General features: G+C 40.6%; 1 protein-coding gene across 1 annotated transcript; it reads left to right on the plus strand.

The window, feature by feature from the left end:
* Nucleotides 1-17,417: 17,417 nt before the first annotated feature.
* Nucleotides 17,418-50,297, plus strand: LOC120529016 (tripartite motif-containing protein 16-like). The gene is made up of 7 exons (XM_039753077.1): nucleotides 17,418-18,258; nucleotides 21,765-21,860; nucleotides 25,202-25,435; nucleotides 35,428-35,587; nucleotides 45,596-45,661; nucleotides 46,905-47,410; nucleotides 50,223-50,297. The coding sequence occupies exons 1-7, from the start codon at nucleotides 17,680-17,682 to the stop codon at nucleotides 50,295-50,297; spliced, it is 1,716 nt and encodes a 571-aa protein (XP_039609011.1). The 5' UTR covers nucleotides 17,418-17,679.
* Nucleotides 50,298-72,089: the final 21,792 nt, after the last annotated feature.

The raw sequence follows: 72,089 nt of genomic DNA on the forward strand, positions 1-72,089 counted from the left end.
TGGTTTTACCATTTGGCCACCAATTTTAAACAATGAAAAGAGTCTTTAGTGTTAAAATATTTACTGTAACAATTCATGCTTTTTTATTTAATGAAATCGGAAAATCATAAGATTATTAAACCAGCCCCACACCATTCAATGGGATTTGAAAATTAAGAATATAAGGTGCCTTTAAAAATCATAAGACCCTGCTCTTTGTTAACTCGTTAATTGGTTAAATGTCAAAGCTTTTTTACATACCTGTGGTCTAAGAACAATATTACCAGATGAAATATTTTCCACTAACGACTCTGTCTTATATACCAAAATGTACAATGAACTTTAAAAGCTCACGAGAAAAGTTATTAAAAACCTCCGCGTTGAGCACAGCGGTTTCTCGCTTTCTATGGTACTTGATAAAAAGTTATTTATATGCCGAGTACAAACACGGCTCTTTCCGATACTGTATTTCAGACTCGTTAATCATGTAAATGTCAAAATTGATCTAGTTTCATATGGTTTGCATGTACCCCCATTTATATCAACTTTAAAATAAACGTGGTGATCTAAGAAACGATCTCTTGGGAAAACATAACGTTTACATGATTTAAGCCCTTTCCAATTGATATCATTCATATTCAACTTGGCCCTATAATGCTGAAGTCACAAAAAATCACTAGAGACATGAAGCGAAATGTTAAAACAAAAAATGTACAGAACGTGTGCACCCCAACTGTAAAGCCACGCCCTTTTCTATATTACCGTGACGTGTCACGGCTTTTGACAAGCCCATGCTGCAGTGCACTATGCAGTTAATGACATGCTTACTGTCTCTCTGTTGGTGTGGTCAGGCTTTAGGGAAATGCCCGCCTCATTGTTAGTAAATAACAACTTAACCCTCAATGCATTGTCATTTAGATTCAAGCTATTATCACATTGTCACTCCATCCTTTTGCTGGATTGTACGTTATGGCCACATTTTGGTGCCTAAGCTTTAATACTTTATTTACTTATCACCTTTCTTTAACACAACATTATGGTGGTTGCATTTTCTGTCTCTAAGAAGCTATGTCTTAAATGTTATGTTTTCAAGTACACTATATTTTTGGTGGTAATTGTCATCTTAACTTTTCCTGCGTTATCCTGATAATATCCCTAATTAGCACAATTTTGGCAAACCACAGAATAGATCTGAGAGAATGCCATATTCAGGTCAACAAGGTATTACAAAGTATTACAAATTATGGCCACTAGAGATGTAGTAACACTTTCAAATGCTTGAGGATCCTGGTTGCAACCGATATGAATGTGGTTATTCTCATATATAATATCTTGATGTCTGAGGAGTGCCATCACCTTTAGCTTAAATGATAATCTTTCAAAGCAAATAATAAAAGATCTGGATCGAATGGTATTTGATCCGCGTACGCGGTAAGCTGCTGCTATCTCAGATTCTGCTTTAAAGTCCTCCCCCATTATTCTAGAGAAGAGTTCAGCTGCGAATTTCACTGGGCTTGGACTTTCTCGATTCTCAGGCAGACCTTCAATTCTGACATTATATCTTCTGCTTCCATCTTCCAAAGCAGCCAGTCTGTCTCCGAGTTTTTTGCATTCGGAGCTGACATTTTCTGCTTTTTCTTCCGCAATGGCAGCTAAATTTTCAGCTATTTCAATCCTAGTCGCGAATGTCTCCTTGAGATCCTCCAATTGATCAGTAAGCGTTTCAATTTTACCCAGCACCTGTCGCATCTCCAGTTGCATTTCTTGTCATAACCTTTCATTTGCCTCTTTCAGCATCAGCCGCTGCATTTCATTTGCTTGTTGCAACTCCTGTTTCAATTCCTGTTTCAGTCTCTCATGTGTCTTTGCTCTTGCTTTCTCATTTGCTTTTACCCTTGCCTTCTCGCTTTTCTTTATATCTTGTAGGATCTCAGCGAGCATCACCTCCAGTTTAGACATTTCAATTGTGCTTTCTTGTACCGTCGGTGAAGCGGCAAGCTCTACTGTAGTCGGTGTCCCCGCTGTTCCCGGCTCGCGTGGAGTAATTGAAGCCGCGGACTGCAAGGCCTTTTCCAGTTTCAGGTGATCTTCTCCAATCGGCGAGCTATTAAAATCTGCACTCACGATCGAATTTTCGCTCCCCTTTTCACTCTCAGCTGGTGACGAGGTAGCGGACCTTGGTCCCGAAGAGTCTGTAGTTTCGCCCAGCTGATCCAGGTCTCTCTCTGAAAGGCCGTATCTTGAGCTAGGGCTTGCTGATCTTAGCTTAGGTGCAGCTTTAGTTTTCGATTCTTTCGGACCCCCTTTCTTGTTGGCCATATTTATATATGCTTACATATATACTGTAGCAGTCTCCTTGGGTTGAATAGATACAGGATATCTCAGGATAATAAGTAAATAATATGAAAAATAACACCGCTGCTAGCAGAGCTCTACTTCAGAAGTCTATCTCTCGCATCGGATGAGACCAATGTCCTAATTTCTTAATATTAGTTTTGAATCTAGTGTTTATAAAATGAGGTCGTGTGCATCGTTAGTTTATAAGCGCGGGTGTTTGAATATTTTCAGAAAGTTACACATAGGCGTAGCTATGACGTCAAGATAAGTGTATATTTAATTTCTTAATATTAATTTTGAATCTAGTGTTTATAAAATAAAGCCACGTATCATAAGTTTATAGCTTATAAATCATATTAACATAAATATACTTTCATATTTTTACAGTTTCATATTTGCATATGCTCATATTTTCATTAATCATATTACCCAACTATATTTTCATATTTTTATATTTTCATAAAGCATATTTTGCATATTTTGATATTTTCATATTTTGGGGCGGGGCTTAAAGTCATCAATCATCCGTGTGACATTAGCTGATTGTATAACTACTCAGGTGGTTTCACTGTTGGAATCGGAGGCGGAAAACTCTCAAGGAATGAATCCCCGTGTGACGGAGCAGCAGGAGACGCACCAGAGGACTGATCCGCGGCTGTCGCGTCATTTGCCGAATCTGCACTTGTGGCGCTTTTCCACAGCATAGTACGGCATGACACGGTTCAGTTCAGCTCACTTTTGGGGGGTTTTCCACTGGGAACAGTACCTGGTACCTGGTCCTTTTTTAGTACCACCTCAGCCGATGTTCCAAGTGCGCCGAACCGTTACCAAAACGTGACGTAAACTCTGCTGGTCACTGATTGGCCGGAGAAAATCGTCATTACTGCGTCACTGAACTTGCGACATGAGACACAACAGACCCACTAGATTTTTAGCACAGCCAGCGAAGGTTCGGACACACCATTTTGTTTTAACCAAAAATGGCTGTTTCGTTTTCTATTGAGGAAGTACAGACGTTCCTCTCGTTGGTTACCGAGGAGCGGATCCAGCGAGAGCTGGATGGGGCGACGCGGAATGAAAAAGTTTTTCAGGAGGTCGCTTGTGGCGCGTTTACGATGATGTCACGGCAGTAGAGGCGGCGCAACTATAACAACACGTGAATGATCCCGCCCACTCTAAAGCGGTACTAAACTGCAGTCGAAACGCAAACCAAGCCGATCTGAGCCGAACCAAGGTGAGCTGTACTGAACCGTGCTGTGCCGTACTATGCAGTGGAAAAGCGCCATTGGTGCGCAAGGGGACAACCGCGCTGCATTCCATACTTTACCATTTCCAAGCACGTAGCTGCTTTCTCCAATTTTGTCAAGTACAGGCGTGGGATTACTGTAATGTGTCAATCTTTTGGAAACACGGATAGGCATTTTTACTCGCACTGTGTCTTCCTTTGCCAGTAATGGGACACGAGCTCCTCTTCTATCATCTGTGTATCCCTTCATCTTATTCTGTTTAGCAGCAACTCATTGTCTTATACTTGCATCGTCTAGTCTAATAAATGTTGACAAAGGCAATACGTTCAGTTTGGTACGCTTCTTGCGTCCATCAAGCAGTTCAAAGGGCGAAATACCCGTTGTTGCGTGTGGCGTAGCTCTAAAAATGTGAAGGAATTCCGTAATGGATGGTTTCCAGGGCTTACGCTGCAAATGAAGCGTCTGTACCATTTCCTTCAGCACTCGATTAAATCTTTCAATTGCTCCATTAGCCTGAGGGTGATAATTTGCAGATCTAGTGTGCTGAATGTCCCTCTCCTGTAGGAATGTGGTCAGCATAGAGGATGTGAACTGAGGACCATTATTACATACCAAGCATTGAGGGTTACCATGGTGACTGAAAATAGATATTATAAAAGCAACTACAGCTGAAGCAGCAATTTGGGACATAAAATCAACTTCTGGCCATTTTGAATAATAGTCAGTTAGTGTGAAGGCAAAGCGACAGTCTGCAGATGCGATTTCAAACGGCTCTATCACATCAATGGCAACCTTCTGCCATGGCCCGTCTGGCCAAGGTGCGGGTTGTAACGGTGCAGCACACACCTTTGCGGTCTTATCATTGGCTTGGCAAGGCTGACGGGACTTGATTGCTGTCATGACAAGATCATCCATTTTCGGCCACCAGTAGCCTACAGGTCGCGAAGCCTCTGTTTTGTGTGGACAACTCCTTGATGACCCTCGTGTGCTAAGTCCACAATTACCTGTTGCAATTTAACCGGCACAACTAAGTGATCCGATCCTTTGAATGCAAAATCATCTTTAACAGACAGTTCGTGCCATATGTGAAAGTACGGTACAAGCTCATTTGGTACAAGTGAAATATTTGCAGGCCATCCAGAATGAATGTGATCCCGTACGGCACTCAGTTCTGGGCATGATGCAGAAGCAGGTTTGAATTCTGCATGGCTTACTTCCTTCACGGCCGAGGACAGAAGGCCAACATACTCCGGCTCTAATTCAGATGGCACATTTGGAGCAGTTATAGGGAGTCTAGATTGGCAGTCCACAGTTGAATTTTGCGCTCCCGGGTGGTACAACACGTCATAATTAAAGCAAAGGAGACGTGCCGACCATCGGGCAATACACAAACCAGCTCTCCCCATACCTTTCGTAGTAAGAAGTGTTGTGAGGGCCTGGTGATCTGTTTTCAAAGTGAAACGGTGACCCCACAAATACGTACGCCACTTCTCAACTGCCCAAACGCACGCTAAGGCTTCCTTTTCCACTGTGGAATACTTTCTCTTGGCCTGAGAAAGTGTACGAGAAGCAAAAGCAATGGTGTGCTCTGTTCCATCAGCATGCATTTGTGTAAATACTGCACCCAGCCCGTAGTCTGAAGCGTCAGTTGCTATAGTTGAAGGCAAAGCAGGATCAAAAATTGCCAGAGCAGGACTGGTCAGAATTAATTCCTTGACCCTATGAAAGCTACGCTGTTCGTCCTCTGTGAAGTCAAAGTTGGATGGCCCACGTAAGCAAGCACACATAGGTTCTATCGTGGCGTGATGCGGTATAAACTTTGCATACCATGATGTTAGCACTAAAAATGAACGTACAGCTGAAGTGTTCTGTCGGAAGGGGTGCGTTAAGGAAAGCATCTACATGCTCTGTGTCAGGCGAAATACCCTCCGCAGAAATGATATGACCGAAATAACGAAGGGAGGTCTGCTGGAAATGACATTTGTCCTTGTTTAATTGTAGCCCTGCCATCTCCAAGCATTCTGAAACAGCTGAGAGGTGACGATCATGTTCAGCAGCCGTGGATCCATAGATAATAATATCATCAAGGTAATTCTGGACACCTGGAAGATAACGGAGAAGTGTTGACAGTTAATTTTGAAACGCGGCTGGAGCGGACACCAGCCCAAAGGGAACACGGCAAAAACGGAACAAGCCATCATGTGTTATAAATGCAGTCAGATCCCTACTCTCCTCGTGCAAGAGCACTTGATGGTACGCGTTTGCAAGATCTATAGTGGAGAAGACAGTAGCACCTCGTAATTGAGACGGCAGTTCCTCAATATATGGCAGTGAAAAAGAATCTGGAGCATTTGCGAGATGTGCTTTGGATCCACAGCGGAAACACGACCGATTCTTATTGGAGGTAATAGGAGTGTCAAAACTACGCTGTACGCGGGCCTGACCATCGCGGCGTCATGTAGATAGCATTGTGCTTTGAACTGCATCGACTGAAGCTGGAGAAGAGGCCGCCAGGATCCCCACTTGGTTTTTAGCAGCTTCAATTTGCGAAGCGAGCATCACCGCTTTTTCAAGAGTGAGGTCATGTTCAAATAATAACTTCTCGTGGACAGGCTGCATTTTCTACCAACTGGTCCCGTAACATTTCACCAGTTTTATTTTTAAAGTCGCAGGTAGATACAAGATCTCGTAACGCAGAAATATACTGAGCCACAGATTCGTCATGTCGTTGGGCTCTACTACCAAATTTATGGCGTTCAACAACCACATTGCACTTGGGCAGAAAATGCGCCTTCAACGCCGCTACGGCCTCTGCGTAGGCCTATGTATTACCTGTACTTGGTAATCTATACAAAAGTATGTGTCCTTCAGTGCCCAAACAGTGCAGAAGCAACGCTCGTTTCCTGGCTTCTGTCCAGTTGTCTCCATCTGCCCCAATAACAAGCAAATAATTTTCAAACATTTTCATCCACTTATCAAACGGAAGAGTGGCTCTACTGAGCAGGGAAGAAAAGCAGCTGGTAGTGGAACAGTAGAGGCGTCCATCATTGCTTAGAAACGTTCTCATCGCCAATTTTGTTATATTAATTAATACACAAAGAAATCTCCAAAATATCTTCTTTATTATAGAAAAGCTTCTCTCATATAATCTCCTTCCGGGAACTCTCTCCCATCCCTCTCCCAGTTTTATATATATATATGTACAGTGCCCCTTACCGCCCAAATTAAATAACATTAATACCACAACATAACATTGATGATGATGGTCATGTAAACCTCTGGCTTTTAATCCATCAATATTGGAACATCACGGTGCATTGAGTAAATGGTGGTGGCGAAAGCTGACACTGCAAAGAAACCAGAAAAAGAAACAGAAGAGAGAGTAGGGGTAAGTACTGATTTTAGAGCCACCATAAATAGTTATTATGATGAATTGAACATACAGAGTATCAGGATTAAGTTAAAGTGAAGTTATAAAAAGGCCATGTTAAAGTAATGTGTTTTCAGCAGTGTTTTAAAGTGCTCTACTGTACCAGCCTGGTGAATTCCTATTGGCAGGCCATTCCAGATTTTAGGTGCATAACAGCAGAAGGCCGCCCGCCTCACCACTTCTTTTAAGTTTTGTTCTTGGAATTCTAAGCAGACACTCATTTGAGGATCTAAGGTTACGATTTGGAATTTAAGATGTCAGACATTCCAATATATAAGATGGAGCGAGATTATTTAAGGCTTTAGAAACCATAAGCAAAATTTTGAAGTCAATCCTGAATGACACAGGTAACCAGTGTAGTGACATCAAAACTGGAGAAATTAGTTCGGATTTTCTTTTCCTAGTTAGGATTCTAGCAGCTGCATTCTGCACTCGTTGCAAGTGATTTATGTCTTTTTTGGGTAGTCCTGAGAGGAGTGCGTTACAGTAATCTAGTCGACTGAAAACAAAAGCGTGAATTAATTTCTCAGTATCTTTCAATTATATAAGAGGTCTAACTTAGTGAAAAAAATGCTGTCCTAGTGGTCTGATGAATATGCGATTTAAAATTCAGGTTACAGTCAACAGTTACCCCTAAGTTTTTTACTTCCATCTTGAATTTTAATCCTAATGCATCAAGTTTATTTCTGATAACCTCATTGAATCCATTATTACCAATTATGAAAATTTCAATTTTATCTTTATTTAGTTTGAGAAAATTACTATTCATCCATTCAGAAATACCAGTAACACATTGTGTTAGTGTATCGAAATAGTCGGAGTCATCGGGTGCTATTGATAAGTACAGCTGTGTGTCATCATCATAGCTGTGGTAACTCACGTTGTAACCTGAGATAATCTGACCTAACAGAAGCATGTAGATTGAGAAGAGCAGTGGACCCAGGATAGAGCCTTGTGGAACACCATATACAGTGCATCCGGAAAGTATTCACAGCGCATCACTTTTCCCACATTTTGTTATATTACAGCCTTATTCCAAAATGGATTAAATTCATTTTTTTTCCTCAGAATTCTACACACAACACCCCATAATGACAACGTGAAAAAAGTTTACTTGAGATTTTTGCAAATTTATTAAAAATAAAAAAGCTGAGAAATCACATGTACGTACATAAATATTCACAACCTTTGCTCAATACTTTGTCGATGCACCTTTGGCAGCAATTACAGCCTCAAGTCTTTTTGAATATGATGCCACAAGCTTGGCACACCTATCCTTGGCCAGTTTCACCCATTCCTCTTTGCAGCACCTCTCAAGCTCCATCAGGTTGGATGGGAAGCGTCGGTGCACAGCCATTTTAAGATCTCTCCAGAGATGTTCAATCAGATTCAAGTCTGGGCCACTCAAGGACATTGACAGAGTTGTCCTGAAGCCACTCCTTTGATATCTTGGCTGTGTGCTTAGGGTTGTTGTCCTGCTGAAAGATGAACCGTCGCCCCAGTCTGAGGTCAAGAGCGCTCTGGAGCAGGTTTTCATCCAGGATGTCTCTGTACATTGCTGCAGTCATCTTTCCCTTTATCCTGAGTAGTCTTCCAGTTCCTTCCGCTGAAAAACATCCCCACAGAATGATGCTGCCACCACCATGCTTCTCTGTGGGGATGGTATTGGCCTTTATGATGAGCGGTGCCTGGTTTTCTCCAAACGTGACGTCTGGCATTCACACCAAAGAGTTCAATCTTTGTCTCATCAGACCAGAGAATTTTGTTTCTCATGGTTTGAGAGTCCTTCAGGTGCCTTTTGGCAAACTCCAGGCGGGCTGCCATGTGCCTTTTACTAAGGAGAGGCTTCTGTCTGGCCACTCTACCATACAGGGCTGATTGGTTGATTGCTGCAGAGATGGTTTCCTTCTGGAAGGTTCTCCTCTCTTCACAGAGGACATCTGGAGCTCTGACAGAGTGACCATCGGGTTCTTGGTCACCTCCCTGACTAAGGCCCTTCTCCCCTGATTGCTCAGTTTAGATGGCCAGCCAGTTTGAGTAAGAGTCCTGGTGGTTTCGAACTTCTTCCACTTATGGATGATGGAGGCCACTGTGCTCAAAGCAGCAGAAATTTTTTTGTAACCTTCCCAAGATTTGTGCCTCGAGACAATCCTGTCTCGGAGGTCTACAGACAATTCCTTTGACTTCATGCTTGGTCTGTGCTCTGACATGAACTGTCAACTGTGGGACCTTCTATAGACAAGTGTGTGCCTTTCCAAATCATGTCCAATCAACTGAATTTACCACAGGTGGACTCCAATGAAGCTGCAGAAACATCTTAAGGATGATCAGGGGAAACAGGATGCACTTGAGCTCAATTTGGAGCTTCCTGGCAAAGGCTGTGAATACTTATGTACATGTGCTTTTTCAATTTTATATTTTTAATAAATTTCCAAAAACCTCAAGTAAACTTTTTTCACATTGTCATTATGGGGTGTTGTGTGTAGAATTCTGAGGAAAAAAAATGAATTTAATCCATTTTGGAATAAGGCTGTAACATAACAAAATGTGGAAAAAGTGATGTGCTATGAATACTTTCTAGATGCACTGTCGAATATCATGTGTCTTTGATTTGTAATTACCACAACTAAAAAAAAATTTTCTTCCAGCTAGGTAGGATTCAAACCAATTTAAGACACTGCCAGAGAGACCCACCCATTGACTAAAGCGATTTCTAAGAATTCAGAGGTGACAAACCACCTGAGTAACTAATAGAGAGGCAGACAATGTCTGCTCAGAGGCCAGCACTACAGTCCCTCCTAAATAGTTACTGGAATGAGGCTCTTGATACTTAGACAGGCATGTGGACTAGCTGGAGCAGCACAACTGATAGGCGCTATATTGACTGACTTAACAGGTGACATTCAGTGACACTCAAAGGCCATAGCAGTTGTTCGGCTGTCAGCCTGAAGGACATGTGGTTGTGAAAAAACAGTGACCCCAGCTGGTCAGTCTGGTATTTGTAGGTGTGAGGACTCACTGTACTTCACTATGACACACATACCTGATTGGCTACTCAAACCCAATAATAATGGAGACCCTAACAGATGCACTCTCCCCGCATTCTCATCCACAAATTCAGTCACAGAGGTGCTGACCCCCCACCCACCTATCCTGTAAATTTAATTTCACATCAAACTACAAACACAAAGAGGACCTGAGCTTGTGGGGACATCAAGTGACCGGTGGAGGGTACTGGTCAGCGGTAACATGGTGTAAGATGGCAGATTGTTACACTGGAGTCAGGAGCAAGAAAAACCCTGGATAGAGGGGCTCAGTGAAGGAGATGTTGAACCTGTGCAGGAGGGTCATTGTGTGTGAGACGCTATAAAATGACAGAGAGCCTGCAGGTCAGTCCAGATACACACCTATTCTGGGGCTGTAGGGGGCGCTGATTACAGTCTGCTTGTTATTGTGACACACAGAGTACTGGGAATGAGAGCACCACAAACACCAGCACCAGCACAGTGCAGCTCCTAATTGGTTCTTGTTAATTGTCTGTGTTGTGCTCCGCCCCCAGTCCCTTTACACACTCCCAGATTTCCTCACTCGTTTTCTTTTCTCTCCTTTCAGACTTCTGTCCCCTCACACTGGACATCAACACGGCACACAGAGACCTCCGTCTGTCTGAAGGGAACAAGAAGGTGACACCTGACAGGACAAATACCAAATGCCGCAATCATTCTGAGAGGTTTGACTGCTGGCCTCAAGATCTGTGCAGAGAGGCTCTGACTGGGACTCGCTGTTACTGGAGGTGGAATGTACTGGTGAAAATCTGAGGTTAGGAGTCACATATGAAGGAATGAGAAGTAAAGGATAGGGCTTTGACTGCAGACTTGGACACAACGCAAAGTCCTGGAGTTTTTTCTGTTCTAATTCTGTCTACTCTGTGTGTCACAATAACAAGCAGACTCTAATCAGCGCCCCCTACAGCCCCCGAATAGGTGTGTATCTGGACTGGCCTGCTGGCTCTCTGTCATTTTATAGCGTCTCACACACAATGACCCTCCTTCACAGGTTCAACACCTCCTTCACTGAGCCTCTCTATGCAGGTTTTTTTCTTGGTTGTGACTCCAGTGTAACAATCTGCCATCTGACGCCAGGTGACCATTGACCAGTACCCTTTAATGGTCATTTGATGCCTCCACAAGCGCAGGTCATCCTTGTGTTTGTAGTTTGGGGTCAAAATGAATTTCACAGGACTGGTGAGGAGAAGCCCTTATGTGACTGAATTTGGGGATGAGAATGCAGGACAAGTGCCGCTGTCAGGGTCTCCATTATTATTGGGTTTGATTTAATCTTTGAGTAGCCAATGAGGTGTGTGTGTTATTGTGGGGTGCAGTGACCTCTTAAAGCTACACATAGCAGTCTGACCGGCAGGGGTCACTGTTGATTTACAAGAAAAGTTAAGAAAACCCTTTGGAATTCCTTGGATTTTTGCTTTAATTCCTACTAAGATGTCATCTGATCATCAACTAACTCGTAATTCTAGACAACCACAATCTGGCTAAACTAAAATCACACAAACTGTTGCACTTTCCATGTCTTTGTTAGGCACATTGAGTGATCATTCACAGTGTTGACTGGCAAAACTATCTGTCCAAGTTTTAAATATTTAATTATTTTTATTTAATAACTTGTTGATCCTGCTTCATCAGCCACAACTTCCACCAAACATTTCTTGCTTATAAGACCTGCACAATGTTTAGGATGACTTACGGACCATCCCTCCCTACAAACCTGTTTCAGTTCCTCAGTATTTCTTGTTGCACAGCTCTCTTCAGGTCACACTGATCATCTCAGAGGGGTTATGGTCAGGACTCTGACTTGGTTAAACGTTTTTACCAGCCATTCTTTAGTTGATGTACTTGTGTGTTTTGGGTCATTGTCTTACTGCACCATTCAGTCACACTTAAGCTTGAGGTCATGGACTTCTGCCCTTGCATGTTTTGATATATATTTGTATTTCTAGTTTCCTCAATATTTACATTGTGTCCTGGCCATGAATTAGCAAAGTAGGACCAATCCATGATTCTTCTTCTACTTTATGTTGCAGTTGGAATGAGGCTTTGGTGTTGGTGTGCAGTGCCCTCTTTCACCAAACCTAGCATTGTGTGTTTGTGCCAAAAAAGATCAACTTTTGTCTCATCTGTCCATTTAACATTGTTCAAGGATCATTGTGAAACATCCATGTGGTCCTGAGCAAATGTAAGATATGCTGCAGTTCTTTTTTTTTTCAGGTTTACCTTTTGTGCTGATGGAGTGATTGTTACCTCATGCCCGCTCACATGGACACTCCACTACAGTCCTGAATTCCCTCCATTTGTAGGAACAAAGACTTTCACATTCTGTAGACCTTTCACTGTTATCCTTGGGTTCTTTTGCACCTCTTTCAGGTTTGCCATTTGTGCTGTTGGAGTGATTGTTACATCATGGACTCTCCTAGAGAGTAACTACAGTGCTGAATTTCCTCCATTTGTAGACATTTTATCTTACCGTGGACTGATGAACACAGCATGTCTTTAGCAATGCTTGTGTAGCCTTTTACAGCTTCATGCATTTCTACGATGAGTCTTCTAAGGTCCTGTGATATTTGTTTGGATTGAGGTGAGGTTCACACTAACCACTTTAACTTGAAGAGAGCAGAAATTTCAGTTGCCAGGCTTAGAATTGCATCCCCCTTTATTGAAACACCTTCCTCCATTTAGCTTTATGAGAAGTCATTAACACTGAGGGTCTCTTACTTTGTCCAGCCTGCACTGTCTAATGACGACTCAATGAGCTCACTAAGAACATGGGAAGTTGAACAGTTTGTGTGTTATTAGTTTAGTCAGATTGTGTTTTACTATGAGTTGTGACTTAGATGAAGATCAGAGCACATTTTAGTAGAAATTAAATCCATGGAAATCCAAAGGGGTCACTTATGTTTTCTTGCTAAAGTACATATATTAAATGCTGGGATATCGATGACTGCTGTGTCCCCTGAATGTCACCTGTTAGGTATGACAAACATGTGGCCCTGCTGGAGCAGCACAAATGAAAGGCTTTATAAAGTCCTCAGTATAAAGAGCTATTGACAGACTGCTGTCCCCTCACCAGATATATTTTGCCCCTCAATTGGTCACTCAAGGGGTCCATCACCTCTGAATAGATTGTCTATGAATATCTGAAGATGATGACTCACTGCTCTCTCAGGTATCATGCACACTGATGGAGCTTGGTGTTTAATTTAGAAATTTTATGTCACATTAGACATTAAATTGCACCTCCTCCTTCCTGCTCTTAGGTTTGTCACCCAAAGTCACCCAAACTTAAGGAGTTGAGTCAGCTGACTAACTTCACCAACACTGTCAACATTTAAAGTACCCATCACATTAGATACCTGTGAACACCTTTAACTAACCCTAATTCACAATTCCCTCAGGACCCCGAATGTTCTGCATGTCACCTGACGTCAGTCTGTATGAACAAGCAGATTAAGGTCCAGGTTGACCGCTTGTATTACAGGCCTAAGCAGCAGGTGAAGACTGTGAGTTCTAAATATGTCATCATCTTGGAGCCTGATGGGGGTCAAATGGAAGTGGAGTAAGTAGAGGAGGAGTGAGGGGTGATAGTGAGAGAGGAGGGTGTCATGTGGAGAAAGGGCAAGATGAACAACCTCAAGGAGCTGAGTGAGTCATGTGAGTGTTCTGCTTGTGTGTCTGTGCCACTGTAACATAACTTGTTAAATAAAGACTTGAGATTAATTCTTCCTGTCTGATGTTTTCTTCTTTGACTTGGCACACCCTGATAGTTGTCTTGTGATCACAGATTGTATTCCGTGTTGATCAAATCCTTTTCCTGATGTGTGACTGACGTCTGAATCTTTAATCACTCGGTCAACAGATAGGCTGTCACATGAAGAGCTCTTCACTGCTGACTTAAACCCTGTTGTCCTCTTCTCTCTCTCATTATTTCACTTCGGCCACTGTGTCAGTTCTCATTGTCTAACCACATAAAGCCATTGATCTCTATGGTAACTCACATCCTCATCACATTTGCACATCAGCAGTGATTCAGGTCAGAATCTCGTTTTAAAGTCGTTGAGCAAATTCTACACGTTCTCAGTCACTTTGAGTTTGTTACCCTCTCAACTCTGCTGTGGTCCTTGTCCTGATTTCAATGACACTCCTGACATATCCTGATGTCCAAAGTATTGCAGTTCCCTTTAATTTTAAAATGTATAATTATGAAAGTCTGCATCATCTCACATAGTAAGTTCATGTTCAAGTTTCTTTATTGTCATGCTATCCAAATACATTGTACAGGTTGAGATGAAATTTGGTGTCTTTAGGCCCGCCGTACAAATATACAACATGTAGTGCAAACAGACAAGACAGCGTGCAGTATAGTGACATGACAACAGTAGGACAACGTCCAGCAGATCAGTTCTAACTGGATCAGTAGCAGCAAATATAAGAAGATGACTAATGTAAATCAAACATTTAGTAACTGTTTATCACTTATAAAGTACAATGTTTACGTTTAATTTACAAAGTTTTCAAATGTGCAAATAGTGTAAAGGTAACAGTTCGGAGTTCAACATCGAGTACTGGGAGGTGCTCAGACATTAAGGAGTCGGACAGCATGGGGGTAAGAAACTGTCACACAGTCTGGATGATCTGACTCAGATACTGCAATACCATCTGCTAGACGTCAGGAGCTCAAATAGCCCATGTGCTGGGTGTGAGGTGTCTGCCACAATGCTGGTTGTCTTGCGGAGGTTGTGTGTGCTGTAGGAGTCTTGTATGGAGTGCAGAGACACACCAATGAAGTCCATCCTTAGCTGTCCTAGCAGTCCTCTGTACTAACTTGTGATCCGCAGCACTACAGTCCCCATACCACACCGTGATGGAGCTGGTCAGCACATTAACACATTCATGTGTGTGCTTAGCAAAGTGGCTTATGTTTGGTCAGTGAAAGGATGGCGCTATATAATAAGGACTGATTTACAAGGCTGTGGATAGGATGAGAAATAAGCCATAAGTGGAGTGCAGGTTCATGAGGATACCTGGAAGACTACAGAAAAGACAGCAAACATCTCAGAAACGGAGGGCTGTACTTGGTAGGGTCAACCCACAGACACAGACACACACACACACACACACACAGAAACATACATGGATACCAACTTGGCCAATTACGGTATGTCAGCATATTAACAGGAACATACTTCTTTAATCCATGTCTTAATAATAAATTGTAAACTTGATGGATTATTCTTTTTCTTAAAATGAGGGGCTTTACGTACCCTGATGGAAGTCTAACACCTGGGAACTTCAACTACAGAGAAAGGTAAAGAAAATAAAGTGTGAGCTTTACTGAATAATAAAATGAATTACTGGCATTGAAAAAAGGCACTATTGATCATGAGTTATTTAACAGATTAACATCAATCAATTGGTTCTTTTCCTCCTAACATTCCTACAACTTTAATAAGTTAGAGAAGAGAACTTACTATGGGATGAACATTTTGATTAATAACGAGCACCAGCATGAGTGGAATGAATCCTCAGTTTAAAAGCTCGCTGTCTTGGTCTGCTGAGGGCTGCCAGGTTCTCACATTACAAATCTGTTTATGGTGATTTACGTGTTGTGTTTTATTTTAATTTTATTTCATTTGTAAATTTGCACTGATGGCTGAGTCTGTTTAAAGTGGACTACAGTGTCTAACGAATATATCAGAAATGCTGATGTGAATTACACTTTAGCAGACCCCCTGTGACAGGTGTGGAAAAATAATAAAAAGTTAATCAGTATTGATCAATCTGGTGTATGTGACAAAAGCCACACAGGCTTATCTTGTCCATAGTGCACATGACAAGTGTAACTTCCTGTTTCTCCTATCAGGCAAAAAACCACAAGTGACCAACTGATGAACTTTAAAAATGTTGTAAATGCTGATCCAAGTAAATTGTTGTAAAGATGTAATGTTTTGAAATTCTTGTGCAACTAAAGTCATAAGACAAAGCTTTGCCCTATAAAAGATTTGGGACACCGACCCCTCGGCGCAGATGAAGGGCAGGTGTCCTAGGACTGTGCTTCTCTGTCATTTTACCTTTGCCTGGTGTGTATTAATAAAAGATTTTTTACTAACTTTAATTATATCTCTGTCTTCAGTCACAAGAAACGACACTATAGAAAAAGTGTCCACAGTTTTTGGCGCCCAGACGTGGGGCAGGAGACGGCCGCCTGACTCCTCGGACGGGAAGACCTCAGCGATCTGTCTTCTTGAAGCAGACTGCCGCTACAGTGTACACCGGCAGCAGAGTAAGCAGCTCCGATAAAAGTTAGGACTGCCATGTCCTGAGACGGCTCCTGCGTGAGGAGTCCCCGGTCTCCTTCTGGTACAACCACGGTGACTGAGAAGGATTTCCTGACAGAGCTGACTAACACCCAGGCTGGGGTAAGTACCGTCGGGGGTTTCCGTAAAAGATAGGCTGGAGGCGGGCTTGCTGTGGAATATAAAAAGTGACTGGGAATAGTAAACGGAAAAGAAATACCTTGTTTTAAGTCACTACTGTTGGGAAAGATAGTATAGAACGCTATCCTCTGGGAATTAAAAAAGGGGGATTTAGGACGGGATCCGGTGTGTGGCACACCCATAAACCCGGACAAATCTATTGGACAGAGGATAGAGCATAGAATAGAGGAATAACAGTTTAATAAAACAAGGGGAATAAGAAACAAGTACATACTGGAAATAAATACTTGCTTTCGCCGAGCACTGTGACAGTAACGTAGGAAAAGCTTCGGTATTCCACTTCTGGGAATATTAAGGGGAACACTAGAAACGGGTGAGTGGCACACTCAGAAAAACAAGTAGTTCATTGAAGACAGAAGTGAGAATAGGACGCGACAAGAGGGAATAATTCTGTCACAGCAATCGGGAGGAAAAAGCAAGGGAAAAATGGGAATACATAACAGCAAGCCTGCCAATCGGCAGAATGTTAGAAGGTTTATTTTCGGAGGATCACCAGGCTCCACATAATGGTGGAAAAAAAAAAAAAAGGGTCCCCTAGAAGCTCATTAAAAAGAAGACAGGATTAGATTTTAAGAAGGCATGCAAAAAGTGGAATAAGCAAAGTGAGGGGAGATGGCCGTTGGAGGGACAGGAGACACAAGTGAAATTCGGGAAATTAGAAAAATTTTATGCAGAAATACACAAGGATGTTGTCTGTAGAAATGTACGAGGATGTTGTAACAAAGGTCCATGTTATGTATGGCAGATGAAGGGCAGGTGTCCTAGGACTGTGCTTCTCTGTCATTTTACCCTTGCCTGGTGTGTATTAATAAAATATTTTTTACTAACTTTAATTATATCTCTCTGTCTTCAGTCACAAGAAACGATACTATAGAAAAAGCGTCCACACAGGTCATCTCTTCTCTCACTGTACGTCTTCACACTCTGAGCTCCTGTCTCCCATTAACTGTTCACCCTCAGTGTCTTCTCAGATGTTCTTTCTGTCAGCTCTCAGCTTTCACCTTAAATCTCCTCCTCCTCCACTTCCTCACTGACCACAAACAAACTTTCAGTTTCGTTTCTTAACAAGTCACTTCCTTGTTTGTCTGACTGATTGTCTCTGCCTGCCTCTCCTCAGACTGACAATGGCTGAAGCCCAGTTGTGTGGACTTAAGGAGGAGTTCACCTGCTCGGTGTGTCTGGACACACTGACTGACCCTGTGTCACTGCATTGTGGTCACAGTTTCTGTCTGAAGTGCTTAACCAACTACTGGGATCAGAGCCAAGTGTGCAGCTGTCCTCAGTGCAGACACACCTTCATGCTGAGGCCTGAACTGAAGAGAAACACTCTGCTGAATGAAGTCATCAAGAGATTAAGGAAGACGGCACTCAGTTCTCCTCCATCAAAGAATTATGCAGGCCCTGGAGATGTGGAGTGTGATTTCTGTACTGGGAAGAAGTTCAGAGCGGTGAAGTCCTGTCTCACCTGTCCGGCCTCCTACTGTCAGACTCACCTGCAGCCTCACTATGAAGTAGCGGCCCTGAAGCACCACAAGCTGGTTGATCCTGACAGAAATCTGAAGGAGAAACTCTGTGAGAAACATCAGAAAAGTCTGGAGATGTTTTGTAAAACTGATGAAACATGTATCTGCTTGATGTGTGGAATGACTGAACACAACAGTCATGAAAAGGTCGAGCTGGAGACAGAAAGAGAAGAAAAACAGGTGAGTGGAGTTTAGTGTTTAATAGAAGTTCAATACATGAAGGAGTTAAGTGATACGTAAATGTAGTTTGGCAGAGAAATCTATTCCTTCATGTTGAGGAGTCTGAATGTGCTTGTACAGGACAGCAGGGAGCTGGAGTCTATCCTGGTGAGACTGGGTGGAAGACATGAAACAGTCCAGGATGAGATACACAGTGTGATCCATGGACATTCGAGTGAGCTGAGTGCTCTCATTAAACTGAGCGGAGGTTCATTGTGTTCTGATCACTTGTGTCTCGAGTACCTGCTTTCCTGATATTCTGTTTCCTAAAAAGGTTTTTGAACCTCCAGGGTGGGGTGGAGAGGAATGACTTGGGGGAGGGAAGTTGAAGAAGGAGTATCGTACTTCAGTGAAAGGGGGTCTGAGGGGGGTGACACTGAAATGGTTGTGAGAGGGAGAGGGGGGACTGTTGATATAGAAGACAGAGGGTCCGAGTCCAAGCAGGGGCTCACGTCCTTGTCAACCCAGCAATAAAACCCATTCAGCTGATTAGCTAAAATGGAGGAGGATGAGGCCTGGGAGCTCTTCTGCCTGCGATTTGTAAGTTTTTTCCAGAAATTTCACACTGCCAGCCTATTACTGCTAAAGCTCTCCAGCTGATCTTTAGAAGTGGCTTTTATAGCTCTCAGAACTTTATCACTTTAACAAACAGAGGAAAAAAATCTGATGGAACTAAGTCTCATATGATCAAATGCTCTTCAGGAGTAAAAGTAATTCTTGGAGTCAACAAAAAACGCAAACCAACCTCTCAGTATACACAGAGAATGAGTGCACCAGATTAAACGTGTCAGCTCGGTCAGCGCCCGATATGTCAGGAGTTTGATTCTGTTGTCAGGTCTTCCTCCTGTGCTGCTTTAGAGGCCGTTCAAATTACGTGGTGAGCCCCCCGTCACAGTTCATTTCTCAATATTCATTACGTTATTCTCTGGTATTTGGATTTCTCTCTTTTTTTTGTTCTTATTTCATTATTTCAGTTTCCACGTCACACATTGTTATTTTGGTTGTGATGTTTGCCTCTTATGAACAAGTGTTTAGTTCTCATCACCTCCTATTTTATTCTTTATTCTATTTCATTTAGTTAGAAACTTAGGAGCTCCTTGCCCTGAAAAAAAAGTTTTGTGCCCTTGAAACGCGTTGGCATTTTTGAAACAATTGATGTTTGAAGTCAGTTGACTTAATACAAATGATAAAGCTGTAAAGTGAGCGGACCGATCTGCCCAATGTGACTCACCCGATACGTGCAGGTCGCCATCTGTCACATCTTCATCAGTGTCCTTCAGTCCAGAGTCCAATGGCGTTTCTTATTATGTTAAGACTTGTTCAACGTGCTCTACAGTCTTATTTCAGCTTTTTGTCTGTCTGAATAAACACCCATACGCTTACTGCTTTAAAGAATTTAAGATTTGTGACGTCTCTTAGTTGATTGGCTCATTCATCACTGCATTGATATTATTCTGTAATTTGATAGATATATATAAATGTACAAATTGTGCTATTTTTTGTTCATATTATACTTATGTATTTTCTATATGGTTTATTTTTTGTATTAGCATCATTAATCACTGTATTGATTTTCCTAGGTGTTACTTTATTATTATTATTATTATTATTATTATTATTATTATTATTATTATTATTATTTCTTTAAAGCATATATATACTAATATCCACCCCAGCTTATCCCTGTTTCTCTTCATGAGTGTGTAACCCTGGACTTCTTAAACTCCTAGTGAATGACTGACCCCCTATACATCAGTGCCCTGTGTTCCAATGTAACCTGTGCCAGGGGCTGCAGCTGCCATCTGATCTAAAAATCACCCTGATGCCTTTTTGCCCTGTGCCCCTCAATCTTAAAGCAAATCTTATCTTCATGTTTACCTCTATAATCTCTCCAGTCTTCCTAAGAGTGGCTTGTGTCACAGACAGCACTTCTGATTAGACCACCTTGTCTCCTCTGTTCCTAATCTTAGCTCCTCCATCTTTACTCTTTTCTTACACAATTGCCAGCCTGCTCTTACTTTTGTCACTTACAGTGACATTGACAATGACACCTTGATCTGTGTCTCTCTGTAAAATAGCCAAGCCACATGCCCTCCAAGCCATAAAGAAATCCACCATTATTGAAATCTGACTTTCTTTACTTTCACTTTCCTTCATATTTATAGAATAAAAGTGTAAATGTTGTCTAGTTTCTCTGAAGAGGGATCATGCATTGATACAGTGCGGTTCTACACCCACCCGCATCAGTTATACCTTCATTGTCTTTCAGCTGCTCCCATTTAGAAGTCACCTCAGTAGATCATCCGTCTCCATCTCTCCCTGTCTTTCACATCATTTTCTGCCACACCGACTGCCTTCGTTGCCTCCCTCACCACATCCATAAACCTCCTCTTTGGCCTTGCTCTTTTCTTCTTGCCTGATAGTTCCATCCTCATCATTCTTTCCCTGATGTACCCCTCATCTCTCCTCTGCTCAGACCATCTCAATCTCATCTCTCTCACTTGGTCATCAACTTGTCATTCCTGTGCTGTCCCCCTGATATACTCGTTCCTAACCCTGGATACCCTCGTTACTCCAAGTGACAATTGTAGCATCCTCAACTCTGCCACTTCCAGCTCTGCCTCTTGTCTTCTGGTCAGTGCCACCGTCTCTAAACCATACAGCATAGCTGGTCTCACTACCATCTTGTAGACCTTCTCTTTCACACTTGCAGATACTCTTCTGTCACAAATCACTCCAGACACTCTTCTTCACCCAGTTCACCCTGCCTGCACTCTCTTCTTCAGCTCTCTGCCACTCCCTCCATTGGTTTGGACTGTTGAACCCAAATATTTAAAATGTCTCCACCTTGTCTGCTCCTTGCTCTCACACACTTCAATTATAATGTTTTCTTTAAATATTACCATGAGTTATCACTTTATTGCCAGATTTATCAGAGCTCATTAAACTCCTCTTTAGATTTAACTTTTAACTGTACTCCTCATACTTACTTGTGTCTTCTCACTTGACTTCAAAAAATAACCAAACACTTGACAAAGTTCTCACAAGTCTGAATTCCAAAATGGCCTTGTAGGTCCTACACTTGCAGCCGTTATGTGTCCAAGTTCTCCTGTGTCTGTGAGCATTTCTTCATCCTGCACAGTCCAGTGAACATCTGATATCCTGGTCATCAATCCGATGTCAGACTGTCTCCTTTATTTGACGCACTCTTCAAGCCCGAAGTCTATCTTGAATTGAACTGGTTAACTAAACCTTTCTTTCAAATCTTTTGTATTATTAAACTTATTTTATCAAATATTTGTGTGTCATTTACTGTGACATTGTGAAGACAAGTGTGACAGAAACAGTAAGTTATGTCATGGAATGTAAAACAAATGTTTTTTGCAAATGTATGCACTCAGAATGACACCAAAAGTGGAAGTGAATTCTGATGAGACCCCCATGTGTCCTCTTGTGTTTCGAAACAGAAACAGCTGGAGGAGACACTGAGGGAAATCAAGAGGAGACTCGAGAAGAAAGAGAAGAAAATGAAGGAGGCAAAGAGAACAATAGAACAGATGAAGGTGAGTGGAATTAAGATAACACTTCACATGAAAGTAAGGAAAAAAAAGTATAGAGGTGTCACAGTTTCTGGTAATGACGTCTGAGGACAGGGAGATGGAGAAGGAGAGAAAATGGTTTATTGTGTCCTTCATGGCATTTCACTGCTGACAGAATTTCATGTTTAAGTCATTAGGAATTCAGACACAGACATCTTATTATCCTCAGGTTTCTCATTCCACTACTTAAAGATGACTTAACTCCCCCTAAGAATACCTTATACAGAATATTGGTGCTGATGTTCTGATTTTGAGATGTGCATTAAGCCTTCTAATCTATTTAACTCCATGTGTACTGGTGTGTGTGTGTGTGCACAGGTGGAAATCCTGAGATGACCACTTTGTAAGTTCTGCTTCTTAGCTTTGCACCCAACTCTTTGCCCTGGCAAACTGGCAGTCTGATCTCCATATTTCAATTGTATAATGACAACTAGACCAGCTAGATGATGACATTTGGATCCTTCACTGCTCTGGCCAGGAACCTATCCAGATATTCACAAAGGTTTTCTATCTGTGTACCCAGAAGGCAACTCTCTGTATCTGGATCAAACTTGATCTAAATTCCCAAAACACCTGAATCCTTGACTATGACTACTTTTAGGGCTTCTCATCCCTGCCTACTGTTTCAAATATATCAGAGTCATTGTGCAGCTCTGCAAGGTCCTGAAAACAAAAAAAAGTCACAGTGGCAGTTATTATTAATAATGAAAAGTTAAATAAAGGAAATAGAAATGCAGCAAGACTCACAACTCTGAGTATTACAATTGAATAGAGTTGGGAGAAGGTTAAAAAGCAAAGACACAATTGATGTAATCTAATTACAACAGATCACCTTTTCTCCACAATATCAATTCCTCTTCTTCTCCTTACTTTTCAACTCTCAATCCCAGGATGACCAAGGGCCTCATGCATAACACAGTGCATTGAACTCACATTATAACATGGCATAAGGACAAAAGCGTAAATGTGCGTATGCACAAAAAAATCCAGATGGATAAATCTGTGCATTCGCCAACTTCCACATTCTTCTGCTCAATAAATCACGGTCACTGTGAAAAGTAACGCATGTGCATGTGACTGGTGCCACTCCCCAAACTCCTACCCCATAATTACGCCTCTTTAAATATGCAAATCAATATAAATAGCCCTTAAGCTCATTGTTCTGTGAAAAGGCAATGGCAAAAGCATGGTAGTGTGTGGAGGGGGAATAAAGGAATTTCAGTGAATACCAAGTGGAGGCAAATAAAAAGTACTACTTGTTGGTTTAAACAGTGGCATAAACAACAAAAGGAAGTTGATCAAGTGACAGAGAGTGTTGGAGAAACTCGAAAGCTCAAGTTCACAAAGTAGCACAGTGCCTGAAATAAAAAAGAAGTTGTCAGATATCAAGGTCTCGGTGAAAAGGCGAGTCGTAGCTCACCATCTGAGTGTCATATGAAAGCTTATTAGGGTACAGAAAAGAAAAAAACAGTGGGCACACAGTGGGAAAATAGCACGAAATGTCAACTTTGTTCTCAAAATTTCCACTTTAATCACGTAGTTCATTTTGTCATTAAAGTAGAACATCATAAACTTCATCTTAAAATCGCTTAATTTACTAGTCTCATCGTAACTAAAATAGCACATTAAATGCTTTGTTTTGTATTTGATCTTCTATGTGCTCTATGTGTGTGAATCACTATGTGCTATTAAACGGGCTTTCTTTTCCTCATTCATGATATTACAGCTATGTGAATAATTTAAATACTGAGAAGTATATGTGATATAATTTTCATGATGATAGCAGTTAAAGCATGTTATTAGGCAGTGATTGATCATGCCTCATGCTACTTGCTAGCTGCGTCATCCGCAACCTTTCATGAAATAATTTATGGCAGCAGTACTGTCTCTTTCAAACATACTAACCTCTAATTCCTGTCCTTCAGCTTCTTTCTCCAAATACCCAATCGCCACACAATTAGCTCTGTAATAGATGTTAAGCCATCTTTAAGCTTAGAACTCTGACTCTTCAAAACTTTTAAGGAACATTGAAATATCTTCGTAGTACAGGTTAAATTATTCTATCCATCTATCCTTCCAGTGTCATGCCAGCAAGCATAAATTACCCTTGTGATATAACAGTGACCTGTTGTCAAGCCATGCAATTTAATTTGCAAGATTTAAAGAAAAAGTGTTCTGATTGTGCTTCCATTCTATAAAAACAAATTGCATGAGCGTAATTCTATCCTATCACTTTTCCTTGCTGCACATGTTCATGTAGTATGTTCATGTTCTGGTACTTGTACTTCTTTTGAAATATTTCATATTGGCAGTGTGGCGCACTGCCTCATTGGGCTACCTTATTCTTAACAGTTGTGAGACAGAATGGCTTATTTGTCCATATTATCTGGGGATAGGGGAGCTTGAAAAAGAATTCAGCCTAGTAATTGCCTTATTAACTGTGTTTAAACAGTAAGAGAAATCCAAGGGTAATCTCAAACCAATTTTATTATTTGGTTTGATGCATAATTTTGTTGAAAGTTTTCCTCGGTATACCGATAATTCTCTTTCCATTCAGATGCTGTAGAGCCGTGATTCCGTGCTCAGATACAGTGATATAAATACTATGAGTGGTGCATTGAGACGAACAACGCTAAAGCAGCTATGGTATTTGGAATAGGTTGATTATTCTGTGGACCATTATATTGTTACAGGTGAATTACAATCAGATGCCTTAAATTAATAAACAAAATGCGGTTATTTTCAGTGTATTATAAAGCCGCATCAGGGATGTGGATCTAAAAAAGAAAAGGAAACCACATAGAAAGCACTGCTTTGACAATGGGTGCTGCAAGCTTGCAAAACCGAGTGGAGAACTTGCGTATGCCAGGGTTTGAGCTGGCATGAAAATGTGCGTAGCTTTAGCTAAATTTAGTTTTTATACATCCTGATTTGAGCGTGGAAAACGGGAGTACGCAAATTTGCATGTTTATACATGAAGCCCCAGGAGAGGCTCATTAAGACCCTCTATAAGAAAAAGGGAGAACAGAGATCGAGTATGTTCTTATGGAGACAAAGGCGCAACCATGGTCACTCATCGTTTATACATGAGGCCTCCAGAGATGCCTTATTAATACGGCACATTCCATATGGTCTTTCAGGTGCTTTAAGAAGATGCTGCTACCCAGAATACCAAGGGTCTGCTATGGCCCTTATCCTAATTCAAATTATCGATCACTACATCAGAATACCAACAAAAGTGTCTTAGGACTGTTTTTTTTAATAATTCGGTGACTCAATTTTAGATTTTTCTCTTATCTAACCAGATGTCTGTGAAAAGAGTGATGGAGGAACATGAGAAGAGCTTCACTGCTCTGATACGGTGCATTGAGGAAGCCCACAAGAAACTTGCTGAGAAGATCAGAGAACAAGAAAAGAGAGAAATGGAGAAGGCTGAAGGAGTCATGGAGCAACTGAAGAAGGACATCGAGGAGCTGAAGAGGAGAGAATCTGAGCTGAAGGAGCTTTCAGAGATCAAGGACCATGTCCACTTCTTGCAGGTGAGTGTAACACTTCACAGAGAGTCTGATCAGATGGGGTGTGTGGGACCTGAGAAACTTTAGAGTCAAATTCAAAGAATCTGAGGAGTTTTAACAAATGACAAGAACAGGCCATTCAGTCCAATTTCATATTTGCCTAATATTTTCACAATTTATACAAAACTCTCAAAATTCCAACCTTTATCTGCAGCCTTCAAACAATTCCCTATGGCCACCTGACTTCCTCCCACCTCAATTTTACTGATCAATATAACTCTTTAAAGACCTTTTTAAATATGAAAATTGGAAATATCCACCAGCGGTTGACTTCTCTTGTCAACTCCGTACATGGAACATTTTATGACCCCTCCCCCCTTCATCTTTTCCTTCTATTTTTAATCTCCTGTGATTGAATTATCTGATATTAACAGAAATTCCAAGTGCTCTACCTGTCAGCTGGCTCCAGTTCCTACTGATTTCTCTTTCTCTAATAACTAACATTATACACTCTTCCCTTATCTCTGGTCCTGTTTCTTTATCTCTTAAAACAGCTGTAACAACTCCAGTTCTCAAGAAATTTGGTGTGGATCCCTACAACCTAAATAATTCATCCATCCATCCATTTTCCAACCCACTGAATCCGAATACAGGGTCACGGGGGTTTGCTGGAGCCAATCCCAGCCAACACAGGGCACAAGGCAGGAACCAATCCTGGACAGGGTGCCAACCCACCACAGGACACACACAAACACACCCACCACACACTAGGGCCAATTTAGAATCGGCAATCCACCTAACCTGCATGTCTTTGGATTGTGGGAGGAAACCGGAGTGCCCAGAGGAAACCCACGCAGACACGGGGAGAACATGCAAACTCCACGTAGGGAGGACCCAGGAAGCGAACCCGGGTAGCGAACCCGGGTCTCCTAACTGCGAGGCAGCAGCGCTACCACTGCGCCACCATGCCACCTAAATAATTCATAAATCTCAAATTAAACTTTCCTTTAAAAAACACTTGACAAACTATTGCCATGTAGGTTCACTCTCACCTCAATGACAATCATTTGTTTGAACATTTTCAGTGCGGCTTTTGTCCATTTCACAGTACAGAAACAGCCCTGGTTAAAATCACCAATTGTTGCTGTTGACCACACTTGTGCTCCTTGATCTGAGCCCTGCCTTCGATACAATATCTCATGATATTCACCTGGAGAGATTAAAATCGATTGGCATTATTGGAACTCCACTTGCCTGGTTCAAATCATATCTCTCAGATCATACACAGTTTGTACAACTAAACAATTTCAGATCCCAAGTTTGCACAGTTGTTAGTGGTGTTCCCCAGGGCTCTGTCTTGGACCCCCTTCTATTTATTATTTATCTTCTGCCTCTTGGTCGTATCTTTAGGAAATCTGATATTCACTTTCACTGTTATGATGATGACCCCCAGCTCTATCTGTTTACTAAGCCTGATTCCACTCTTCCACCTTCTTCATTCTCTGACTGTCTGCAGGAAGTTAAATCATGGCTGTCTGCTAATTTTCTTAAATTAAACAGTGATAAAACAGAGGTTCTTCTGGTAGGAACTAAATTAGTTTTGGACAGATATGATAATATTTCATTGACTATTGATAATTCTCTAATCTTTTCTTCCTTCTTGGTTAAGAGCTTAAGTTTCATTCTTGATAGCACCTTAAAATTTGAGGTGCATATTAATATTATAACTCATCATATTTCCATCTCAGCTGTTTATGTCCATCTCTTTTAGCTACCAGTAATGCTATTCTCATTCATGCTCTGGTCACATCTCATATTGATTATTGTAAGTCTGTCCTCAATGGTCTTCCTCACAGACTCCTTTACAACTTCAGTTGGTTCAGAATGCTGCAGCTCATATTATTACCAGAACATCTTCCATTGAACACATCACTCCAGTCCTTCAGCAGCTTCACTGCCTTCATATTAAATATCGCATTGATTTTAAGATTCTTCTAATTACTTACAAGACCCTCCATAATCTTGAACCTCCTTATCTTTATGATATTCCTCACATCGCCATTCCTTCCCATACCCTTAGATCTTCTTCCTCTATTTATCTTATCTGCTCACCTGGCTACCATGAGGTTTAGAAATTTCAGCCAAGTGGCCCCTCGCCTCTGGAACTCTCTTTCACAAGATATTTGTATTACTAGGCTGACCCGCCTTTTAAGGCGACCGACTTTTAAGTTGACCACTTCTTAAGGCAATTCAATATGTAGATAAATTTGATATTTTATACAAAGTCATTAATTTGGTTATATTGCATTTGAGCGGGATTACTTTAATACTCATAGTTTCTGTTATTTTTGTGATGAAATTTATTTTCTATACAATTTCGAAAACTTCCTTGAATACTATATTCGGTGTGAAAACTCTATTACTGCCTGCTATCAGTTTTCCTTGTTGTGAAGTGTCCACTACATGGATCAACTACGTCCTCAGAGCGCTGTGCTCTTGAAAATGCTACACAGAGCTGACCATGGCCGAATACTGGTCGTGGAAGATATATTCCAACTTTATCAGCAATTTGTCCTTGCGATTTATTTATTGTCATTGCAAATGCCACCTTTACTGGAAATTGTCTTCTCCGAAGAACAACAGGCAATCCGTCAGTAGTATCCAGTATAATTCTAGGAAGAAATACTACTTCCCCTTTAGCAGTGCCAGTCAACACTTCTGCCTTTAAAATATTGGGCAGTAAATCTCGAATAATTCGTCGAGTTCCATTACACAGACCGCTCCTCAGATTTCGAATGAGAATTGCAATGGTACCTTTCTTCAATTTGTGGAGTGAAATTCCAGAAAGATTCAAACTGTTTAAAAACTCTATTGGATAATTGGAACTATCTTCATCCGTGCCATCGAATATTGAGTCATGGCTTAAGAATGTAACACATTCACCATCTAATAAATTCAGTACCTTCTCATTTAGTTCATTACAATCTTTGTTGATTGGAGTTAATTCACCAAGTTGGGGATATTTGCTACATGAAGTTTATCCCCAAAGATCTCCTATACTATGTCACCTTTGCACAGCATGCTTGGTGGTATTTCTATTAGTTCTTCATCTACTTCATCATTAGTTAACGTTCCTTCTCCAAGTTTTAATAACCAATCACTGAATTCTCTATCAACCGATCGGTTGTTCTTGATCAATTTCAAAGTTCTTCCAGGTTTTGCTATACTTTGTACAGGCTTCAACAATGGCTGTTCTGGTGACATGAGGTACAATCGGCAATGTTTGACTGAAGTCTCCTCCAAGGACAAACACTTTACCGCCAAAAGGAAAGTGCGTACTGGAATTTATATCCCGAATCAATCTATCCACTGAATTTAATGCGTGTGAAGATGCCATAGTGGATTCATCCTACACAACTAATTTAGATTCTCTAAGTGATTTTGCCACTTCTTAGCAGGCGTAATTGCAGAAACTGTTGTGTCTAAAATATTTATTCCTAAGCGAAACATTGAATGATATGTTCGTCCACTTGGAAGCAAATTAGCAGCAATGCCAGAAGAAGCACAGGCATGCGCAGTTTCAGATCTTCCTCGTAAGGTACTTATTAAAGTTGTGTATAAGTATGTTTTCCTACTCCCACCTGGGCCATCAATGAAAAATAATCTTGGATTTGCTCCTTCATCTATGGCCTTCATGATGACATTAAAGCAGCTCTTTGCTCGGAATTGAACATTGCGGCCATCGCTTCGGCCTTTTGTCTTTCTACGTCAGGATCATATTGTTGAATATCGGATTCCGGAAGATTAGCAGGAGGAATTGGCAAACCGTAATGTGTTATTTTTTTCCCTGAGGAATCGAGAATCTTGGCAATATCTCGGAGTGCAAAATGACAGGGCCTGCAATTTTGGCAATCTTGGTGGTCATTTTGCTGACCTTGTTGTCTTGTGTAATCTTCAGTTAGAGCTGCCTTATGTAATACCCATAAATCAGTAGCATTTGCAGGAGAACAGAAAACTAATATATATGCAAATATCTCACGAAGATGCTTAGGCATACATACCAAGCTTGCATCAGTAAGAGTTTCGTTCCAGATTTCAGCATTTTCTGTCAAGCCTCTGATTTTTGCAGCTTCTTGAAAAGTTGCATACATTTGGTCTGCTCAAGTTTTAAGGTCTTCGAAACTTTTGGCTCCTGATACATGTAAAAGGAGCAGCCGTAGGAAATACCTTTCCGTGTCTTTCATACTGACTGAGTACATTCGGCCTATAACAGAATCGTGTCATTTCTGACGTGGCTCCCACGAATCCTGACCATTTTTTTTTTAAGCACATCATTTTCAGGTATTTCATAATAGAAATATTGATTTGCATTTGGATCTGTTTGGTTTAGTTTAAACCATGCAGTTAAGGTTGTGTCCTTGGTTTTAGCCCTTTCGAATGCCTCTGCAGTATTGCCTTGTCTAATAACGACAGATTGTTGTTCTGGTAAATGTACTTGGAGGCGGACAATAGCATGACTGCGTTCATGTATGTGGAATCCAAAAATTCTCCATGCTGCTTCAGGAGAACTGACATATCTTGAGTCCAGATACGTTTCGATCTCATCACAGACAATTCGCTCAGTTAGGTCCACATTTGCGCAATCATGTCGTTTGTAAACGTATTTGAAGAGATATTTTACGCTTTGAATAGATGCACACACTTCAACATTTATGTGACAGTTATACTTGAGCAGTAAGTAAGGATTATATCAAATGATTGTTAACTGTCCTGTCGTTTATAACAGCGCATACTCCTTCACGCCGCCTATAAAGTGGATACCCTTTTTTTTCTGGGTCCGTTTGTAGTTGAAACTCTTTTGGAAAACTTTTTGTGCACCCTTTGATATTAGCCATGCAGGAAGCGTTGGGAAATTCTGCTCCACAGGGACCATGAATCATGTTTTTAGTCACGATTTCATATAACCTGGGTTTCTCAATTAAGTGAGGTAATTCTGCACATACTGCTTTTTTAATAAGCTCAGGAGTTTCTAGTTTCGATGCCCTATCTAATATTAACAAAATATGAGCATGTGGCAGCCCCCTTTTCTGAAATTCGATTGTATGAACGTTTGCAATAACTTTTCCTAAAACATGTTTTTTGTATAAATCATTTAGGAGTTCTTTAAGTTTTATATTGAAAACATGTGCAACCAAGTCTGGTCTAAATTGGACTGGAGTTCCATTAAGATTTTCTGTAATTTCTGGCCATTTCGGATTGCAAGTCATGGTAATAAAAACAGTAATCCCTCGCTATATCGCGCTTCGACTTTCGCGGTTTCACTCTATCGCGGATTTTAAATGTAAGCACATCTAAATATATATCACAGATTTTTCGCTGGTTCGCGGATTTCTGCAGACAATGGGTTTTTAAATTTATGCTACACGCTTCCTCAGTTTGTTTGCCCTGTTGATTTCATACAAGGGACGCTATTGGCGGATGGCTTAGAAGCTACCCAATCAGAGCATGTATTACATATTAACTAAAACTCCTCAATGCTATAAGATATGCATCCCGCGCGGAGCTTGATTGTTTGCTTGTCTCTGCCTCTCTCTCACCCTCTCTGACATTCTCTGCGCCTGACGGAGGGGCTGTTTGCTTAAAAGATACTGACGCTCCTCTAAAAAAATGCCGCTTTATTGTGGTGCTCGGCATATTTAAAAGCACAAAAGCAGCACACCTATTGATTTTTTGATTGTTGCTTTAATCTCGCTCTCTCGCTCTGACGTTCTCTGTGCCTGATGGAGGAGATGTGAGCAGAGGGTCTGTTTGCACAGAGGCTGATTGCTTAGAACTTAGATACTAACGCTCCTCTAAAAAATGCCGCGGCAAACTTAAAAGCACAAGTATTTATTTTTTGATTGTTTGCTTTTCTTTGCGAGCGCTCTCACTCTCTCTTCCTCTGAAATTCTCTGCTCCTGAAGAGAAGAAGATCTATTTGCATTCTTTTAATTGTGAGAAAGAACTTTCATCTCTGTCTTGTCATGGAGGACAGTTTAAACTTTTGACTAAAGGGTGTTATTTCTTGTCTAGAGGGCTCTAATAATGTTAACAGTGTGGGAGAGTTTATAAGGGCTTAAAAAATATAAAAATAACTACACAAACATATGGTTTCTACTTCGCGGATTTTCGTCTATCGCGGGGGGTTTTGGAACGCAACCCCCACGATCGAGGAGGGATTACTGTAGATCTGGTTTGCCATACTTTCGTACAATAGCCATAGCATCCTGATAACTTTGCTGCATTTTTCTCGGGCTTCCTTGGAATGTTGATGGTAATACGATCATTTGCCCGATAGACAAATCGCCTTGTAAGTATTCTGAATTAAGTTCCTGCCTCAAATTTTGATATGAGGACACCCTTAATTGTTCTTGGTGTTTTCTATTGAACTCAAGCCTATTGGCTTCCATCTTAACATATGAGTCCACGAAATATTTTTGCGTTAGTTTACCTCCATGAAGCAACGGATTAAATGTGTCGCGTACTTGCAATTGGTAAGCGAAGTACATCATTTGTGTGAGTGCTTTATTATTAGTAGTTTTCAAATCAAGATGCCATCCTTCCTGACCAATAGGAAAAAATACCGGATATGTCATTGCTTCTAAAAATCTGTGACATATACTGATTCTTTGAGTTTTGGGCACAATCTGATTGTCCTGATTTGATTTTAAATGTACCAAAATGTCCCAATTGTGAGGTGGTTCCCCATCTGTACTTTGGAAAATCATAGCCACTTTGTTAACGATTTGTGGATTGTACCTCCTTATATCAGATTTCTTAACATACCTGATTGTCATTTTTATATCAGGAGGTGCCTCGCTTCGATTTTGAGCTTCAAGTAAAGCTTCTTGTTCAACTTGATAAAGACGTTTGTATTGTTTCGGTAAATCATTATTATTAGCCATAAACTCGCTCAGTTCTCGCATCAAATCAGGAAGACAATTTTGATTTTCTTTATTAGTAACCCTTGCGTCTGCTGCCGAACTTGGATCTAGTAAATACAATTGTGCATATACTCGGTTTTCATCACCTTCAGGATGTAATGTTCCCACACTATGGTATATGGATCCATGAATTCTAAAACAATATGGACCGGGTCCAGGAGGGGTAGCCAAATTCGCGCCAACAGATGCAAATGCAATTGAACTATTATAAGATCGAATATTGGCCATAAAATTATTGGAGTTTAAATGCATACATGTCAGCAGGTTTTGGAATAAATGACATTCCCTGTGAGGCAGAAGTTTAACATTTCCGTTCTTACAACACATAGTATATTCGTTCCTAGTATTTTTTTCTAATGAGTAGAATTTTGTGCCACAATGTACACATTTTTCATTAAAAATACCACAACTATGTTGAAGAATGTCATCATGACATGTCCTCCAAAGCAATTCTTTGTCCAGGCCTGTTACAAACTCTTTTCGCAGCATTAATTTCGTTGCGTTGATCCTGTGAACGTTTTTCATTTATTACACGCGTTTTCTCCCAAGCTTCTTGACTTAGGTTTTGCCTGTAGTTTTGTTTGCTTTCACATTCAGCATGCCATGTTTCCTCTCGAGCTTCTTGAGTTAGGTTTTGACGGCAATTTTGTTTCCTTTTACGATCAGCACGGTGAGTTTCTTTGCGACGTTCTTGTGTTAAACATTTACGCCACTTTTGCTTGTGTTGACGTTCTGCAGCACGCTTTCTTTCAACCTTAAGAGCAGATTGTTGCTCGAGACAATCCTCAATTTGTGTGCGCTCCATGTGTATATCAGGCATGTAAGTGTTGGGAATGAAAACATCAAAGTGCCCATTAACCACAGTGGTATCCTTCAATAAGGGCGCGTGTAAATAAAGGCGAGCTTCAAAAGGGCGACCTCAATTGGGCACGCAGCCGCGAATAAAGGCAAACACAGCAAAATTATTACAGAAAATTAATTAGATAAAGGCAATGATTGAACGTATAAAAAGGCAAAAGTAAGAATATTAAAACATCCAATTAATTAATGCATGAACTTCTAACGAACTATTTCTAAAGCTGTCTATATTTTGTTGTTTTCTGCTCTTATTCATTGTTGTGTTACACTTGAAGCTGTAGATTATGTGCAATGCCACGTAGATATTTTATTATTTATTATTATCTACTATTATTATCTATCTAATTATTATGTAAATTATCTACGAACGCCTTTATTTCCCGCGCCCAATTGAGGTCGCCCTTTTCAACCCCCCTGATATTTACTACGCGGTGAGGCATCAACATTAATTATTTCCAGAGACATAATTTTGTCTATTTTTCCAGCGCATCGTGCACAAAAGCAAGGAAACGATGGGAGCACCAGAACTCTGCTCACATCATGTCGCTTCGTACCGCAAGCTGCAAGTAGTAAGTCTGTGATTAGCGGAATACCGCTACGCTTTCCACTCATGGAACGAAAGGACAATCACGGCCACTTTTATATAGTAAGAAAGAAAGAAGAAGAAGATATCGCACAGTCTGGAGTAGAAAATCATCCTTTACCTGGAAAAACGAAACTACAAATCCCATCGTGCATTGCAAAATGGGGCGGGCGTGTGAAACTCCGCGCATGCGTAGTACTCACGGGACGTAAGGACAATCCCGACGGCTTTTATATAGAAGGATTGACTCTCTCCCTATCTTTAAATCTCACCTTAAAACACATCTTTTTAAGATGGCTTATTTAGTTTGATATGAATTTTAGTTGATAAAGTTAAATTTAATTTTATTATTCTATTTATTTAGGTTTTATTGTATTGTAATATTTTATCAATTTTATATTGTGGCTGTTGTTATAAATGTATTCTCTAAGGTGTACTTGTGTGCCTTGAAAGGCTCCTTTAAATAAATAATTATATATTTATTACATGATAGTCAGGTAAATCTGGAGTTGTTTGTTTGAGGAAGCAAATTTGTATGAAATGTATTCTTAATAAGAGTCATTTTAAATGACCCCACCTGACAAAAGAAGACACCAACTCCTTCACATCTTTAAACACTCCTGTCATGTCACCTCCTCATGTCTCTATCCTTTAACTGATGACATTCAAATCCTTCAGCATTTCCTCACAGCTCAAACCCCACAGTCCAGTCTGCTGTCCCACAGTTTCATTGTGAATGTGCTCTGTGAGTTTGTATAGTTCTTGTGTTCTTATAGCTGTGCTTTTTGCTTTAATGGTTTGGAGTTTGCATGTTCTCCCCGTGTCTGCGTGGGTTTCCTCCGGGCGCTCTGGTTTCCTCCCACAATCCAAAGACATGCAGGTTAGGTGGATTGGCGATTCTAAATTGGCCCTAGTGTGTGCTTGGTGTGTGGGTGTGTTTGTGTGTGTCCTGCGGTGGGTTGGCACCCTGCCCTGGATTGGTTCCTGCCTTGTGCCCTGTGTTGGCTGGGATTGGCTCCAGCAGACCCCCGTGACCCTGTGTTCGGATTCAGCGGGTTAGAAAATGGATGGATGGATGGATGGTTTCCAGGCTATTGTTGAGTATCTGCTTTATTCTTTGTATTTGATCCTGCTATCTATCTATCTATCTATCTATCTATCTATCTATCTATCTATCTATCTATCTATCTATCTATCTATCTATCTATCTATCTATCTATCTATCTATCTATCTATCTATCTATCTATCTAATTAACTTCATCTCAGTACATTAAAGAGCCCAATGCCTTGTTTTGTCTGCTAAGTCAGTTCTTCACCTGCCTGTCTGCTGCCCCCTCAGTCCACTTATCTACAGTCTGATGACTGACCTTTTATGGACTTCTGTGTGAAAATCTTTTTGAAAGTCAACACACCTGACATCTTTGGTCCACTATGATGAAATATTCTCCTATAAATAACCAATAAATGAATGAAAAGTAATCTATCTAAAGCCAAACTCTCTATTCACCATGCTGATCATTACTTGAGAGGAGGTCCTTCCTATGAATTCTACTTTTTATTTTTCCTCATCCACTCTTCTCTCCTGATGCAGACTTTGTCATCACACTGTGTCCATCCTGATGATGAAGACTCACTCAGCTTGACTTTCACTGCCGATTTCTCTTCTGAGGACCTCCTAAAGGAGATGTCATGTGTGAACAAGCGTCTAGAGAAGATCAGCCAGTGGGACATCCTGCCTTTGACTCTATCAGGTACAACATCTGGTCATGTTGTATTCATTGTTAAAGTCCATTAGGAGAACCAGATTGACAATAACAAGCACAGTGAGATGCATGAAGAATGTCTGTCCATTAAGATTTATCCATTTTCTCTATTAGTAATTTTTTGTAGTGCTGTTGACAAAGACGAGCTGAGTGATATCACACTCTCACTGTAAACTGCTGCTTTTATTCAGACTTCTTTATATTGTGAAGGACAGTCTGCATCTTTACCCAGCCAGGACACCCTTAGGATGGAAGGACAGGTGGAGACAGATTACACAGGGCTTTATCTCTCCCAGGACACTAGATGGCAGTGAGCCCAGCCTCAGATTCCCACATGAGTACCCTCAGGGGTTGCTGGGTATTGTAGTCCCAGGACACAACCCTGTTGGGCCCCTTGGGGGTCAACAGGGGGAGGTACAGGATTGGGGAATCCCTGCATCATGGGGTTTTCACCTCACATGAAAGTGCTGACAGACCACTTCTGGGGCAGCTAAAATAAAAGGGACTGCCTGCCTTGCATCAGTTGGCTAGAGTCAGGAGGAAGGAGGGCAAATCCTGTATGATGAATGGAGGAGGCAGAGAGAAACAGAGAGAGAGAGAGAGTATTGATGTTAGTATACTTGTGGCTGTGGTGGTGGGAAACCCTTATAGAAGAAGAGTTTTCCCACAATAAAAGACTCTTTGCCTTTAACCTGTGTCCATACCTGTTTGTGTTGGGTGTTTGGGGAGCTGGAGTGCCCCCTGCTGTTCACAATATATCTCTTCCTAGCAGAGTGAAACAGCCATTTATTACAGTTTTTCTCGATTGGTTTGGCTCATTTCTTGAAACCGAGATGACATTCTCAAAATAACATGGACAGATCTCCAAACCACCTTGCAAATGTTCACAACAGAATGGCATTTCTCATTGATTTCATCAAATTGCAAATGCCTTAGTACATGTCTCAAGTGTCTCAGTGCATCTTTGCAAATGGTTAAGTACAAGTAGCCTGCAGTTAGCACAATAAGCCCACATTTAGCACATTTTCCAAATAAATAGATCTTGCTGATCTAAACTGATTAGTTGATTCTCAGTCTAATGGTTGTTCTCTCCAAAACATGTCAGCATGATTTCATCGTGTAAGTCATCATATGCACAATAGTCTGTTCAATTGTCAAAATTAGTCAAGAACATAATACCATGAACACCATATATGAATTTCTTGGAACATTTGATAAATTCATGACAGTAATTGACAATCAGGTGAAATTAGAACTTGACCAACGAAGGAGGAGTTTCCCACATCTCAGATGACCAACCAAACAGTTTGTTTAGTTACCTGACAGGTGCTGTCTATTGTTGTGAATGCTGCCAAACGTGTATATATAGAGCTTGGCTAGGGCCAGTACCATTTGAACATGGAGGTACCTCACCAAGTAAATCAAGAAGGGCAACCTCCTGCTCGAGGAAGAAGAAGAGGAGGAGGAGGAAGAGGAAGAAGAAGAAGAGGCGGAGGAGGAGGAGTGAGGATGCGTGGTGGTGGAATAGGGGGAAGAGGCCGAGGAGCACGAAGACACCATGCTGTCCCGGATGAGATTCGGGCCACAATTGTAGACCATGTGGTTAACCATCGCCTGACAATGGCAGAGGCTGGGCCCGAGTGCAGCCTAATGTGCCTCGCTCTACTGTCTCCTCCATCATCCAAACCTTTCGAGGGAAAACAGGTATGTACTCAGTCAATGATGGAGTCATTACAGTATACAGTACTGTGCATACTGTAAAGCAAGACATGTATAAACTCTTCATTCCGTGTGTGTGTGTGTAGGCCTACAGTACTGTAATATATTACCTCAATGTGATGTTGCAATATGATGTTACAGTACAGTAACTCATTCTGTAACAAATCGGCATACATTACAATTGTCATACAGTGTTGTCCTTTGACTTCTACGTCTAGGATTGGACGACAACCTCACATGGGTGGCAGAAGAAAACTTCTCAATGAACAACAAGAACAAGAGATCTGTAACATGGTGATTGCAAATAATGCTCTCACTTTGAGACAGATCCGTGATGCAATCCTTCAAGACAATGCCATATTCCAAAATGTCAACTCTATCAGCATCTCCACAATAGACCGGGTATTGAAGAAGCATCAGATGACCATGAAGCAGATTTACAGGGTACCATTTGAGAGGAATTCTGACAGAGTGAAAGAGCTGCGGTACCAGTATGTGCATGTAAGTCAGTTATTGGTTGTCTATTATAGTAACATTACAGTAAGCAGTGGTTCCCAATTTGTTTGGTTTTCAGTATCCTCTTTACCTTTAGAATCCAGCTTTATCTGACTACAGCATTTTGCCTAAAAACTGCAACAGTGTTTCTCCCTCTTTGTGTCAAATACTCCCTGCAGTGCCTCTGCATAGGCCTGTACCCCAGGTTTGGAACCACTGGAGTAGTGGCCAGTAGCAGGCTATATTGAACTTGTGGAGGAGAACATAGAACAATCCCATGTAATTTTCTATTTCTGTTGTGTATGACTCCTCTATATGACTGATTTGATTTTTTACTCTATTGTAGAGAATAATGGCATTGGAAGGGAATGAAACATCTCACATCCTTGTATTTGTCGATGAGGCTGGTTTCAACCTGGCCAAGGGCAGACGTGGCAGTAACATCATTGGTCAGCGGGCCACGGTGGATGTCCCAGGCCAGCGAGGGGCAATTTAACAATGTGTGCTGCCATATCTGAGAATGGTGTGGCCACACACATCCCCAGTTTAGGCCCATATAACACTCAAAAGCTCCTCATTTTCTTGGACCGTCTTTATACACATCTGGTCCCAGAAAATGAGAGAGGTCTCGAAGGGCCTCACCTACCACACTATGTGATCGTGTGGGACAATGTAAATTTCCACCGTGGGCCGCTCATCAGGGCCTGGTTCACCACCCATCCAAGGATGCTCATGGAGCTACTACCACCATACTCTCCTTTCCTTAATCCCATTGAGGAATTTTTTTCCGCTTGGAGGTGGAAAGTCTATGAACATCAGGCTCAAGACCAGAGATCCCTGCTCCATGCAATGGATGCTGCATGTGAGGACATTACAGGGGATCAGTGTAGGGGATGGTTGAGACATTGCGCCGTTTCTTCCTCGCTGCATCGCAGGGAAAATATCCGCTGCGATGTGGATGAGAATCTATGGCCAAACAGAGAGCAGCGTGGATGGCCAGGAGGATGAGGATGGTGGCCAGGAGAGGGACGGTGACGACAACAACCAGTGAAAGTTACCTTAGTTGTGAAACTTTATTTACTGTAAGCCCTACTGTAGGCTAGATATAATTTTTCTTGTTTTTTGTTTGTGTTTATATTTCGTACATGTACAGAATACTGTATACATTTTTATGTACTCTAATGTATGGAAGTTACTTTATGTGTGTCAATAAAATGATTACAATTTCCTTGGAAGTAGGAGTGCAGTGTGTCTGATGTCAAACTTTGGAGGCTGCTCTTACTGTAAAATCCTTTTTTTTTCAGTTTTATACATAATTGTATTCTGTTGGCTAGACCTCTGCCATAGTGACAAAACATCTAGGCATTTTGACTTGCAGTGCTTACACGATGCCAAAGGGACGATGCATTTTGGGGCACTAACTATTTAAATGGGAAAGGAATTTAGTTTTGACACATGGGTAAACTATTTTGGGAGAGATACGAGCTTTTGCAGGTGATCCATGGTGTTGTGCTAAACCATCCAGGTTATTTTGGAAAAACGCACTAAGTGAATGCAAATGAGCCAACGCAATTGAGAAAGATCTTTGACATTTTGATGGTACTGACTCTATATGGGAAAGGAATCTATTTTGAAGCATGTATGAACAGTTTTGGGAAAGATATGACCTTTTGCTAGTGAGCTGTAATGTTGCGCAGAACTGTAAGACTGTTTGGCCAAATGATCTTATAGTTTTAAGAATGTAATTTCTGTTTCAAGAAATGAGCCAAACCAATCGAGAAAAACTGTAAAACAGGCTACTGGTACAACAGTAAGTCTATCGCTTCTGATCATGTCACACGTTTATGGAGCTCTGTTCACCCGACATGCTCACTCTTACGTCCCTCTTACTTTGTGCTCCTTTGGCTCATCAGACATGTTAGTCCTTACAGCCATCAGTTTTTTGTGCTTTTGTTTCCTCTGTTCATCGGACATTGCTGTCCTCTGTTGGACACTCGATGACATTATGCTCTGGCACAGATGTTGGACATTGGACCGTTTATTGCTTTAAAGCATCTTTGTGTAAGTTTTGATTCCTCCCTTTCTTATTCCACCCACATAAGTCATATTAAGAAACTTACTTTCACCTATGTCACGTATCCCGTGTTCGCTCCTTCCTCTCCTTTTCTAATGCTGAGAAACTTGTCCCTGCTTTTATCACATCCCGCATCGATTATTGTAACTTGCTGCTGGCAGATGCCCCTTCTAATCTTATATCACAGCTCCAGCTTATTCAAAATTTGGCTGCAAGAGTCCTGACCCAAACCAGCAGCAGCGAGCACATCACACCCATCCTGCTCCATCTTCACTGCTCTCTGTGTCTTACAAAATCAAATATAAAATCCTACTAATAACCTACAAAGCCTTAAATAACCTCGTGCCAAACTACATCAGTGACCTTCTCCATCACTATATGCCTGTCTGCTCACTAAGGTCCTCTGATTCTGGTAATCTTGTTGTGCCCCACACTAATCTACACTCCATGGGTGACAGCAGGGCCTTCAGCTGTATAGCTAGTGCCCAGACTCTGGAATGACCGACCAAAATTAATCAGGTCAGCTGACTCCATGAATTCTTTTAAAAAACAACAAAACTCATCTGTTCAGGAAGGCTTTTAGCTCTACTTGACTTTATTCCCCTTCTCTCAGTTTACCTCCATGTCAAGATGCTCATGTAACCTGTGTGTGTGTGTGTGTGAGACCATCAATTATGTTCTCTGAATTTACTGTCTTAATCTTCTTTATTTATTTATCTGGTTTGTACAATGCTATGTACTGTAGACCCTGCCGTTCAAACTTAAACTCTGTGAAGTGCCTTGAGCTTGGGAAAGGCGCTATATAAATAAAATGTATTATTATTATTATTATTATTATTATTATTATTATTATTATTATTATTTATATATATAGAAGCTTCTTCTTCATTTGACACTGTGATTCTCTTCATGTACTCTACCTAACGACCAACATAAAATAAGGAACAGGAAGTTGTGTTAAACTGGCAGGGCCAGCTCAGCGTACAAATGAAGACATAAAGGAAAATTAAATTGAATTGGGATCAACTTCAGTGCTTTGTGATATCATGAAGTCTGAAGGAGCTTCTGCTGTCTTCTCTGTCCTTTATATTCGCTCAGATGGGCTACTTTTTAAAAGTTCACAATAAGCCATTGTCAGCCATTTTTCCACAGACTCGTGTGTGTTATATGTGTGGTGTCGTATAGATAGATACCTTGAGTAAGTCGAGTGTAATTGTGGAAAACCATTTAGATCAGTTAACATCAAATGTAAACGTGGAAAACAATTTAGATCAGCTAATATCGCATTATAATGTGACCTTGAGAGATGCTCTGGACACAGTGGCTCCCCTAAAACAAAAGTGATCAAAGCACATAGAAACTCTCCCTGGTTTAATGAAAATACTCGAGCTCTTAAATTAGAGTGTCGAAAACTGGAGCGCAGATGGAGAACAACAAAGCTACATGTCTTTCAAATTGCATGGACAGAGAATGTAAATAAATATAAAAAAGCCCTCTTTAAAGCTCGCTCAGAATACTATTCTACATTAATAGATAGCAATAATAAAAATCCTAGGGTACTTTTTAGAGCAGTGGCTAAATTAACAAATTGGAATTCAGATCAACAGTGCAAAATACCATCAGATATTAGCAGTACAGACTTTATGAACTTCTTCAATGAGAAAATTAAAAATATAAGATCCCAGATCTCAGCATCACAGTACAAACCAAATACTAGCTTAGCAGACCCTGCACATTGCATTCAGCACTTTAATAATTTTAATCCTGTAACTCACCAGGAAGTCTTAACTTTAATTACTAAAATGAAGCCCACTACTTGTTCCCTAGATCCAGTGCCAACAAAACTAGTAAAAGTGCAATGGATGTTCTTGCAGCCCTATTCTAACCATTATCAATAGTTCATTACTGCATGGCACATACCTGATGCACTAAAAGTGTCAGTCATTAAACCTTTACTTAAAAAGTCAGACCTAGACCCACACATACTAAATAACTATAGGCCTATTTCAAATTTACCATTTCTCTCTAAAATACTAGAAAAGTAGTCGCCAGTCAGCTTCAGTCACACCTTACGCATTACAATTTATTTGAGAAATTCCAGTCTGGCTTTCGCACTGGTCATAGTACAGAAACGGCACTAACACGGGTTGTAAATGACATTCTGATATCCTCTGATGAAGGAAATTCCACTGTAATTATGTTGTTGGACTTAAGTGCAGCATTTGACACCATTGACCATTCTATTTTACTGCACAGGCTAGAAAACGATGTTGGGCTTACAGGCCCGTGCTCGCTTGGTTCAGTTCTTATTTATCAAATCGATTCCAGTATGTACAGAAATGTGCTGACAGTACTCCATCATTATACACAGAAGTTCAATATGGTGTCCCGCAGGGCTCAGTACTGGGACCTTTACTGTTTTCACTTTACATGCTTCCACTGGGATCTCTCATTAGGAAACATAATGTTAATTTTCACTCGTATGCAGATGACACCCAGTTATACCTTTCATTTAAATCAAATGAAGTTTCTCCGATGTTGTCTTTAATTAGTTGTGTTAGTGAATTAAAGGAATGGATGAATGAGAACTACTTGTCTTTAAATACAGATAAAACAGAGATGTTAATTGTTGGAGGGAATGACGCTGATCACAGCAATATTTTGTCATCATTTAACTCAGTTGGAATCCCAATTAATTTTACTGAATCAGCCCGCAATCTAGGAGTTATCTTTGACTCTAGCATGTCATTTAAAGCATATTACAAAGTCGTCCAAAACATGTTTTTCCATCTTAAAAATGTTAGGAAATTAAGGCTTTCTAAATAAACAGGATTGTGAGAAGTTAATTCATGCATTTATCTCTAGTAGGATTGACTACTGCAATGCGGTGTTCACTGGCTGTTCAAACTGTTCTCTATACAGCCTCCAGTTAATCCAAAATGCGCTGCAAGAATTATTACAAGAACAAGAAAATATGAACACATAACCCCAGTTCTTAAATCTTTACACTGGCTCCCAGTTAAGTTTAGGGCAGATTTCAAAATCCTCCTTTTAACATATAAAGCATTAAATGGCCAAGGTCCGCTTACTTGTCTGAACTTATCATGACTTACAAACCTGAGCGCACATTAAGATCTCAAGATGCCGGTCTGCTTAGGATTCCAAGGATTAATAAAATAACAGTGGGAGGTCGAGCTTTTAGTTACAGGGCCCCTAAACTGTGGAATGGTCTTCCTGCTTCCATAAGAGATGCCCCTCAGTCTCAGCCTTTAAATCCCGGCTGAAGACTCACTACTTCAGTTTAGCATATCCTGACTAGAGCTGCTGATTAACTGTACATACTGCATCTCTGTTGTTAGTCATTAGCACTATAACATAAGTAACATGATAATTATATTTGAATACTAACCCTCACCTATTCTGTTTCTTTCTCGGTACCCAAATGTGGCCATTGGTGCCACGGCCCACCTGCCAAGTTGTTTGCCTGTCTATGGTAAAGTCATCCCTGATGGAGGATCACAGGAATCATGGGAAAGAGGGGTCCTTTCATCGTAGCAACGTTTCAGCCGTGGCATGGCCAAATGGGGAGGCAGCTAGATGGATGAGGTCTCCAGGACTCTAAAAATATCCAAACCTAATTATGTCATATCATCTACTGTTAAACCGTACTTCTAAAATTTTTATTATTATGCTGTATTAAGGAATTGTTCTGTTCTGTATATTGTATTGTATTGACCCCCTACTTTTGACACCCACTGCACGCCCAACCTACCTGGAAAGGGGTCTCTCTTTGAACTGCCTTTCCGAGGTTTCTTCCATTTTCCTACAAGGTTTTATTGGGAGTTTTTCCTTGTCTTCTCAGAGAGTCAAGGCTGGGGGGCTGTCAAAAGGCAGGGCCTGTTAAAGCCCATTGCGGCACTTCCTGTGTGATTTTGGGCTATACAAAAATAAACTGTATTGTATTGTATTGTATTGTCGTATACTCAGACTCATTTCCACCACTGATATTAAAGAAATTGTTTTAGAGATCAAATAATTTTAGTTTCAATATTTTGGTGGTAAAGTTGAACAAATTAGATGACGGCATTAGAACCCTGGCCACTTCAGGACCACCTGAACACTCCACTGAGTGCACATAACAAGTCCACAGGGAAACACAATAACAGACTTTACAAATTATAAACTATATAATATTTATACACACAGGTACAACTGAAGTTAGAAGTCTCCATCCACTTCAGGTGAATTCTTTAAAACTCACTTTATAATTGCACCACTGATTTTATACTAATAAACTACAAGCATTTAAGATGTCTACTCTGTGCTGGGCAGAAGTAATTTTTTTCTACCAATCTCCACAGATCTCCGAGTATTTAATTTTTATTGACCACATCATAATTCCAGTGAGTCGCAATTTTGCAGACACTTTGTTATCTGTGCCTTTTTAAGCAGTTTGGAAAATTCCAGGAAATGATGTCAAGCCTTTATTCAATTCGACAATGAGCTTCTGACAGCCAATAAGCCTCATTGGAGCCAACATGTGGATGGATGTTAAGGCCGACCATCAAACTCACTGCCTCTTTACTTGACGTGATGGGAAAATCAAAAGAAATCAGCCAAGTGTTCAGAAACAAGATGGTGGACCTCCACAAATGTGATTCCTCCTTGGGCACAATTTTCAAATGCCTGAAGGTTCGAAGTTCATCTGTACAAACAAAACTACAGAAGTATAAGCATGATGGGACCACCCAGCCATCACACCGCTCAGGAAGGAGACGCATTGTGTCTCTTAGAGATGAACAGACTTTGGCATGAAAAGTGCAAATTAATCCCAGAACAACAGCAGAGGATCCTGTGAAGATGCTGGAGGACACAGGTAGACAAGTCTCGATATCCACAGTTAAACAAGTCTGACATATACATCACCTGAAAGGCTGCTCAACAAGCAAGAAGCCCACTGCTCTAAAGCCACCATCAAAAACCAGACTGCAGATTGCACTGCCACATGGGGACAAAGATCTGACTTTCTGGAGAAATGTCCTCTGGTCTGGTGAATCCAAGATCCAACTGTTTGGCCAGAATGACTATCGTGATGTTTGGAGGACAAATGGTGAGGCTGCCAAGCCAAAGAAGAACAACTGTCAAGCATGGAGATGGGAGTGTCATGCTGTGGGGGCTGCAGTAGGGACTGGCACACTTTACAAAATAGATGTCATCATGAAGAAGGAAAACATCTGAACAGCTCAGGAAGGAGGGTGAAGCTCAGTCACATAGGGGTCTTCTAAATGGACAAGAACCCCAGGCAGACCTCCAAAGTTGTGGCAAAATGGCTTAAGGACAACAAGGTCATGGTAATGGAGTGGCCATCACAAAGCCATGACATCGATCTGTTTTAACTGGAAAATGGATGTGAGCAAAGAGGCCTATGAACCTGTCCCAGTGACACCAGTCCTGTCTGGTTTATTTTAACTGCACTGTGTTCAGTGCCGGATTTAGACTTGATAAGGCCCTAAGCTATTTGAGACATGGGGCCCTTTATAAGTATATATGACAATTGCTCACTCGGACAATTTGTTTTCTAAGCCATAGCTTGTGTAGTTTATACGTAAATCCTGCACTGACTGTGTTTCTAATAAGTGTCTAAGAATTTAATATTATTAAATTCCATCTTAACATTCTCCATTCTTCTCTTTTCTTTGTATATTCAGGTCATGAAGCTCCAATCTTCACCCTATGGCCTCCTGAACCTCAGAGCAGAGAGGAGTTTTTACAATGTGAGTCTGTCAATTCATGGAGTTTATCATTTCACTTTTAATATCTCAGGCCAGACTTATGATATAAAGGCATTATGTGAGTGTGGTGGGACTGATGAGCTCAAAGTGATGGGGGTCCTGTGACTGGTGCATTATGGGATATTGAGATTCAGGACAGGGAGGCACCAAAACAGTCTGTTGGACTTGAGTCTCTTAAGTGTCAAGTGGACTCATGGGAAATAAAAATGAAATCCTACAGACTACGCCAGGTCCTCCTGTCACTCCAGTCTACATTCAATGTTCTTTTTTCTTTTGTCTCATTTTTTCATTTTACTTTCTGCTGTTTTCCTTTTCTCCTTTCTGTTTCTTTTTTATTTTAGTCATTTCCCTTACAATATTGATAAGAATTATTTATTTACACAGCACAAGGCACACAATGAAATCAGCTCAGTGTGCTTCACATATAAACACAACATCCACTCCATTAATATCTACATATACAGTCTATGTGTGTAAAGATGAAGACAAAAGGTGTGTTTTATAAAAGAATCCCAGCTTTACTGTGAAATAAGTTAAAGCTGACTAAAGTACTTGGCCATTCTGTTCTCCATAGAGCAGACACTTTGATTTTTATTCATAACTTAACATATTGTAAGAAAAAAACTAATTGAAAATAACAGAAGGAAATATTGGGAGACTTTAGATGTTCAAAAACATCATTGGATGAGAATCGGCCCTCTAATGAGATTCTCAGTGGTCTTCAGTCACTCAGTAAAGTCCTCACTTAGCTGTGATATGTCATTGTGTGCCTCACACTGAATGTGGACAAGAGAAGAAGAGGAAAGGTCTAAGGTCACAGCTGAGCAGGTCAAGGTGAAGACTACAAGACCACCTCCAAAGAGCTTCATATTCCTGTGGCCACAGCAGCTAACATCAAGACGTTTAAGGTCCATGGGACTGCAGCCAAACTCACTGATGGTCACTACAAATAAAAAATGGACCCCTTATTGAACAGAAGGACAGTTTAAGAGGTGAAGAACAAATCAAGGCAGACATCAGGACAGGCTCAGGCTGACCACCATGATCAAAGTACAACAGCTTCAAGTAGCACCACCAATGACTTACTGAATGAAAGACCCCAATTCTGAAAGACCGCATTGGAGTCTCATCAGTGCAGCTCCTGATTGGTTCTTGTTAATTGTCTGTGTTGTGCTCCACCCCCACTCCCAGATTTCTTCACTCGTTTTCTTTTCTCTCCTTTCAGACTTCTGTCCCCTCACACTGGACATCAACACGGCAAACAGAGACCTCCTTCTGTCTGAAGGGAACAAGAAGGTGAAACATGAGGAGACAGACGCCAAATATCCTGATCATCCTGACAGATTTGACTACTGGCCTCAAGTTCTGTGCATAGAGGCTCTTACTGGGACTCGCTGTTACTGGGAGGTGGAGTGCAGTGGACACTTCATGATGATTGGAGTCGCATATAAAGGACTGAGCAGGAAAGGACGGAGCATGGAGTGCTGCCTTGGAAACAACGACAAGTCCTGGTGTTTGGTGTGTTTTAATTCCCATTACTTTGTGTGTCACAATAATCAGCAGACTGTAATCAGCGCCCCCTACAGCCCCAGAATAGGTGTGTATCTGGACTGGCCTGCTGGCTCTCTGTCATTTTATAGCGTCTCACACACAATGACCCTCCTGCACAGGTTCAACAACCCCTTCACTGAGCCCCTCTATCCAGGGTTTGGGCTTAAATATAACTCCAGTGTAACAATCAGCTGTCTGACACCATGTGACCACTGACCAGTACCCTCCACCGGTCACTTGATGTCCCCACAAGCGCAGGTCCTCTTTGTGTTTGTAATTTGGGGTCAAAATTAAATTTACAGGATAGGTGGCTTGGGGGGGGCTACACCTCTGTGATTGAATTTGTGGATGAGAATGTGGGGCGAATGCAGCTGTCAGGGTCTCCATTATTATTGGGTTTGAGTAGCCAATCAGGTCTGTGTGTCATAGTGAGGGACGGAAACACCTCAGACCTACAAATACCAGTCTGACCAGCAAGGGTCTCTGTTGATTCACAGCCACATGTCCTTCAGGCTGACACCCCAATGACTACTGAGGCCCCCAAGTGTCACTGAATGTCACCTGTTTAGTAGAACAGGCGTGTGGTCCTGCTGGATCAGCACAACTGAAAGGCGCTATACAGACTCAGTATGGAGAGCTCTTGAATAGATAGATAGATAGATAGATAGATAGATAGATAGATAGATAGATAGATAGATAGATAGATAGATAGATAGATAGATAGATAGATAGATAGATAATTTATTAATCCCAAGGGAAAATTGACATAGTCCAGCAGCAGTATACTGACAAAGAAACAATATTAAATTAAACGTAATAAAAATGCATGTAAAGGCAGACAATAACTTTGACTAATGTTAGCATTTACCCACCCCCACCCCCCATGGGTGGAACTGAAGAGTAGCATAGTGTGGGGGAGAAACGATCTCCTCAGTCTGTCAGTGGAGCTGCTCCTCTGTCTGGAGATGATCCTGCTCAGTGGATGCAGTGGATTCTCCATGATTGACAGGAGTTTGCTCAGCGCCCGTCGCTCTGCCACAAATGTTAAACTGTCCAACTACATTCCTACAATAGAACCTGCCTTCCTAAAAAGTTTCTCCAGGCGTGAGACATCCTTCTTCTTTATGCTGCCTCCCCAGCACACCACCACATAGAAGAGAGCACTCGCCACAACCATCTGATAGAACGGTTACATATAGTGACTATATGTAGGAGCAGAGAGTGACAGATGGGACTGGAGTGTTGTCCACTCACCAGACATTTTATGACCCTCCATTGGTCACTCAAAGGGTCCTTCACTTCAGAATGAATTCACTGTGAATGTCTGAAGATGAGGACTCACCGGTCAGTCAGATGTCAGCCATACTGACAGAGTTTGGTGTTTTAGTTGATGTCACATTAAAAGTTAAACTGCACCTCCTCCTTGTCTCCAGATTTGTCACTCTTGGTACCCTGAAAGCTCCAACATCTTCACAAAATGAATTCTTGGTCAGTTGGCACACACTTGACATGGGTGCACATGTGTGGCTTTGCAGTGGACTGGCACCTCGTCCAGGGTTGGCCCACCTTGTCCACAAACCTGAAATTGAAAAGCAGATAAGAAAGACAACGAATGGACAGAACGGGTCACCGATTGGTCAGTTGCCAAACTACTGCCTCTTGTGGCCACTCTGAATATTAAACAGCAATTTATACAAAAATAAAATCAAGAAGATAAAAGCAGAAAGCATTCAGTGAAATCCTGAGCAATGAAACATGAAAGGAGAGAATGAGAAACAATCAGAGAGTCTGACGAATGGAGACTTTAACAGGAGGACTGAGGGGTGGGACTGAAGTGCAGTGGCGCCCTCTAGTGGATACCCGCCATATTACACACATGGGAAAGGTCAGCAGTGAAGGGGGAGAAAAGAATAGAGTGCAGTGTAAAAGAAATAAGAATAAAGTAAAAACACAAGAATAAAACACCTGAAATAAAGAACTTTAAATATTATATCTTAAACTAATTAAGATTTAAATAAATTAGGAGCAAAATAAGGGAGACACGATCACACAGTCACATGACCTTCAGAGCTGACAGGTGAGCTGATTCTTCTGTAGCCAAACTGCCCCCTCTAGTGGCCACTCTCAATATTAAATGAATGGCAAGGCTGAGGGGAGGAAAGATTTGGGTTTGATCAAATGGAGATTTAGTGGAGATTTCTGAATATTGTCATTAGCTTTAAGGACAGTGCAGCTTTGTTAGGTTATGGAAGATTCTATATGGGAAAAGAACAGTTATTGGAATTAATCTCTTTAATAATCGTTATGTATTAACAAAATACAAATCTAATAATTGTTGACAATTTGTATAATAAACTCCCAATGGTGTTTGGTGAATAAACAATAAGAATGACTGACATTTGTCAAATCTGCTCCTCTGTGACCTTCTGACTTGTCACCACCTCTGGTCACATCTCATGTGTTGTCTGATCTGAAGATATAACACTCCGTATTGATGATCCATTTCTTAACAGCGCTGGAAAAGTCAGAATATGCTTTTTAATTCTCAAGACAATGGGGTGAGTAACAAATAAGATGTTGATTTGGATTGAATATTTGATTTGTACGTCTAGCAGTGAAATCGATCATTTAAACCTGAGCAGTGCTCTCCATTCCACATCTGAGTGTCTGCGCTCTGTCATGTGTCCTGTGTGCCCCGTGTGTCCGCTGTGCCCTCGTATGCCCACCTGAGCCTGACCCCCCCACACTCTACTGAGATGAAGGAAAGTTGAAGTCAGCTGTGATATTTTATTTTGGGTTTCATTTCTGCCTTTCTGCTTTTCATTTAAACTTTTTTTTATTTTTTTAATGGATTGTTTAGTTAATAGTATTAATTTTGTTGTTGTGTGTTTGGTGTGTTGATGAATATTTTCTTTCTATGTCTTACCGTATGTTTATGTATTTGTTTAGTTTTATTGTGCCTCGTTTTTTATTTTGTATGTTCCTTGTGCAGCCCAGGGGGCGGGGCCACTTGACACTGCAGCTGGAGCTCCGCTCCCAGGGGTATTTGAGAAGAAGCTGCAGATGAAAGAGCCGCTCCAACACTGGGCTCTGTCCTGTCTGGTGGGCTCTGCTTTATGTTTTTATGCTTGGTGGTCCTTTTGGTCTACTGCTCTGTTTAGGTTTGTTGGATTTTGGTCGCTTGAGGTTTTTGCTTTTTTATGCTTACCTTTATATATATATTTTTTGTATGCATTTTTAAATCCTTGATCTAATTTTTAAAATAATTACTTGCAAATTCAGAAAACTTTGTTTGATGTTATTGTGCCAGAGATATTTTTGTTTTTCTATATTTACATTTACTCACTTAGGAGAAGCTATCATGTAAAAAACATTAAAATTAATAAAATGTATACTGAATACTCCAAAGCTTTCTTTCTTTCTTTCTTTCTTTCTTTCTCTCATGACAGTGCCCAGTGCCTGGTGTGAGTGCTAGCGTCGTAGTAGCTGTGGTGATGCCAGTGACGTCATGGTGCCAGTGTCCCTCAGGGTCACATGACGTTTGACATGAGTCTCTGTCGTGGTGTGTAAAGTCTGTAAATTGTGTTCTGTATCTTCATGATATTTAGCTCAAGACTAAACAGATGACCTTAAACTCAGGACACTGCCATGGACAGTTAACATCAAAGTCAGTCTGTTCTCCTGAATTGTACCCATCACAGTGCCATCTGTTGGAGCTGAGCAGGAATTCAGGAGACCCTCCAGCCGTATTGATGATCTGATGGCCTGTGGAGTGAAAGGCACCAGGACTACATTGGTGTACAGCTCTGGAGATGAAGACATGCTGAGGTCCAATCTGTAGCTGATTACTTTACAACCTGTGAACAGAAGGAGGTGCTATGGGACTGGAAATTAGAGCTTGAGACAGAAGATTGTTAAAACATTAGAAACTTTATTACTTTAAAAAATGGACGTAACTCAAAGAAGATTAAAGAGTCTGAGCGAATTCATCCATCATATTGACAGCCAGCCAGTCAGTTGTATTTTACAATCACATGTTGAGAAACTCCTGTTGAATTTCATGATAAATAGGACTCATCTTAGAAGAAGAAGAAGAAGAAGAAGAAGAAGAAGAAGAAGAAGAAGAGGAAGAGAACAGAATGACGTCAGCAGAGGGCACCAGCCACGTGCCACCGCTGTCATGTGATCGTCAGCCAAACATCTCATGAACAACTTCGAGTGCTTGGTCAACGCTGCCCTGGACATTCATCGTGACATCTTTAACTTTCGTAAGCTTTTCCTAAAGACAGATTTTGCTCTCCACGTTGTGTTTGATGCTTTTCTCTACTGGTATTATTGCTCTTTAATAAATACCTCACTACTTTTAACTTTCTATACTTTGTCTTCATATCCAGGGTGATTGAGGTAATAAAGTAATTTGTGAAGAGCACCTGGCGCAGTGTGAAGTGCCATATGATCCAAACTGCCAGGTTTATCGAGCTGCAGACAAAGAGCTCAGTCCAGTAATGAAGAGTACGTTAAAGTCAAACATTCACTGCTGATAAATTGCCGATAGCCGGGGATGTTGAGCCTTTGTATGTCTGAATATATTCGTGGAGACCAAAGCTGATATTTAGGTGTGAGATATATCGGAGACATCGCCCGTTGTTCGTGCCTATGATAAGTAAGTCTCTCGGAGTGCTGGAGAGAGCGGACTGTGCTTGTGTTATTCAGACGACACTCATGTGTGTTAAAGTGCTGAGAATAACGTGCTGTGCACTGCAAAAAACAAAATCTTAACAAGCCAGACAATCTTGAAAAGAAATAATAGATCTTGTTGTTTTATTTTTTGTATTTTTTTTATTTTAAGAATAACTGGCTTGCGTAGATTTGTATGTGTAAGATATATAATCTAATTTTAGAAACTTTGTCTACAATTTACTTATTATGAAAAATAGTTAATTATATTGATGTCTTAAAATGAAATAAGATATTTGTTAGAGAGAGATGAAAGGTTTTGATGTTCTCCACTGTAAGTTATGAAATTCAAGACACCTTTACTTATTTTAAGAATACAATGTATTTTTAAGATTTAGAAGCAGTTCATGTTTTCCAGTAATATATACTTTGATGACAGAAAAGTATTTAATTGGTATTATTTTGTGTGCAGTTTTTTTTAAAAGAATGTTTCTTACATTAAAAACAAAAAGTAGGTTTCAAATGTGGTAGAGTGAATTGCTATAATTACTTTCACAAAACATGTGAATCAATTCATTTCACAAATGTATAAACAATCGGTAAAGACGGATGTACATGTTAATTTTTATACTTGAGCTGATTACATGAGTTTACACAGCAGCACTTCAAAGTGTGCAGGCATTCCAGTTAGGTGTTCATTCAGAAGAAACCACGAAGTCATTGAACAAAACAGACCAGAGTAGATGTTGTCCATCCAATCCTCTTTTGCAGTCTCTCTCTCTGCCCCCCAACCCCAAGCCCCCTTTTCGTTTCTTATGACAAGTGAACCTTTATTGGCCTATTGACTACTAGTCAGTGGTGCTTCTGTATAATCAATTACATCACCAAGGTAGTATTTCAGAGGAATGAGGTGTGCTTCTTCAAACTAATGGCATGATAAGACGTGTTTGCAGTAACAATAATGATGGACAGTTTATGATTACTGAACAGCCTCTTGATATGTAGCAGTGGTATGTGAAAGAAATAAGAAGAAAGTCCGACTTTACTTCACTGATTATATTCTACAACAAGCATTAGCTCAAGATATTACCGAATATACAGGAAATGTATTATTGATTCTAATTTATTAAGTATGCATGTGTCATTAGTGAAAATAATTATTTTAAACTAGGTAAAAGAAAAACATAAGGAGGAAAAAAACGATAAAAGGATAAGAAACAAAAAGATATAAATGATTTCTGGTTTTACAGCCTTCACTCATTAACTCTTCTTTAAATGTAACAAATACATGACTTATAATGTTGTTAACTAATTTTTGTTAGAGGTTATCATGAGTTATAAATCAATTAAACAGTCAGCTTTGTCAAGGAAAAGTAAACGGGTTAACTTTTTAATGGCCTTGGCCAGTGGTGCCCAGTAAGCGCCAGTAAGGAGCTCTGCCAGCTGAATACGTTTTCTTTTCTCTCTCCTAACAGACTTGTATGAGCAGGTCGTTCTGGATGTCTGGCAGTCAGTTGTCAGGCAAACTGCTGAAGCTTTTTTGACCCTGTCTTGACACAATGCACGCTCCGTGTTATATACTCGTGGACTAATTGTTTGGACTGAGGTTTGTCTACTGGGGAGAACATACATGGGGTTTAAGGCTGAACAAAAGTTTTAAATCCTTTGTCCTCCACAATGAAAATGGCTGAAAGTCACGGGCTGTCATTTTCACCAGCTCCTCATCGACACTTATCTGTCTGGCTGCGGTCATTTGTTTAGGAATAAATGTGCTTATTTTGGTTTGAGGGGCAGAAGGTTGTGATACACCTGCAGTTTTTTATAAGACAGGGGACAGCAGACAGCAGACGTTCGTGGCTCAAAACAGGACACTTTTGACGGGTCGCTGGATTGTAGCTGGAGGAGAGACAGCGAGCTAGACGGAGGGCTGAGCGCTTCTTCTGCTCTGACGGATATTTTCATTTGACAAAATCTGCACTCAGCTTTGCAGTCTCCGATATCATTGAAATGTGGAAAGATGCTGCTTCTTTTTCAGTTTTCGCTCATTTCTTAACTTTTTCCCGACGCGCTTCCATTTCAATACTCGTCTCCCTTTGTACCTGGACTGTACCACTACACTCGCTGTCTTCGGAGCGACTGCCCCCTTTCCTTCTTTCATATAATAGTATGACCCGAGTCTGTCTTTGCAGGTGATTGGCCACATGGTGGGCCCATCAAAATTAAGTCCCGTCCCATCCTGCCTGAAATCTATACGGCTGAAGATTCGGCTCTCCTGACGGGAGGACACGTGGTCCTTTACACGAATACCACATAGCTGACAGTCCACATACTCGGTGGGATTTTTCTACCATAAACAGTTGTAATACACAAGTTTGTTTTGATAAATCGTTTCTTCTTCGATTTCCATTTCTTCTTCGCGACCCCCTTGTAGATATCACGTTCCACAAGTTGAGCCACACTGCTGTAAGGCTAAAATAAACGACAACTGTGCTGGTAAAAGGCAGAGCGCAGCTTCACTGATGAGGGCCAAACTGCAGACAACCTCGACACGCAGCTTCATGCTCGAAAGAAGGAAAAAGACAAGCCTTTAACAACTGATTAAATAAGCTAACTAATATGTTCTGCTGTAACTTTATTATCGTTAGGACATAAAAAGAAGCAAAGGCATATAAACCTAAATGCTAATCTATACTAATAAAAGGCAAAGCCCTCACTGACTGACTGACTCACTCACTCACTCATCACAAATTCTCCAACTTCCCATGTAGGTAGAAGGCTGAAATTTGGCAGGGTTATTCCTTACAGCTTACTTACAAGTTAAGCAGGTTTCATTTCGAAATTCTACGCGTAACGGTCATAACGGTCGATAACGGTGGGCAACATCTTCCATGTTTAACTTTCTTATTTATGGCCCCATCTTCACGAAATTTGGTAGGCGGCTTCCCTGCGCTAACCGAAACTAATGTACGTACTTATTTCGGTGGTATGACACCACTGTCGGCCGTATTGAACTTTTCAAAGGTCTTTGTTACTTATGGGCCCATCTTTAAGAAATTTGGTATGTGGGTTCCCAACACTAACTGAATCCTACTTACGTAAATATAATGTATACGTCCATAGCCTCCCACGTTGTTGGCTGCCTGCCTATATAAGGCCGTCCATCGCTCCGGTCTCTACATTCCCTTCCTTGCTTTGCCACAAGATTCATGTCTCCCTACTGATAACTACAGCCTTTTTATTTAATCCACGGCTTCTCCGCTGTTTTATTGTTCATTTATTACGATTATAGTTATTGTGTAGGTATTTTAGACTTACTTTACATTATTCAGTTACCCATTTCCTTTATCGTTCCAGCCGTACCCCCATTAACATGTCTATCGAGTTGATCACCATCGATCAAAGAACTGTCACTTACTGAGTGGTTTCCATGCCCGGAGATGGCACCTATCTTTTCCATTCTTTTTGCTACATATTGCACGGCCATATCAGACTCAATCTTGATATCCGGAGGAACATTGTGTCTTATGTATTGAATGACTGGGACAGGTTTAAGGTGTGGACTGATGACAGTACAGGAGATAATTAGACTACACAGGAGCACTAGAAGAGTGAAATGCTTAAGCCCTTCACCTATGGTTCTGCATGTGAGTTGATGGCTGCCGCTGAATTGTTCGGTTGTCACTTTCAAGTGTACCGAAATGGCCAAATATTTTACACCTTTCGACAACCGCCAATGCCTTTTAACCAATTGCTCAGTTGCTCAGGCACACAAGTTTGTTCACATTTTCAGACTCCAGAGTAGATCTATTTTAGTGCATAATATGAAAAAGAAAAAAGGCAGCTGCACAATTCTGCATCGAACAGGAGCATCAAAAACTGATTTTGAAATGAAATATAAAACCACCTGAGTCACAACATACTAATTCCATTGTAAGGTTGTAATCTAACAGTTTTATGTGTTTGTATTTATTAATAGTTTATCTCTATTTTATGAAATAAATAACATTACTTAGCACAGCATTAAATTGCTTCTGTGATTATTCATTTTGGGCATTTTGAATACGTACAGTTGCAGGAGCTCTAGAATGAATGTCTAGTAAAAGAAGGCCCTTTGTTATTGAGGCAACTGTTGTTACATTACAGCTTTAGGTGGCACAGCTTTCTCAGGCTTTGTAATGTATAGTTTGAATAAGTGATCACTTACATAAAATAACCCTAAAAGCAGTAATTAACATTCAGTAATTAAAAATCTCAGGATCTGATCTCCTTGCAAATATCACACACACAGAGCTGCCCTTTCTGTGTTCATAGTTACGTTAATAATGTGACACTTTATCATCACTTCAATAATTATAAAAACAACAACACAGCAATTCTTAAGCAGGTGTCTGGAAGCTCATAACTCACCTGCACAGTTCCAGTAGTTTATCCAGCCAGGTCAGTTTATAAAACCCTGCAGATGTTAACATGGCCAGCTCTTCATTGTTTTGTGTGTACTGTATACTACTTTGATTTTACACAGAGATTTGTCTTAAATGTTAGTTTTTAAATGAAAGTTTCCGCTAAGAAGAATCACTGGTGTCTCTTCCATTGTTACATTAACGACCTAATCCTGTATGAACTGAGAAGTACAAAGCTCCTGATCCGTGATATGTATGGAATAAAACAATAGTACAGTACACCCCGGAAATTCACAGGGGTTACAATCCTAGAGCACACATGAATTATGAAAAACCACAAATTTTTGATGTGGTTAAAAAAATGCCAATAAATGCCTATTTTTATAGTTTAAACCCTATATATGCCCACAAAGCACTAATTTCATTTCAACCTCAGCTTAATACATTATCTAAAAAAAGAATCTAAAGGTATCCCTGTGTACTATACAGTACTGTACTGCTATGTCTCCTGCAGTGCTATATTGTAAAATACCAATGTTACCTCTATATGTACTGTAATTCATGTATTTCATTGCCAGAAGCCTTAGAAGGTGCAGGGCATTTCTGTGGCATCTTGGGGGTTTAAGAAGAACAAAACAGAAAAATGAGAACACTCAGCTGGAGATGCGTCACAGGGCAGCAGTCACTCAGTAGCAAGGAGAAATGAATAACACTCTTGGATTGGCTACTTTCATCATCCCAAGCCGTGTTTTCCTCTATGGTTGCTTCCTGTTCTCTCTGTAATACAGTACAGTATTGCCACGAAAAAAGCCATAATTAATTGCGGAGGATATTTGCAGTTTCCACTAACAATTATTAGTTAGGTTCTAAGGAAAAATCCACGAATGACTGAGGCTGCAAAATCTGAACTGTGACTTTGCGGGCATCTACTGTACACAGCATATAAGGTAAAGTTCAGTTCAGGACATTGCAGCATGCTGCGTCAGATGAGATGAGATGAGATGAGAGAAGGAGAGCAGATCAGTGTAGTTCAGATGGCAAAGGGATGACCAGAGAAGGAACGGGACACTAAATTCTGGAATCTCACGATAACTTTGTGTTATATTAACAAATCAAGGCTTTTAAATTAAGCTCTGGCATTAACACATTAATGCTGACAGCTCTATTTAAGATGGGATTTTATAATGTTAAGTTTTTAAACACTAATTACAAATGTAATGCAGTTAAAATAAAACAACAAGACATGTGGATCAAGTCTGCGCACAGAGCCCACTGGTGTATTGATGATGCAGTGACTCTGACTCTTATGTTCATCAGTGCAGAACAGCTTTAGCTTACAGATTTGTTTAAATACACAGTATCATGATATGTTAATATTATATAGTTTATAATTTATAAAGTCTGTTAATGTGTTTCACCTGTGAACTTGTTATGTGCACTCAGTGGAGTGTTCAGGTGGTCCTGATGTGGTCAGGGTTCTTATGCACTCCTCTAATTTGCTGATCTTTTCACCTAAATATATGAAGAAATACTCTCACTCTGTGAGACTCTCTTTAATGTCAGTTGGTGTAATGAGTCTGAGTGTACATCACCACACTTAGAAAACACATGAGCCTGTGGAAGCATGGCGGAAAATGGATTAACGTGAACTTTTAATGAGGAGCCCATCTGACAGAATGTAAAGAACAGAGAAGACAGCAGAAGCTCATTCAGATTTCATGATATTACAAAGCACTGAAGTTGATCCCAGTTTCATTTATGTCTTCACTGCTTTCAAGTACACAACACTTCATTTTTACACCGAGCAGGCCCTGCCAGTTTAACAGAACTTTCTGTTCCTTATTTTATGTTGGTTGTTATGCAGAGCAAAGCTAAAGAATCACAATGTGAAATGAAGAAATAGCTTTTAAGAGAGTAAACAGAAAAAAGTATCTCTAAATACATAAAGCAATGAACAATCCATATACAGCATCTCTGCCACGGTATTATGTCATCCAGTGTCCATTAGAGCAATGTCCAAGGGACAGAAGAAACAAGGAGAACAAAGAAAGAGGAATGTAAGGGCTAACATGTCAGGTGCACAACACAGATAGACGTACCATTGTACCATTAACACTGTTTAAAAAACTGGTGTTTCACTGTGCTAATAAGAAATCAAATATTTACCTTAAACATTCAAGAACTCTGTTTAATATTAGAGTGTGAAGTCACTCAGCTAGTCACTGAAAGGAACATTAGAAAAAATTATTAATAGTAAAGGCAAAGAGAAAAATGTGAAAGAACAGGTCTTCTTAATGCATGTCACTGTTCCTGTGATTATCACTCTGTTCCTCCTAATGGACTTCAACAACACATGAACAGACACCGTACCTGGTGGAGTCCTTGTCATGATATCCCACTGGCTGATCTTCTCCAGACTGTTTTTCAGACATGACAGCTTCTTTAGTAGGAGCTCAGAAGAAAAGTCAGCAGTGACAGTGAAGCTGAGCGAGTCTCCATCAGCAGGAAGGACACAGCGAGATGAGAAAGTCTGCATAAGGAGAGAAGACGGAACAAGGAGAAATAAAAAGTAACATCAATAAGAAGGGCATCCTCTCAGGTAAACCTCAGTGTGGTGCACAGTCATCTTGGGTTTAGACAGACTACTTTTCATTCATTCATTTGGTATTTTTGGGAGAATTTTTCATTGTAATGACCAAAAAAATATCATCTTCCTCGATTTTCAAAACAAATTTCACATAGAAATCAATATGAGGCAAGTCATCAGACTAGATGGTGTCTTCTTTTCACAGGTGGTGTCATTTAAAATGACTCTTTACTAATTTCATGCAAATGTGTTTCCTCAAACAAGCAACTGTAGAGTTACCTCCCTGTCAAGCAGATGAAGGCTGAGCTTTCAGATTATTGCATAAACTGTGGAAATATTAGGAAAATATAAAATTGGACTGAATGGCCTGTTCTTGCCATTTATAAAATTTCCTTAGCTCTCTTGATTTTGAAGATTCTCAGGTCCCACTCACCCCAGTCTGATCAGACTCCCTGAGAAGTGTCGCTCTCACCTGGAGGAAGTGGAGATGGTCCTTGGTCTCTGAAAGCTCCTTCAGCTCAGCTTCTCTCCTCTTCAGTTCCTCAATCTCCTTCTCCAGTTGGTCCATGACTCCTTCAGCCTTCTCCATTTATCTCTTTTCTTCTTCTCTGATCTTCTCTGTCAGTTCCTTGTGTGCTTCCTCAATGCACCGTATCAGATCAGTGAAGCTGTTCTCATGTTCCCTCATCACTCTTTCCACAGAAAGCTGTTTGGATAGGAGAAAAATATTGAATTGAATCACCTAATTACAATAGAAACAGTCACAAGACACTTATGTTAGTATTTTGATGTTGTAGAGGAGAGTTTGAATTAGGAGAAGGGTGGTAGGAATATTCCCTTGGTATTCTGGGTAGCAACATCTTCTTAAGACACTTGCAATTCTGTTTGGAATTTGCTGTCTTCATAACTGGCTCTGTAGGCTGTTGTTGAGAAAAGCTGGTCTGTTGTAAGGCAGATGCAGCAAAGCCTAAAGAGAATAAACTGAGATAAGCTTTAAAGTGTGAAGACAGTCAAGGAACAGTGGAACAGGTTTAAAAATGTAATGCAGGACAGGTGCAGACTTAAATTTGGATTTAATAGGAAATTTAAAAAAACTCAATAGTGGATTAATAAAGAGATAAAAAAAGATGCTGCAAAGGAAAAAACAGATAAAAAGGCGTATAAGACTAAAAACTCCTTTGTGAATCATAAGGCGTATGAGAACATGAGGGCAAACATTAAGTAGGATATTAGGGATGCTAAAAGGTTAAAAGCAGATAAAGAGAAAGATGACCCTAAGAGATTCTTTCAGTATTTTAGTAGTAAAAGAACAGTCAAGGAGGAGGTCAAGTTCATCAGAAATAGTAAAGGGGAATTAAAAAAATACAGACAATGAACATACTGGGGAAATTACAAAGGACTGGAAAATGACAAATATTATCTCAATATTTAAAAAGGGTGACCAGGTAAATCCAAGCAATGATGGGCCAGTAAGCTGAATGTGCATCACAGGAAAAGAAATGGAACAAATTATTAAGGATAAGATTGAGCAACACTTGGCATATACAGGAGGTTTACTGAACAGTCAGCATGGGGTCAGAAAAGGGAGGTTGTGTTTAACTAACATGCTGAAATTCTATGAGGAAGCAACAAAAGGCTAAAATCAAAGTGGAGCTCATGATATTATTTATCTAGACTTTTAGAAAGCAACAAAAAGGCCAAATGAGAGGTTGGGCATCACATTAAAAGAAGTGCCAGTTCAGGATGATGTTTATAGATGGGTGAAGATTTGACTCAGACACTGGAAGCAGAGGGTGATGGTGTGAGGAACCTCATCAGAACTGGCCGATGTTAAGAGTGGTGACCAGTAGGGGGCAGTGCTAGGGCCGCTGCTATTTTTAATATATATAAATGATTTGGATAGGAATATAAGTAACAAGCTGGTTAAGTTTGCAGATGATACCAAGATAGGTGGATTGGCAGATAATTTGTAATCCGTTATATCAATACAGAATGACTTGGATAGCATACAGAATTGGACAGATTTGTGGCAGATGAAATTTATTGTCAATAAATGTAAAGTATTACACATAGGAAGTAAAAATATTAGGTTTGAATACACAATGGGCGGTCGGAAAATCGAGAGTACACCTTATGAGAAGGATTTAGGGGTCATAGTGGACTCTAAGCTATCAACTTCCCAACAGTGTTCAGAAGCCATTAAGAAGGCTAACAGACTGTCAGGTATGGATGCTGAAAGTCGGAACCAACAAGAGACATACACCAATTTAAAGTAAAAAGCAATTTGTTTATTCTTGGTGAGTCAGAGAGGCTGCCCGCCTGCCAGTTCAAGTTGCTACTGACAGGTTAGATCAGACAACCTGCCCAAAGCAGGAAGTTTATCTCTTTTTATATCCAGTCTTTATTCTTAAACAAAAGGAGGAAGTATGGCAGTAAATTCTGAGGTCATATATAGATCGTTATAGCTTGCGGTCACACGCTGGATTGGAACATGCTGGAGCGCACACAGTGTTTCTAACAGTTTAAAGGGTTATTACCACATTCACAGTCTTAAGCAATAGCCCTTCTCAGCATCAATACACACAAGATCAACTGCAGCGATCTCCCAGCTAACTGTCTCAGGATGTGTGCAACCTAAGCAGATTTAGACAATACTCAATTACTCATTCTTTCTTGCATGCAAACTGCTCATAAAATATCAAGGATTACATAAAGGTTAGTTCAGTACATTACATTAGTTATAAAGAAATTATATTTTTATAGCTTTAGTATCTGCATTAAATTACATTTGTTCAATTAGCTTAGCAAATTCTTATCTATACTAATAAAAGGCAAAGCCCTCAATAACTCACTCACTGACTCATCACTAATTCTCCAACTTCCCGTGTAGGTAGAAGGCAGAAATTTGGCAGGCTCATTCCTTATAGCTTACTTACAAAAATTAAGCAGGTTTCATTTCGAAATTCTCCACGTAATGGTCATAACTGGAACCTATTTTTTCGTCCATATACTATAATAGACTTCTGCTTGATGCCCGTGGGAGGCGGAGTTATGCCTCCCACGTAATTTAGTGTCTGCCCATATAAGGCCGTCCATCAGCAGCAATCCAATAGAAACACTGCCGCTAAATATTTACGGGTGAAGGACTGTGCTTATGCAGATGAAGATGAGATGGTCAGGGTGGTGTTTGGCACAAACTCAGGGAAACTGCGGGAGAAACTTTTAAGTGCCGGGTCTTAGCTAACATTAGATACAGCCATGAACATCACACGAGATGGCACCAGCACATCGATGCATGAACACCGAGTGGCTCACGTGAACTGACGCAGTGCACAGACATAAAGCAACAGTTCCAAAGAGTGCTGAACAAAAACCGAATTACACAATTGAGAAGGCAGCAAAAAAATATGAAGCGTCTTATACATACAATCATATTCATAAGTGCAGCTACTGCGGAAACAAAGCACACGGTGGAAAAAGTCAATGTCCCGCTAAAGGAAGACGGTTTAAAAAAAAACCCGTGCATGCAGTGTGTCAGGTCTCAGATAAAGAGGAAGATGAGCTGTTTATTGATGCAGTAAGAAACGAATCGATGAATGAAACCTGTCATCTTTACAACAATTGACAAACATGGAATGTAACTTGAACACAACACATCCTACAAATACGAACCTGATTGAAAGAAATAATGATAATCAAATCCTTGATGACAGCAACACTCATAACACTCACAAAACAATTACTGTGTATTGACAATCATGTTACGTTATTTTCAAAATGTTTCCTTTTCTTTTTCATAACTTCTTTAACACACTACTTCTCCGCTGCGAAGTGTGGGTATATATATATATATATATGTATATATATATACTGTATATATATATATACCCCGATCTACATACTCTCAAATAGACAAACCACACGCTGGTGGCTCAATGGTAGAGGCTTCGCCTGTGGTGCCGACATTCGATTCCCGAGAGGGGGTGCACTGAGTATGAACGCATGCTTCCCGATTCATTTTACCCTCGCATCCCCTTGGTTTGAGGCGTATGAAAAAATATGCGGTTAACCCAGAAAGACAGATCACCAATTGAAGCTTTATGAATAATAATGGATACTTTATTCGCCATCAATGATTGTTTTGGTAAAGCCATACTCAGTGTATTCATTAGATGAACGGTAAAAAAGTAAGAGCGAGGGAAGGGTAACTTATTGAGGCATGCAGGCAAAAGCACAATAGCACGCGGGCTCGATTTAGTGCACGTCAACTTGATCTGAATTGCGCAATCAAATTCTAAAAAATATATCTTTTCAAGTTCTATTTAGTCGACACAAATATCTTTGGTTGGAATGTAAGGCGAATTTACTCTGTACATTTCTATGGTGAAGAAAAAATTATGCAATGATGCCTACATTTTACTTACATTCCAACCAAAGATATTTCTGTCGACTAAATAAAAAATCCTTCTATTTAAAATTTAAATAGAACTTGAACAGATACGATAGTTCATAATATCCACGCAGACTTGCACGTAAGAGCGGAAGTCATCCGTTTTAACAAACAGCGTATTGCACTGATACCAAATAGCCTGGCCATTTAATTATTTAGGAATGGATAAATAAATTAAGATTTTGTACAAATAATGTTTTTCATTTTTCTTCCTTGATGGATTCTGCCACCCCCAGCACAGTTGCTCCCACCCCAAAGAGTGTATATATTTATATATATATATATATATATATATATGTATGTATATATATATATATATATATATATATATATATATATATATATATATATATATATATATATATGTATGTATTTGTGTGTGTATATGTGTGTGTATGTATGTATATGTGTATATGTAGATATGTATATATATGTGGATGTATGTGTATATATGTATATATGTTTACTATTTTAGTACACCAGATGGCACTGGGTGTATAATGGAAGTCTGTCCTAAATAAATCAGATTGTAAAAGTTTAGTCTGTCCAGGCACAGAAATGTGTGTGAATAGTTCTTGTTCTGCTGATGAGAACATTCTTATAAATGGATCCTTGAGAAACTGGCCATGAGATAGGAAGCAATTCTGGAAAGAGTGTCAGTCAAATGTGCGTCCAAGTCACAAAGAAATCCACAGTGGATATCCTAATGGGGCAATTTACAGTCACTGCCAATTAACCAACTTGACATGTGAGGATGTGGGAGAGGAACTGGAGATACCAGTAGTGGTAAACACCTCATGGACCATGAATGGTGATCTGGAAGGCAACAGAAGTGACCACCACACCACCTTACTGTCCTTTGTCATAAAATATGAATGGTTAAATTGTAGCTCCACTACATAGAAAATGTTGTGTGTTTGCCACTTTTCTGTCTAGTCTGCTTGTGTGGTCATGAAGATAGTCCATACATTCTGTTTGAGGAATAGACAAGTAATTGAGAATGGCAGAACACCTGAAGGCTGGACAGCTGGTTGTAAGAGGAATTTGCATAAATCACACAATTATATGAAAGGAAAAAGAGAACAACAATTGGAGGAAAAAGACGGGATAACTAAGCAATATCTTTGAAAAGTAATTGCGTCTTTGAAGACCTGTCTAATGTGGAACAGGACCCGAACACAGACAGGCCGAGATCGTTTCTTCACCCAACACACGTTTTATTTACTGATTATCTGTACAAGAAAGTCAGTGCACGTCCCAGTGCCTCCAGCACCGATCCCCCACAGTCCAGGTTACCAAATGCCTTTCCTTCTGGCCACCTTTACTCCTCTCTCAAGCTCCGTCCACTTCCACCCAACTCTTGCTTTCGACGGAAGGGAGGCGGCCCCTTAAATAGCAACCCAGATGGGCTCCAGGTGCTTTCCCGGCAATCCCCCGTGAACACACCCCTTTGTGGCGGAAGTGCCGGCTGTGCATCCGGAAGCCCTCCGGGTGTCCCCAGTCTTCTTCCCCCCAGCACTTCCTGGTGTGGTGGAAGTGCTGGGCTCCAGGTTTCTTCAGGCACCGGGGCGCCGCCTGGCGATAGCCACGGGCCCCTATAGGGTTGGGTTTCTAAACCCTCTATCCGTGGCCACCAACACAACCAGGGCAGTCGCCCCCTCGTGGTCTGGAGAAGGCAGAAGCCCTCCTCCGGTCCTCCTGGGCGTCCCGGCTGGGCTCCACCCCCAACCGCATGCGACACTAAATAGGTGAAGGTCAGCGATCATCTCCAGGGACGTGAATCTTGAATTTAATCCCAACTAGCAGACTCTGTGAGCTCACTGCAGTCATTTTATTATAATCAATCAATCAATCAATCAATCAACATTTATTTATATAGCACATATTCATACAAAAAAATGTAGCTTAAAGTGCTTTACAAAATTAATAGAGAAATAGAAGATAATAATAAAATAATGGCTCAGGACTGACTGGGAAAACATTTTACATTTAAATTTTTAGATTCTTTCATTGGCCATCTTCTACAATTCATTTCCACTTTATAGTCAGATAACTTGAACTCTGGAGTATCGTGTGAACTTCAGAAGGGCCTTAGGTGTGTATTTCACTCTCTGTGTATTTCAATTCACATGTATGGCGGTTATTGTGTGTTGAATGTCATTGTCATTTTCATCTTTGTGTCTTTTTTTAATTGTTTATTTTGTTCCTGATTTTCTGAAATTGCCTCATAACTGTCTTTTTGACACATACTGTATATTTTCATTTGACTGTTTAGAGCTGATGATATCAATAGATGAATGTACAGCAGGACTCTTCATGGGCTGATACTGGCCTGTCCTTATATTAGTTTAGGAAGGTGAGTGGCAGCAATCGGCCCATTTCAGCAAATCAGCATGTAAACAGGTGGAGGTGCGCGTTATTGGCACTCAGTCCAGCGGCCTAACACTTTCACTTATGGAGTCCAATAAAGCTAGAAATATCAGAATTAACAGAGAAAGTCCATTAGGGAATGTTGTGTCGACTGATCCAACTCAGAACATCAGTGCCAACCTTCATTATGAGTTATTGTTAGGGGGAGTGAAGTCACCTTTAAGTGAAGGAATGAGAAACCTGAGGACATGAGGGTCTTGTGGTCTGAAGTCCTAATGACTAAAGCATGAAATGCTGTCAGCAGTGAAATGCCATGAAGGACACAATAAATCATCATCTCTCCTTCTCCATCTCCCTGTCCTCACACGTCTTCACCAGAAATTCTCACAACCCTTTTAGTTTTTCTCCTCTCTTTGATATGAAGTGTCGTTTTAATTCCACTCACCTTCATCTCCTCCACTGTGCTCCTCATCTTCTTCAGTTTCTCCTCTTTCATCTCAAGTCATCTCAAGTGTCAAGAAGGCATATCCAGCTTTAAATGGCTGAGGCCCCACTTACTGTACGTATCTGAACTTATCTGCACATTCACAAAGAGTGCACATTAAGTTCTCATGATTTCAGTCTACTAAAGAGTCCAAGGATTAGTAAAACAACAGAGGGTGTTTGAACTTTATGCTGTAGGAATCAAATTTGTGGACTGATCTGCCTGCTAATATACGAGATGCCACTTCACTCTTGGCTGAGGACTCACCACTTTAGCCTGGCATAGCTGGTAGGGCTGACTGTTACTGTGTTTATTACGTATCCATTAGTCATTTGTATAAAAGTGTTAGGTTATATAATCATCATGAACTCTTACTAAACCTTCTCTATTCTGTTTCTGTTCTCATTTCAGTATTCTGCTGTTCCACTTCTCCTCTGCCAAGCTGTTTAGTAGCCCATGACTAAGACACCTGAAGTATCAGGAGCCTTGGAATTAAAGAGTTAAAGGACCGATTAGCCTGCCCAGCACAGACGTGTACGGTAGAAGGACCAGCAGGAGGTGGGTGGCCAGTAGGCTGAGGTCTTCAGACGTGTCACCGTCTCGGACTTTACGTCATATAAATGCCATCAACCCTCTACAGGTTTATTTTCTCCAGGGATTTTTTTTTTGATTGGAGTTTCTGATTTCCTCTCCTCTTTAATTAGCTGGCCATGTCTCAATTATGATATTAATAGACATGTCCTGTTTAATCCTTTTGCGTTGTCAGTTGAATTTGTTTTGTTAATTGTGTTTTTAAACTAATCTTTATTTTTATGTATGTACCTGGTGTAATTTATAAAGTGTGTGACTGTATTTTAACTGTGAAAGTGTCTGCAGTGATGCCCACAATAAAACACAATTACAAACTGAAAAATCATCTGCAAGTTTTTAATAATATGAACAATGTAAGTTTACAGAGGATATGACAGTAATGGTGGAGTTTACTTATTGAAATATTAACTGGGAAACCTTATAAACCTTATTAAACATGACACACAAACAGGTCAAAAATGTAATTTCTGGCTGTTCATTAACACAGAATGTTTAAATACCAAAGAGAGAAGAATCAGCCTCTCCAGAGTCTTTATTGTGTAATAATCAAAACAGAATTCAGGGGTAGCGGTTGTCCATCTGCTGGTATCGAGTGATCAGAAGAATCACATCATGTGGACTGAATGGTGTAATCTAAAACGGGTCAATTCTAGTGAAACAAATGTGGCAAAGTCTAAAAGAGACAAACTGGTAGACAGTCAAGGAGCACAGGGGCAGGTTTAAAAGCAGGGCATATAAGGCAGGAAAAGTCTGCAAACAGGGTGGCATTACAGAATTTTTAAAGAGCTGTAATGTGGATGAACAATCTCGGGTTTGGATCTGCAACAGAGAGCAGCGTGAAGACATTCTTTTCCTTATGATGTCCTTTACCTCTGAGTGCTTTTGGAAATGAACAGTTAAGGGTTCAATAGCAACTACCAAAAGCATTGGTGATAATGGACATCCCTGTCTGGTTCCACATTTTAAACTGAGAGAGACAAAATGGATCTTATTTACACAAACCAAGACTTCTGAACTACAGTACGCTAACTTATGCCACACACAAGTCTGGGTCTGCACACTTCAGTGCACAAGTATCCTCATTCAACTCCCTCAAAAGCTTCTTCATCATCCAAACATGACAGAACCTTTGGAAACTCAGACACTTTTTGGTAAATATATTAAACTAGCCAACGCTCACCGCAGCATATGATGGTGTAAGAATAGAAACTGAAAATGATGAAAAAGGAATTCAGAAATCAAGAAGAAAGAAATACTTCTTGAAAGATGCAGTTGTGAATTGGTGTTTTGCAATGAGACGACAGATAATAAGTCAAAAGATCTAACCCTAGAAAATGCCACGTACAACAATAGTTTTGTTGCATGTATCTTGGAATTTCTGGAAATGTGGACGGTAATATCATCATTTTGCCTACACATACGTTGTTATTTTAAGCCTTTGCTTGCAGTGCATCTGATAGTCCTTTGTATTGTTCCACGCGCAGATCTTGTTGATGTAATCTTAGTTGAGATGCGCACCCTCTGTTTTAACATACGCATCTACGACGTACTGTTGGAATAATTTGCCGCTGGAGTACAAAATACTAAATTGATAATCTGTACGTGTAAAATTGGCATTGAGTAAGCCTGATTCAGTTGATGGTTCTTTTATCAGGAACATGTTGTAAATCTTTGTGCCAGCCAATGTCTCCGTAAGGGAATAAAAGTGGGTAAACCATAGGATCACAATTCATATTGAGCGTGGAAATCTGATTACAGGAGTTGCCTCTGGGATAGATGCAAATGTCCCTTTCGGCAGGGGTTTCACCATCTTCTCCGACGAAAATTGCTGCAACATCGGTGTGACATGTCGGGGCATTGTATCGTCGTAAATCCTTGCCAGGGTTTTCCTTGAAAACCATTCGTACAGATGGTGTTGGATTCGACTGAGCGATTTCATGCATGTGTTTGTATGATTTAGTGAAAAGGTTGATTGTTCTGAGCATGGAATCTAGCTGGAGAAGTAAATTTTCACTGCATGCAGAGTTTGCTTTATTTTGTAAGCGTACTTCAGTAGCTTGCGCTGTGTCAAAAACATACAACTGTCCATATCCTGGAGAGGTAGAAGTGTTAGCTTACAGTGGAGAGATTTGGAGATAAATTTGCCCGTGTGGTTTTAAAACAGTATGGTCCGTGGCCAGGAGGTTGAGTTATCTGTGCACTCATGAAAGTTTGGAAGAGGACGAATAGGAATCGAGAAATGCCATGTCAGCTGCGTTTGGGCAGGACCGGTTTTGAAGAGGAGCGACAGGCAGCATGGGGAATGGTTTGGAAGAGGACGAATAGGAATCGAGAAATGTGTCGGCTGCATGTGGGCGGGACCAGTTTTGAAGTGGAAGCAGGACGAACCAGAAGAGAAATATATATAAGAGATTAAACTGTTAAAAATTTAAAACCAGATGTTTATCTTTGGGGAATCTCAGGAGTTGACTTACTTAAAAAATGAATTGACAGTCAAACAACAGACAACATAAACAGACCAGGAATGAAAATCAGATCCTCCACTGTGGTCCCTCTATTAGTTAAGTGATTCACATCAAATTATAAAACAGAACAACAGCCCATAAATACCCCTACTGTTTAAGATGTTGCTTTCTCTTTTGCACTTTTGATTAACAACATTTTACTGAGAGCAGAATCAGAGGGCCTGGCCTGTCAAATTAGAATCCTTTGAATTCATAAATGAAGAAACGTCAGCCAATCAAGAGGCATTTGAGCAGTTTATGTGATGAGCTACACAGGACTTCTAGAAATGTGGGTGACTCTTCTGAGGTGCTGATATTCAAGTGAAACAGAAGTAAGACAAAGCAGCACATGAAGCTGAGCAGAGGAGAGCAGCCATGGGCATCCCAGGACTTCAGGACAAGGCCAACTGTGACAGACTCAGAGAGCTAAATCTGTTTAGTGTGAGCAGAGGAGACAGCGTGGGGACCTCATTCAGGAATTTTAAATCCTCAAAGGCATCAATAAAGCAGACCAGCGACATTCTTTAGGCTGAAGGGTGAATCACACACTCGAGGACATCACTGGACATTAAGTGGAAGTGTGATTAATACTGAAGTCAGGAAGCTCTTCTTTACACAAAGAGTTGTAGGACTGTGGAGTAAACTACTGAGACATGGAGGTGAGGCAGAAACCCTGAGAACCTTTAACAAGAATCTGGATGAGATATCGGGGCAGCTTAGCTATAAGCTAAACAAATAGGCTTGATGGACTGAATGGACTCCTTTGTTTGTCACATTTCTTATGTTCTGCTCTTAATTTTCAGACCTTCTGGGCCGTAGTCCTTATTCACAACTGAATCTACCAGCTTTAAATTAACCCTCACTGTATGATGATCATGTAATGTGGATGGTGTTTTTTTTTATTTTCACATACAGTATATTTGGAAATAGACACATTTAGTAAATATTTTCAACATCTGCTGGACTTGGTGGAGTTTTTTCCAAACTGTTAAAGGTCAAAGTCCATCTCATAATCATACAGTGTGATTACCACTCACAGAGTTGATTAAATTATGTCTGATCACTAATTAGGCACAGAGTTACTGAATTACTCAAATAAATGAGAACATCTATACTATAAAGCCACTTAAAACTTAATGTGTATTGTAAACATTTTAGATCTAATCCCAAACATGAATATTAACTGACATGTGAGTGTAATGTGTCTCTTAGAGAGGCTCCTCAACATGAAGGAATAGATTTCTTTGACAAACTACATTTACATATCACTTAACTCCCTTTTTATTGAGCTTCCATTAAGCACTAAACTCCATTCACCTGTTTTACTTCTCTTTCCGTCTCCAGTTCGACTTTTTCATGACCATCATGTTCAGTCACTGCACACATCAAGCAGATGCATGTCTCGTCATTTCTGCAAAACATTTCCAGACTTTTCTGATGTTTCACACAGAGTTTCTCTTTCAGATTTCTGTCAGGATCAACCAGCTTGTGATCCTTCCAGGCGTCTCCTTCATAGTGAGGCTGCAAGTGAGTCTGACAGTAGGAGGCCAAGCAGGTTAGACAGGACTTCACCGCTCTGAACTTCTTACCAGTACAGAAGTCATACTCCACGTCTCCAGGGCCGGCATTATTCTGAGATGAAGGAGAAATGAGTGACATCTTCTTTAATTTCTTGATGACTTCATTCAGCAGATTATTTCATCGCAATGTAGGCCTTGTGCTGAAGTTTTCTCGGCATTGAGGGCAGCTGCACTCTTAGCTCTGATCCCAGCAGTCCGTGAGGCACTTCAGACAGAAATTGTGACCACAGGGGATGGCAACAGGGTCAGTCAGGGTGTCCAGACAAATCGAGCAGGTGAACTCATCCTGTGATACAAACAGCTGGGCTTCAGCCATCGTCAGTCTGAGGAGAGGCAGGCAAAGAGAATTAGTCAGACAAACAAGGAAGTGAGTTGTGAAGACACCAAAGTGAAAGTTTGTCTGTTCTCAGTGAGGAGGAGGAGGAGGAGATTTAAATAGAAACCTGAGAGCTGACAGAGAGAACATCTGAGGGGACAATAAGGGTGAAAAGACATAATCAGGTCTGTTGAACAGGATCGTCTACTCTTGCAACCTACGATTAACAAACACAGATCCTAGTCACACAATTGGGTATAAGTGATGCCCTGATGCCAGTCCCGCTGTAATAGCCCACCTCAGAGTCATTCCACTTAAGTACATAAGAGTGACCCCTCCAGCCTGTCACTTCTGTGTCCCACACTGGGACTCACTGTCACCAGCACTAACAAATGTACAGAAGTCTCTGAGACACATGAAGGCTCGTATAACATTTGGTTTAATGCCAGTTCCCAACCAAGGGGGTCTTACTTCTGCCGCCCTTGCTCTTCTGTAGCCAGCAGACACACCACATGCACTTCAGATCAGGTCACCTACCTCAACCTAAGCATATTCAGGCCTGACCAGTACCTGGATTGGTGACCATCTAGTAAAAGCTTGGGTGTCTGCTGGAAAAGGTGTTGGTGAGGCCAATAGGGGGCTTACCTGGTGGTCTGAATGTGGATCCCAATGCCCCAGTGCAGTGACGAGGACACTGTGCTGTATAAATGGTGCTGTTCTTCAGATGAGGCGTAAAACTGAAGTCCTGACTCTCTATAGTTATTAAAGATCACTGTGTGTCCTCCATGAAGATGTCTTGGCTAAACTGCCCTCCAAGGCCTTGTCATTGTGTCCCCCTAATTGTCCCCTCTCTCTCATTAGCTGACTGTTTCTCTCACCACTTCACCTTCTAAAAGCTCA

Source organism: Polypterus senegalus, chromosome 4 (assembly GCF_016835505.1).
Source record: "Polypterus senegalus isolate Bchr_013 chromosome 4, ASM1683550v1, whole genome shotgun sequence".
In the NCBI taxonomy this organism is placed as follows: Eukaryota; Metazoa; Chordata; class Cladistia; order Polypteriformes; family Polypteridae; genus Polypterus; species Polypterus senegalus.

Excerpts from the sequence above, each read along its gene's own strand:
- LOC120529016 (XM_039753077.1), top strand. The coding sequence starts at position 17,680 with ATGGCTGAAGCCCAGTTGTGTGGACTTAAGGAGGAGTTCACCTGCTCG. Across the intron at positions 35,588-45,595 it reads CCTGCCTTTGACTCTATCAG|GTCATGAAGCTCCAATCTTC; the intron begins GTACAACATCTG and ends TTGTATATTCAG. Across the intron at positions 45,662-46,904 it reads CAGAGAGGAGTTTTTACAAT|ACTTCTGTCCCCTCACACTG; the intron begins GTGAGTCTGTCA and ends CTCTCCTTTCAG.